A 72,089-nucleotide genomic window follows, 5' to 3' on the forward strand; every position below is an offset into this window, starting at 1 on the left:
GTAACACAGGGAGGGCAACAAAGCCCGATAAAAAATTATCGACACCAGAAATCACATAGAATAAGCAAGTTTACCCAGCTCCCGATAAAAATCGCATTTCTTTTTCTATAAGGGATGTGGAAGGGGCGCTGACACAAAGCTCTTCAAGATCTGTGATGTTTACGTCTTTTATGATTCCTAACGGGGTTTTATCATCACACCCGCGCAGCATGCTCATGTTGCTTAACTCAGGAGTGCATTTACAATCACGGCAATGAATGCCCAGATGACTTGAGATTCGTTGTGTAACATTGCAGTTGGGCTCGGACAATTTCACATCATTAATTCAAAAGCTAAATAGATAGCTTTAGTAAAATCGCTATATGTTTAGGAGAACTTTAACAGTAAATAACGTTTTCCGCGGTTGGCATTATTTGCTGGCAATATTTTCTTCTATCAGAAGTTTTAAGTATAAAAATGTTTCGGAGTTTACTAACGAACATCCATGGCCACGATATCCAGCACGCTATTAAAGAGTAGAACAAGTCTTTATGTAATTTTATTTCGAATATGAACAGAAGGCATCTCCGTACACCACCCACGGGTGACTTGTAACGATCAATTCTGTTTCTTTTTTTTTGTTACGATTTGACATTGAAAATGTGTGCAATTTTGCAGTATTCTGGCCTGCTTCACTCAAGGATGGCAATGGCGATCGCTCCGATCTGTAGCAAAGCGCAAGAAGACGCCAACTTCATAAGAAAAAAACACTGTACTCTGTGATTACGACAGCAGCTCTCTCTCTACTCTCTGAACACGACAGCAGCTCTCTATCTACTCTCTGATTACGACAGCAGCTCTCTCTCTACTCTCTGATTACGACAGCAGCTCTCTCTCTCTACTCTCTGATTACGACAGCAGCTCTCTCTCTCTCTACTCTCTGATCACGACAGCAGCAAAGACACAGTGCCCGATTAAGCACTTCGTGCCTTAACGAGCTCTTCTGAAATAGAAATTATGTCGAGCGATCATACGATGTAATACGAGGAACCTCTGCTCTGTCTCACTCTTTCATTCCCGCTTTCACGATGATCGCCGCCAGTTGCGTTTTTGAATTTGATTTCGGCGACGTGTTTTATTTCCAGTGCTTTGTGGCTTCTGGCCTGTGGAGGCTCGTAGAGGTTCCCTGGCGTATGGAGGTCGTTTTGGGCGTTGAGATTACGGGATGGTGGTGGAGAGAGGTTCGTAGCTGACTGGTGCATTTTTAGCGGCGGGGGCTTCCGGAGCATACAGGAAGGAAACCAATTAGACAAGAGGCCTTGACGCTACATTCCGCGAAGCCTAAAGACAACTAGACGTCATGTTGTCCGGCAGGGCTCCTCATCCTTTGGCACACTCTTTTACTTTTCACCGCCGCTCCACTGACGTCTGTAGCCTGGGCGATGGCGCGTGTTTCAAATCCAATCAAGGAGCTGGAGTAAAGAGATGCCAGTGCAAGTGTGGCTTCAGATGTGGAGTCATGCATGCAAAACTATATAACACGGAAACACTCGTGCGAGGCAACTGGTGGCTTTCAGTTATTGCTATTAACTTTGTTGTCCCCGCTCTCTCTTTGGAACGAAACAGCAAGGACTTGGTCGTAACTGGCATCCGCCAAAGGCGCTTACCACGAAATGAGTCCGTATCGCAAGGGCTGAAACCTTCGTTTTCAATTAACAAGCAAGCCCCCCGCCAAGGTATTCGGCATCTGTCGTTTTTTTTGTCCGCTTCGTTTAGCAACGGTGGATGCATGCGTCCTTCGGGCTCCTTGAGCAAAAGTGAGCAAAGTTTGCTGGTATTCTTACATCCTGTTTGTCCTAGTCTCGCATTTATCGCAGGACGGAACAGTACTTTCGGCATATGTGGTAAATGGCAACTAGTGACGCAGGGTTTGCTTTAGAGCCATGTAACAGAACACTTACCGCATCCACCTATAAAGCGATTAACTTTTTCAAGGCGACAAGAACCGTTGTCCCCAGCCTTCGGAGGCCTTTTGGTATAAGGCTGCAGGGAGAGCTCGACATGCTTCTCAAAGACATAGCGTGCTGCCTGAAAACCTTTCGACCGCAGCCGTGCAGAAATGGGGTCTGCACGCACCACCTTGTCAGTAAAAAAACGTTTCACCACTGTTAAACTTGGTATGATGCGCTGCTGTAGTTAGAGGTAAAAGTAGTAGTTAGAGGTAAAAGTAAAGTATATGTTGCACAAAGTTCTATATGACATGTGATAGATACGAACGAGTGCTTCAGCAGAAGAATTCGGCCGATTTGCATAGTTAATCAAATGCGAAGTAGGTGCGTATAGTACTGATTACCTCTACTATACATTCATAAGCATTTTTACATTTTGATATGCTTCGGTATCACCGAGCGGCCCGGCCCGGTGAGTGGCTCGGAGGAGACGTTGAGGGAGCCCCGCGCGTACACGTCGGCTGTCCGTGATGGCCGAGGAGCAACTGGCGCTAGCAGAGAGATAGAGATTCCGAATTTGAGGGTATGCGAGCGGCACGCGGCTACTCAGTCCGGCTAGCATTGCCGGTGATAGCCGCGACAGCCACAACTGTGATACACGCCATTCCTTCATTGGCTGCAGCTGCGAGACCACTCCGCCTTCTCTTTGCTTAAGACGCACGACGAGGCTCAACACCACCTAGGTTCGCGGAGTCGCTACCGTCTCCTTCGCACCTCAAGCTCACAAAGAGAAAGCGGAATGGCAGGCGTCTAACTGCCACCAGCGAAATCCGTGATTTTGGCCAGAACGGCTACGCACTAATAACTCAGACGTGTATATATAACGACATGCTATCATATTATAGGAATATATCTAGTCATCATCACCATCATCAGCCGGATTAAACCAACTGCAAGGCGAAAGCCTCTCCCATATTACTCCACCTAACCTGATTTTGGGATAGATCTATCCACTTGACCCGTGCGAACTTCTTAACCTCATCCACCGACCTAACTTTTTGCCGCCCGCTGCTGCGCTTTCCTTCCTTTGGAATCCAATTTGTTACTCCTGCGACTATCAGTTATCGTCTCTTTGCACTACGTGGCCTGCCCATGCCCATTTTTTCTCGATTTCCTCTAGAATGTCAATTACTCGAGTTATTTCTTTGGCCACTCTACACTTTTCCTATCTTTTAAAGTTTCACCTACCATTTTTCGTTCCATGGCTCTCTTCGCTGTCCTCAGCTTTAAATTTAGAATCCTTTTCGTTAGCCTCAACGAGAACAGTTTCCTACCTGTTACTTTCCTATTGAGCGATACCGGTAAGCTGCTAGTCATAACCTGCGAGTGCTTGCCAAATGCGCTTCATCCTAATCTATTTCTCCTGGTTATTTTCTTTTCTTGGGCCGGATCTGCGGTTGCTTCTTGTCCAAAGAATACATATTCACCTACCACTTCCACGGTTTCGCTGCCATATTGCAAGCTGTTGTTCCTTCCTTAGGCTGATGAACGTTATTTTAGTCTTCTGAATTTTTAGGCCTACCTTTCTGCTTTTCCTGTCTAGGTCATCAATCATTCTTTGTAGTTCATCTCCTGAGTAACTTAGCAAGGCAATATTATAGGCGAATCGCAGGTTGCTAAGGTATTCTCTACAAACCCTTATCCCTAACGCCTCCCTTCTAGGTCCCTGAATGCTTTCTCTAAGCAAGCTGTGAATGGTACTGGCGAAATCGTGTCTCCTTGCCTAACGCCTTCCCTTATGGAAATTTTATTACTTTCTTTATGCAGAGCTGTAATTGCGGTGCAGCCACTATAGATATCTTCCACTACTTTCACATACGGCTCATCTACACCCTGATTTCGAAATGCCTTCATGACTGCGGCGGTTTAGACTGAGTCAAATGCTTTTTCGCAATCAATGAATGCTATCTATTGGGGCTGGTTATATTCCGAGCATTCTTCTATCACCTATTTTATAGGATGGATATGATCGGTAGTAGAGTATCCTTCGCGAAAACCTGCTTGATCCTTTGGTTGATTGAAGTCTAAGGTTGCACTGATTCTGTTAGGGATTACCGTAGTAAATACTTTGTACGTGAAGGATAGCTAGCTGATTGGTCTATAATGTTTTATGTACTTTTCTTCTCGTTTCTTTTGAAATAAAATAATGACCGCACAGTTTGACTGCACACTCCTACTCTCAACTGCCAGTAGCCATAACTTGCCTCGAGGTACCAACGATCATGCACTCCGGGAGCTTGTACGCCAAATGGTTCGGGAGGAATTGCAACACCTCCACACTGAGCGCCTCCAAGCGCATCCGGCCACCATTTCCAACAATATACGCGATGAGGTACAACAAAAATGAGCCACTCGTACAACCGCCTGCCAATCCTCCAATACTTTCTTATGCTGAGATTCTACGCTCACCTCCGCCTACCCCGACCTGATTTTCTCCAGCGCCCGAACTACCCCAGCAGCGCTTCTGGTCTTCTGTATCCCATGAACAGTCCCGGCAGCCTACACTGAAGGCGGCCATTTGGCGGACCTCTCACAGACGCCGCCCCCTTTGTTATCATTGAGGAGAGCCGGGCCATCTATATCGCAACTGCTCTTACTGTCAGATGGGCCTGCAGGGCTTCACACCTGACGCACCTCGCCCTCGTTATGACGAAATACTGCACGAAATTGAAGAGCACATCACCGGCCATAACTCTTTCCCCCTAGTGTACATAGCCGCCAGTTCCGGTCACCTCAGTCTCGCAATTTTTCACCGAGCCGTCCTGTGTCCTCCGAGCCTGCCAGGCGCAGATCTCCCAGTCCGCTTCGAGGAAACTGGAAACAGCGACCTCTGGTGATGCGGCGTGGTTTATCGAAAGCTGCCACCCTGTTGACGTGCATCGACGATACCGAAAATGTTTCCGCCTAGCAGCCAGTGTGTGTTGAACGCCATATATGGCGGCACGGGCCACAGATTCGTATACGGCAGGCGGTCATTCAGTCGCCCCGGTTGGAGAAGCACTGCTCGAGTTGCAATCCGCGAGGCTACTTTTCCGGCATGCTTAGTTTTGGGAGAGTGCTCCAGGCAACTTATGCTATAAGGGTTTGATTTTTTTTTTGCTAAATATAAAACACTTATTAACCTCAGCGAGCTTCTAGTTTCCTTTTCTACTGCTCGAGCGCTCCCGGCCCAACATGATGAAGGATCCGTTATGGCACCACGCATCTGCGATGACGATGTTCGCCTACCCCGTCGAGCCAGCAAGTTTGTCACAGTTGGCTGTGACGACAAACATACCGCTCAGGAAATCACGGAAGTAAACGTGTCCTTGATCCTTGGAGACAAATATGTGTAGGTCGTGGTATTGTAAGGCTCCGGGCTGGGCGTACTGACCTTGTTGCAAAATTCAGTTCGCAGCACCATACACTGCCTAGACACAGTGCAATTGCATGCTTCGGAGGCATCAAAGCAGCCGATGGTGCATTATCAGTCGCACATATATCTTGGCAAAACCCGTTCACTTCTCGAGGATACTGATTTAGGCTTTCGAAAAACCAAGTGATGCGTTTGCAGACAAGTCGCTCCGTAAGCTTACCGACGCAACTGAGTAGAGCGATGGGCAAAAGGATGCGTATCTTGTTGGCAGCTTGCAAGGTTTCAAAACAGGCACAATTTTCTCCAGCTTTCATTCCATGGGGACCTCACCAGACATCGAGGAAGAATTGTAATATTCCTGGAGTTAGGTAATTTTGCGATGGCGTCATAGGACACTTCACCCGGAGAAGTGCATCTGCTTGATTCCTCCATAGCTGCGGACAGTTCTTCCAATGTGAAAGGTTGGTTCATGGCTGGTACTGTCGCCTGAGGGACGCCTGACTGACTATGTGCGGATAGTGTTGAAGGCCTTGACACAGCTGACAGTATCCTGCAGTATTCTCCTACGGTCCTGCAGTATTTTTCTGAGAGGCGGATTCAGAGCATGGAATATTTCGGGGATGTTCTGACACCGAGCACTCCCGGCTACGCCCCTGGACGGCGCTCAAGTGGCTCGAGACGAACAAGGAATCCACCTGTACAAAGAATTAAGGGACATTTAAACTCCGCATTGAAAAGTACTGCGAAGCGACTGCGTTAATGGCTCCCCTGGCTGCTCACACGTTCTAATTCGCCTTCACTGGTAAGCTACCGCACAATGTAAATGACCACCCAGTGTAGATGTAAAGCTCATGCCGCACGAACGTACCTGAATGGCCTAGCAGTATAGGTATAGCTTTAAAAAACGCGTTGTTGGGCTAGTTGGTGACAGTTCATCTTCAGCACACACGAACACAAGAAAGAAAATGGGACAGTATAACTTTATCCCTGGGTACAAGGTTGCGGATGGTTCGATTCTCATATCTCAAAGGGGCTGCTCGATTTAGCACCGCTTTCCAGCTCTCGTGGTCTCGTGACGTCCCACAGGCCGCCGACCAATCATTGCCAACCTTGGGCAGGAAGTAGAAGGTGGTGTTTTGGACAGTGTAGAGCATCCTTAAAAAGGGAATATCCGGTGAACCCATGCTTGGCAGTGCTGTAGGCGTAGTTCACAAATGGCGACACGGCGTTCCAGTTTCGGCGGTCTGATTCAAATATGCGTTCGGTGAAACTACTGGTCTTTGTGTGGCAACACGTGGAATTCACCCGTTGACAACTAAAATTAACTGATTTGTGTTCGTTGATGGGGTTTAACTTTCCAAAGCGACTTAGGCTGTAAGAGACGCCGAGACGCACATATCAATATTCTTCGTGACGTCGGCAGCCCGATTCACCCCAAGAAGCAGCGATGTCAGGTCCGGGGACGAGAGCTGGACCTCTCACTCTTCCCAGCTTGAGATGGCGGTTTGTCCTTGCGGTCAGGGTTAGCAAGGCAGCCGGAAAGAATGTGGGAGAGTGTGGCGTGAGGGTCTCAGCATAGGCAACACGCAGGAGAGGTCCCACGATAGGTGGTTAGCAGCTGAGGAGACGAGGGAGAGTGGGTCTGGGGGCGTCTTCAGATGATCTGCTGCGAGTGGTTAAGGAAGAGGTGTTGGGTAGGGTATATCCGACTCCGATGGTTCAAACTGGGCATTTTCGTGAGCTCTGCAAAGGTGTGCGCCCGCTCGCTCGTGAAACCCAGATCGAGGCTGACCTAGGCCCGGCAAATTAAACCGCAGGCGAATATATTGGCAGTCTCGTTTCCGCGGTTCCTAGAATGGAGGGCTTCGGCAGTTTCGACAAACTGCCGTTCCTTGTTGTAGGCTTCTACGAGGTTTCCCAGCCTTTGGTATAGGGGCCACCACCTAGTGTTTCTACCGGACGGAGTGGAATTTCCCCTTCTTGCCATACATCATTTATCACATCCAACAGGCTGTAAGTTGGGTCTTCTTGATAAGATAAGTCTTCTTGGGCATGATAAGAACCATCGTCTTGCCCAGGTGCAGTTTTACCTTTCCCTTCTTCGATAGCAGCCAATAACTCCAATTCGGTAAATGATGATGCTATCCCTGTTTTGTCAACCACACCCTTGTTCTGCGGACGACCCAGAGACTGTGCATGGTTCGGGAAGAAAATGACTGCAACTTGATCTTCAAACTCCTCTCGCGTGAGCAGTAGTGAAATCTCATAAGTTCGGCATGATCTTTGATCTGCCACCCCTTTTCCATGAAACCGAAAGTCCTCCAAAGGGCCCTGTTAGTCGTTCCTGAGCCTGACCGACTGCACCAGTCGTCCCCCCTCGTATGTTTCAGCTGCCTTTCATAACAGCGTGTACGTGCAGTCACTCGGCTTACCTTAATTTTTCTTCTCATATCTTCATGATTGCGATCAACCTGCACCTTGGCCTATTTTGGGTGTGCCCCAAGTTGTTTAAGGTGAATGCCGGGGGATGGCTGATTTTCGCTCACTGTCGTAAGTGTGTGATCCTCGAGTACCGTTTGAATAGTGGGCACAAGAGAATTCGGGCTAACTGAATGAGTTCGAGTATTCTGCCTTACACCACCCCACTGTGTTAAAGAACTTTCATTCGAATTTTCTTCGTTTGTCCTAAATTAAAACCTATGCTAATGGGGGCATGGCCACTGCCCCACCAATGTAATTTCATCTGCCATTGTGGTGCACCAGGGCCCTTATACCCCGTCAGGTCTGGTTAGTGTGTTAGTGTGGCAGGCATGTGTAACGGCCTGTCGCTGATTTAGCAGTGTAAACTTAATTTTCATGAAGGCAGTGTGAACTTGGCCACCCCTGCCGCGTGTCGCACCATTTTCTCAGGTCAAGTTGCGTTTGTGGAATGTTGGCCCTAAAATAGACGGTAGCTTTTCCTCGCATTTCCGTCTCTTCTATCGTTACTTTATCAGGAATGTAACGACACTGCTACCCTATGTACCCTGTGATTAGACACATCCGGTTATGTTCCTTTATCATGAACGCCCATGAAATAAGCTTGTCATATAATAATTTTGCCTTAATGTTCTGGAAACGTATTGGAGAGCACTCTGTAGTTCCATTGTGCAATCTCTTTCGATTTTTCCGGCGATTTCTACTCATTATGTATAGTGCTCTGTGTCAGTTGCACAAGGGGGTCTAGTATCGCTTCCCATATATGTTAACGGCAGGTTTACATTTCGGAGCATCAACTAATCTTACTGCCGTACTACCTGGATCCGTCTTTTTTTTTTTTTTCTGAACTTTCTTTTCGCCCTTCTGCTGCAACTATGCAATCTGTGCAGCAAGCATTGCAATTTTCTTGTCTATATATCATCCTGCTGCCGTGTAAAATCCTCAAGTTTCGGAAATGTCGGCGTCCTGCATTTAGTGCGTCGGCCAGACTTTATCACTGAAGCAAAATATGCAAAAAATATGCAAAATGAAGCAAAAAAAGTCCGCCGTGACAGGATCGCCTTCTTCAGGCGCATCATGAGACAGATCTTGTGACAGATCAACAATCCTCTTTTTAACTACTACCGGTGTTTCCGTCGCCCTGCCCCTAACTCTAGCTTTCGCTTTTTCGTCGGACGCTAAGAGGAAAAGTGATATAGTCATGGACCGCATTTGAATTTAGCCTCGCCCCATTCAGTTGTGCAGTATCAGTTAAATCAGCATTGACCGAATTTCTGCAAATGGCGTTCTTTGTATACCTGCAACAGTTAACCGGTCCAGGTTTGTGAATTTTCGTTCGCACTTTGCAGCCGTTGTAGTGAAACGTATCTGGTAGAGTCTCTGGTCCCTGTGATGTGACCAGAAAAGTGACCAATTCCCCACACGACGTGGGGCCAACACAGTATGTGTTCTCGATATGAGGTCTATTGCCACCATCTCCGGGAAATAATGGAGGTCTAGACATTGATGGCGCATGTCCGATTACAAAGGACTCTTTTATTTTTCTCACGAGCTAAAGATGATTTTTCAGAAGAAGAGAAATAAGAGCAAAGAGCCACAAGCGAGCGGCGCAGAGCTCATGGCTCATGGCTCTTGGCTTTTCTTTCTCTTCTATTGAGAAATTGTCTTTGACTCGTGAGAAAAATAAAGAATCCTTTGTTTTTCCTTTTTTTTTTTTGTCAGGCTTTGGGAGGCATCAAAACACATGGTAAAAAAAGTAAAAGCTAACATCATATGTGCATACTATGACGCAGAGCTCGTGGCCCTTCTTTCTCGTTTTAAAAATTCTCTTTCGCTTGTCACTCTCTTTCGCTCGGTTACACAGACAAATGGCGACGCGGCCAAACCGCCGAATCGGCGCGGTGCATAAGCGCTGCTCTCTAAAATACGTGCGCACTATTTCTAAGCTAATAACTCAAGTATGGTATAAGAAGCACCACTTGGCCTCTTTTTTAAACTGGTAGACTTTTACCAACTTCGAGACAGCATGTGATTGTTATATTTGATTCGTTGTTTTAAACATATTTATGAGAAACTGCATAATTTTGATAACTGACATAAATATTGTTTCTCATGTTTGACGTGCTAACTGCGTTTTGAAGTTGTTTTTAATTACATGTAATTTGCTGAGGATGCCTTCATCATAAATTCATGTTTGTGAAATTTCTACCGCCAATAGTGCTCTTTCATTTACTCCTTGCAGTTTTAATTGTTGTGATTATGTTTTTTCGTTTGTGCAGCTCAAAAGGCCTGCCGTTCATACCTACTTATTTTGTCGGAGCTTCCAAGGCATGAACTTAAAGAAGTCGCGCGGAAGGCTACAAGAAAACCTCCGCATGTATGCGTGTATAAAAAAAAAAATTTAGCATTGGGGGCGACAGGAAAACCGACGAGTCTGCGACGCGCAGAATCCTCTCAAGTGGATTTGATATCCAAATCCTCCCCGTGCTGAAATTACTGAAATTTTTTCATCGCTTGAAATAAGACGGTAGATATTGCTTGCTAGTCCATTTGCTTATTTGAAATTACTGCGCATGTCGTGTTTTCCAGGTAATAAGATTTGCTTCTCAGCCACATAGTGGGTCCCTACTGGCATTTGTAATGACTAGATCATCATAAAGTCTGATGAGAAGGGCGCTCTTTACCTTACGCAGGTTTAGAGCCTGACGGTTGCACTGTGCTCTATTACACGACTGAAAAACCTTACTGCTTGTTTACGTTTTGCAAATAGCATTAGCTGTCGGTGCAAACAAACATCATGCAAAACTCTCATCGGAGATTTATCCGCTCTTTTACTCGAATCCTGAAGAGTAATCCTTTCACTATCCGAGCCACGGCTGCCTCATCTCCAAAACAAAATTGTTTGTGATTTTCGCAAAAAAAATGGCCAGAGATAAAAACATGGATTTGAGATGCGCAAGATAGGAATCACTTCGCATTAGCTTCCAATTACTGAGTGTTCAGGTTATGAAACTATCAATTTCTAATCTAATATGTGCTGAGCGGTGAGCGAATTTGCCTGAACGCCGCATAAAAGAGATGGCTTTGTCTTTTGCGTTTATGATTCTTTTGCATTTTGTCAATCTGTGCAAGGATGGGGCGGCATTCCGTGCATTCCGTGCATTTGAAGATTTGTTTGCAGATATTTACAATGCACAAATCATGTCGCAGTCCTCCAGAAATTAAACTGTTCAGCATTCCTAGTCGAAACTGGGAGGAGGAAAATTAGTACTATGCAATTGAATGTTCACTGAGGTAGTTCACAAGCTGTGAAACTGTCAATCTCGCATATCAGGGGTCATTATAGTGCTATCGGCATTGTTAAATACTACATAATTTTATGCGTGAAATTGCCTTGTCACGTAAGATTTACATTTGTAGGGCATACAATGAAACTACACCGGAAGGAATGCTAAATTTTGAGTGAGAAATTTTCTAGAATATAATATGCCCCAAACGTCATTTCTCCGCCTTTTAACTCCACAATGACTTATGCGGACAAGCAAGCTTCCTGGCACATTATAAAAGCTGTTCGCTTTATTGCCGACCTGTTTCGTGTTTTATATGTCATTTAGATAGTTAGCTCAATTGGTTCAAAAAAGTTGCTGCTGGTTTTATGTAATCCGGCAGAGATTTACTCAATAGAAGTCACTCTGTATTTCATTCACTCTAGGTTTTTCTGCGCTTGAATGTTCACCAGTGTTGCGTTGGTACTGCTGTTGGAGATTGGCAGGTATTTTTAGCACGGCTTTGATGGGTGCAATATTGGTTTGCAAGTGAACATGTTTGTGGTTGTTTTGCAGTGGGGGTTTCAACGGTAGACAGAGATGATAGCACCATGAGATGGGAATATCTTTTGTGAGCAATAAATTCCACTTTGCTCTGCGGTGTGAGTACTCAGCCATTTGTTTATGTATTCTGGTGTTTGATGAGCCGCTAGTATGTGCGGGCTCTCGTCGTTATTTTACTAATCCGATTAACAATTGTGGAATGGCTGAACTGCAATTCACAGACCGGGCATAGCATGTAAACCAACCTCTTGCAGTGGTTTATCTCGACCTGCCCCACCACTTTATTTCTCTTTTCTTGGCGCCGGCTTCTACACTTTCTCAAATGAGGTCATGTCTCGTTACTTCAGCTTCTTCACTTTGATGCCTTATTTTGCAGATCGGGAAACACGAGTTTTTACTATAAATACCCAGGAATGTGACACCATTTAAAGAAGAAAGAATAAAATAATATGCTGGCGTTTTCAGCGCAGCTTGGATTATGATGAAGTAAAATTTTGCGAGCGTTACGGTTTCATCGCGACCGCATTAACAACGACCCAATTATCATCCTTGTCATTCTGTTACAAATAAACAAAGCTCCAATGTCAGCGCCTCCTTACCTTGCAGAGAGAGGCCGTCTCTCTGAAAAATGAATTGAAAACGTGACAATCGACGCTGTGCCTTGATTGACACTCGATACGCAGTTTCTGCACTAAAATGTGCCTTCTCTTCAGGTTTCCAGCAGTGGGAAATCAGTGGAACGATGCATTGTGGCTGCTCAATTTTGGTTACGCACAAAATGAAGCAGAACAGTGTTGCCGAGGTTTCTATTTGCTATTATGTTCTCGGGACGACATCTGCAACGGCTTGCGACGCGGTATGCTGCGTGAAGTTTTGTCGAGCGAGTTCACTGCCAGCGAGATCGCAGCACGCATACACTCTGGCGTCGATAGTTTTCAAATCGCCAGCATACTTTGCAGAAAAACTATGACATTGACGTCCCAATGCACTGGCGAAGCACTCGCAAAAGGCCAAACAAACGATTCCGCGCGCATGAGTTTGTGGCGTCGCGGTGACGTAGATACTGGAAAATTGCCACTATGACTCAGGCTCATGCTCCTCGCCATATTTAAATTCTTTTTTTATAATCGCTACACATTTCCGTTCCTTAATTTACTCAAATCTTGCTTCATATGCGCGGCAATGAGTCAGAGCAAATTTATAACATGCCAGTGGAGTACATATCTGCAGTTGTATGTTTTGACTTCGAAAACTGCCAACTCAAATATCTTAAGCCTTAAGCAAATAGCTCTCGTTCTGTAAAACTTCCAACAGCTTCCTAAAATTCCCCTCCCTTTTTTAATGAGAAAACTGTAGCATTTTGTGCCTTTCGGTGCGCGATAACAGTTCTCCATAACGCCTAGCGAAAAGTGTATATAGGACAGCTACTGACCAAGTGAAACTGGCAGTGCTTGACTGTGTTACTCGTGGTCTAAAATAAAACATGCTTCGGATCTAACGGTTATAGAATTAAAATAACATTTCTTCTCGCACCACGGCTAGGAGTGGGCCAGGGCGGTTTCGACTAAGTGACTTACTGTTCGAAAAAGACGCGCCTTGAAAGCGGATGCAGCACGAACCTGAGCATGAAGCGCCATCTCTGAGTACTCCCGTCACACACTGCGGTGAAGCGCCAGGATTATAATCATTCTACCGAGCCTACAATAAACTTTGTGTATGCCCTCCCTAAACATTGTAATGCGCTTGTCGTTTCCGTCTTCCTTGCTGCTCTACTTAAGGACTATGCTCAGCGTAGTTATATTAACGGCCTGCAGGGGGCGACTGGTAAGAAGGCACAAACGGTGCAATGGTGCAATTTCTTTCCTTGCATTCGTGGCGGATTGCATGTAGTTGAGTGCCGTTGGCAAAACATTTGGTTTCGGATATTGAAGACACGCTGTTTCCAGTTCGTCTGTTCAGGCTTCTCACTGTAGCTCAGACTAGATCAGCGGAAATACGAGTATAGACGCGAACACCCCCATGCACCATGCACAATTGCATATGTCCCGGCGAGTTTGCTTAACGGTTATGAGCAGCCGACCTAGGAATACATTTGAATATTCCGTAGCTTAGCAGGATATTTCTTTTGAAAATGAGTAAAGCTAGGCACGAGGCAACAAAAAGCAATAAAAAATTATCAGTGTTATTTTTTAATCGCTTGAAATAAGACGGTAGATATTGCTTGTTAGTCCATTTGCTTATTAGAGCACGTTGGGAATGTTTCCATGTGTTTACATTTAAATTATTTGTGAAATACGGATTAGCACACAAGTGGCCTGAAACTCCTCGTTTTGTACCGTGTTAAATAATCTCATCAAGGCGCAGCAGGAGTTCTACGCGTAGGACCCATTTTCCCCCTTATCGTCGAAAATGTGTTCGACCCGACGCAGAACGTGCAGTATTTATTTTTTTTTCTATTAACCTCGTGCTTAAACAGACGGACATGTTTCCGCACAGCCGTGACCTCTGAAAATAATTTTAGGGCACGCCACTAAACTTGGATCGGACTTTTCTTTTTTTCTTTTTTTTTTTTTTTTCACGCAGGCTCACAAAGCAACATACACGCAGGTTTATTTGGCGAAAAGCCGTGAGCGGTCGCAAGCGTTCTGGGTTCTGATGCAAAGCAGTTCAGTAAGCGACGTTCGCGCTTCCTAGACACTTGCTAAGCGTGCTCGTGAACTTCCCAGCCATGGGGTCATGCACAGCAGCTTCTCCGGAGGCGAACGACAAGCTCCCACGTTTGCCGAAAATCGTCGCGATCACGCGACTATCCGAAGTCACCGTGGATGAACTGCATCGCTCCTCGCCGCTGCTGTTCCGCCGCCACTGAGCCTGAAGGGAGGAGAATAACGAAGGCTTGCAAAATGCATATTAGGAGAGGAAGCAGAGAAAATATCGTCTCAGTTGAAACTTGAACTTAATGAGTGAAGTCACACTTTCACATGGAGTTAGAAAATGGTCAACAACACCCGGCTGACCAAACCTGTCCTGGAAAAACTCCGTGCACTCATTCCATTTTCTGTGACGTTGTTTAGAACTCTGTATTCTATGGAAATTTGGACGTTTTCCAAAGCCTACCTTAAGTTTTCTGCTTTTGTCCGATCGCCTTAGCATTCTCATGAACTGCGTGGATTAGAATGTGAGTTATTTCCAAGACCAGTCGTCAGGTGTGGATGCTTTTCCCAATGCTCATTAGTATGAAGCGATTTTAGAATGCTATAGCACTAAATACCTAACTCATTGATTTCGCCTTTGTTTATCTGAAGCTTGCTTAAAATTTGAAATCCAAGCTCTAATAATTACTTAGCGATCGCTTTTCTGTCTCTCTTTCATATTTGTTTCCTCCCAAACGGCCGCTTCTAATTTAAACCTCTACGGGGTCAATCACCTCTGTCATTGTGGTCGTATAAACACAGACAAAAAAAGCCCAGACAGAAAAAATAAACAGGATTGAAGCGTATTGCTAGCGCAAATCTTTTACATTTTAGCCAACTAAGATAAAGCATCTGCCATTTTTTTATCAAACATGAAAAGGCACGATTTCTCTAGTGCAAAAAAAAAAAAAAAAAATCTCGCCAGTTGATTAAATTTTCTCCTTCATTCACTAAGGACTGGGGCACTCGATGCAATTTGGCGTGACGTAGAGCAGGGATGCAACACAGGAGAGATAAGAAACAGTGAGAAACACCGAGTCCTATGTCTCCCGCGCTCTCTATCTTTGCTAGGTCTTCTTGACACTTGTGGATCTCGAACGCACAGAGTGCGCACTCAGTTCTCCTGTGTAGTTCGCCATTTATTTTTGGCTTATGATAAGTCCTGCAGCGTGCGATTTGTCCAGCGTTAAAGTTATTCGCAGTGTGCACGGACAGTCAGATGGAATGCTAGAAGACGGAGGAGGAAAAGACGTACTGGAATGCAGCGGTCGAATAGCTGGCTTGACTTGAACTTCCTTACGGCCACTCGCCTGACGCTGCGGTTGAGGGCGCAGTGGAACAGAAACAGTGCGCACCCCTGGAATAGTGCAATTTGCTACAAATGCTTAAAAGAGAAATTCGGCAAAAAAAGAAAAAAATTGAAATGCAAGCAAAGACCATTAGGAACTATCTCTGGAGTGGCGATGGTGAAGGGGGAGGCGGGAGTGACGTAGAGTTTTTTTTTTAAATCTTTGTTAGATTTTATTATTTGTTTCTGCTTTATTATTTCTTAGTGATCAAAAGTGTTTTTTTTTTTTAATGCATATAAAACCCAAGTGAAATGGTCAGCTTTAGAAAGCTGTTCGTATGAGTTGTGATCAGTTGGATTTAAAAATTTGCGCATAGTCATTTCTTTAGTTCTGTTAAGTATACTCATAAAGCGAAGTCAGTCAACCAGTGACATTTGTTGGGACAAGAATGGCTAAGATTAGCAAACGAAATGCTCTACGTCTGGCTACGAACCTAGTTCAGTGCCGCTATGTTTTACATTAATAACGTTCAATGATTAGAACACTTGTAAGATGGCGGATCTGAGTGCAATCATCTGTAGACTGTGAGGGCGCTGCCCCGTGCGCAAGAATGTTAAGGGAAAGCGCTTCCCCCTCTCCCCTTCTCCTCTCCTCTTCCTTGCTAACTTGCTGCGGACGAAATTATTAGAAATGGCATGCATAGAGTCGTTGGAAAATCACCGCGTCCACCGACGACGGCAGATGGTGTGACTATTCTACTCGACATGCCAGTCAGGCAGACGCACGACAAGACATTTTATTTCTGTCTGGTTTTCTCGCCTTGAGTTCTGTCTTTGCAGTCACTTTATGCAAATGCAGTTCTTTCTTCATGCGCCACACTCTACCACGAGGGCGGTACAAATGACTGCATTCTCGGAAGTATCGAGCTCTCTGCGCTTGACGTAGAATGGTAAGTTGCACAGTAGCAGCGTACAGCGGAAAGTGGCTTGCGATGTGCTGGAGCTGGCGCAATAAAGTGGTAGTACATGCAGCCGGTAAGGCATATGAATACGACACGAGTGCATCTCTTCTTCCACTGCCCGTATCTAGACTTGCCTGTGACGCGTTCAGGATGCAGAAGGCGTACGCGGCTACCACGGATGCCGGCCTGCTGTCCAGAATGAGAAATCCGGGCAGCCACGTGAGTCCCAGCAGGGGCAACATTATCACCGTCGTCCTAATCCAACGCCTGCGAGAAAGGCAAGCGACAGAAGCCAGAGTGATAACGTTTATACCATGTAACACATCGCTACGCAGCCTGCTTGTATGGTCCGGCTTAATCAGATTTTATTGGCCCGCGTCACGAGGTAGTGCAGATGTGTTTTGCAAGAAAAAGGTGAAATTGAACTCAGATTGCTCCTTTCTAAATCTTTATGTCCGACCGACTGAGAAAAACATCATAATTCGGTTCAACATAATTTTCATCGAATTTACTGAGCGGTAGTTTCAATATACGCAACTATTCGGAAGCAAGGGTATCGACATGATTGGTACCTCTGCCTATCCTCCGAATAAAAAGCTACCTATGCCACTGCGAGGTATGGCTCACGCATGTTGTCTTCCTTTCGAACGCGTTTGGCAGTAACATAGTTAACACTGAATTTGCATTGTAGGCTCTGGTGGATGACGTAGAGGAGTTGGTCGCAGTTATGTCACATTCCTCAGCTCCAGGAAGCCTTTAAATTTAACGCCGTTAACGCCCTTCGTCTTCATTCAAATTCGCCCGCCTTACACAAACGCTGTGCTTCTTGTCAAGTGCGCGCCATTTTGTGAAGGCTTTATTACCTTTACCGTTAGGGGAATAGTTTTTGTATTAGACGATAATAAAACTGTTTGAATCAGGTGGAACGATCCCGAATAAAGGAAAATTCACGCTTATATAGAACAGGAACAGCATACATGTTCAACCAATGTGAGCAGTGCGATATTCTATTGCTGTTAAAATGAAAAAGAGTATACCTGCCTCAACACTACTCGCAGAGCCTTACAGCCTCAAGCACTGCTGATTCAACGCTAAGATGGTTATCGCATTATCGCAGAAGCAACGACCACACGGTGATTAACGAGCTTAGCAAACGTGCACAACAGCGGGTCGCGCAGACTGCTCCGTTTTGCAGTCGGGGAGCTGACTACAACACTTCGTGCTCCTTAAGCCGACGGTCACAGGTCGGTTATTCATACGAGGAACACTGAACGACGCCAAAGAAAGAGAGTCTTTAAACTATACAGCTCTATGTATATGCTTGTCCGCCAGCGTTGTAGAGTCACTGGGTAGCGATTTCGAGTGCAAGCACCAAAAACGGACAATAGGGAAGATATGGAAGCGCTTAAAGGGGCCGTCGCCACCTGTCCTTTCTATTTGTACGGCTGGATAGCTGGCTAGAGAAAACAGAGCATAAAGGCCGTCCGATCCAGCCGTAAAAAAAACCCATGTCGACCTCAAGACGATAAGAGCAGCGGGCGGCGTATGTTGACGCGGGCTTGTGTGGGTGCTGTGTTAATCTCTTTGTTACTGCTGGAAAGTGCTGGACCTTTTTTTTTTTCGCTCTTTCTGTGTGGTTTCCTCTTGTCGACCTTCAGTACCTATACGTGAACACATACAAAAAATGGCGTCGCACTGGATGTGTTCCTCAGAACTCAGCGCTGCGGCAGGCGTTTTTTCACGCGCTGAGAGCCCCGTTTTATGGTAAGCGTAAAAAGAATGATGTGCATTCCCTGGACGATAAAGGAGGACCGTGAAGTTTCCCGCAGTCTGCAACAGGCGTGAACTTGGGCGTCGAGAGGACAGCAGGTGCGATGATTGCCCGAAAGTTTCGGCTATGAGAGTCACGTGCGAACCTTTATGGGCTACAGAGTAAACGAGATGACTTAATCGCCTAAAGCTCGCCGACGAGCTGCACTTGCAGGGGTCTCCGGCAGCATATTGGAATGTCGGTAGTTTCCGCGAGACGGGGCAATTCAAGCAACGTTTCGCTCTAGAGGCTTGGTTTGGAGACACGTGATTCAGCTCCGTGCAAGCTAAAATGTCGCACCGGTAACTACTCTTTTTCTCTTGCGACGTTTTCTTTCCCAGTCTTTGTGCCTGAAGAGTGTGTCTTTCTTAAGCTTGATTCAAAATACATTCAATTAACATACTTAAAATAAAGCGACTGGATAATTGGTTTTGCATATTGGAGATTGAAGTGGAAAGAGAGAAAGAGGAGCCGTAGTGGCGGGCTACGGAGTAATTTCAACCACCTGGGGATCTTTAACGTGTGCGATGTCAGCGCACGTTAAAGATTCCCAGGTGGTCGAAATTACTCCGTTGCCCTCCACTACGGCTTCTCTTTCTCTCTTTCCACTTTAACTCCCACCTTCCTCCCTTCCCTTACGGCGCGGTTCAGGTGTCCACAGACACAGGTGTGACAGATACTGCGCCTTTACCTTCCTGTGAACCAATTATTATTATTATTATTATTATTGAAGCGCAGTAGCAACAAGGACGAGGCGAGAAGAGCGCGAACACAAGCGCTTTTGTCGCGTTCTTCTCATCTCGTCCTTGCTACCGCTACGCTGCAATCTCTGGTAAACATATTTAATCTTTGAGCTGCTTGTTTCGTGTGCGGCAATGACTCTTGTTCGCTAATATTGAAACAAATATCAGCACCCAGTCGTTTTTTCATTTTGTCATGTCGAAATGGCATCGTCGCACTGGCATCTGCTGAATAGTGAACGCCGAAACCACACAGATACATTAGGAAGGCATGGTAATAGGAGCCGAGCAATAAAGGATCGCTCTCAAAGTCGGTAACGCTTGCGCCTAGGTCTAAGCATTACGAGAAGCGCCAGTTTGGTTTCCCGATAGCAGTATTTTGGCACCCGCTGGCTCAAATGTACATTCGCCTACGATCGCAATCAATCATAAATGTCAAGAGATTTCCGAGAATCCGTATTGCGCTGGGAAACATCGCCAGGGAATTCGAAACGTTATAGTTTGTCTTGTCTTTTTATGACCTTATCTTCCGCTGCTGGTGTAAGCATACGCATTTTCTCCAAAACTCTGAGGCCTGCCAAACCCTCTATACCTGATGGTCATCGTATGGGATATTTCAACGCCTGGTATATTCCATTCCGTTAGAATGTTCAATGCCACTGAAATGCTTAATCGTATTTCTCATTCATCGAGATGTGACTAAACGGCTCAACACAAAACCTACTCGGGGCTCATGGTTGACGTCGCCAAATTTGTATATATATATTTTTTTTAGATTACACCTTAACGAATAAGAAGCCCAGGGCACACGCAACAAACGACAAGTTTCTATTCCAAGGGTCGAAAAAAACGTTCCAAGCCAATATAATTCCGTTGTGTCCCGTTTCTCGTTTTTTTTTCGCTCAGGCTACAGACATTAAAGCTACGGCACGCGTGCTTGACTGGGCGTATAAACAGGGCTGAAAGAAGAGACGGCTTGCTTTCAAGCTTTTGCACAAAGACGCGTTTTATCGAGACAAGCAGAGTGCGCATATCTGCCGCCGCCGCCGTCTGGTACCTGTGCATGCATCGTGAACTTTGCATCAACGTGCTTAGGAAATGTTTGTCTTTTGCTTGGCTGAGGTAAGGTTCGCTTGCCTTGCAGTCTCCAGTCGGACGCCCGACGTTGTCTGCTTGGACAGGCGGCACGTGGTACGAATGGTGAACACCAGCACGGCGAAGTTTACCTGCGTGCGTTGAACGGCAACAACACTGAGTGGAACGGTGGTGTGCTTCTTTGCCCGGCACACCTACTGTCGCAACAAGAACATTAATCGAAATTGCTCCCGACATTTCCGGGAGGGTTAAGGACACGCATATCCCAGGAGAAAAAAAATGAAGAAGCATGCACAAGTTTTGTTCGGTACGCACTCAGCACTTACTTAATTTGCTTTGGGTATGCTGTTGGCATTTGCGGGAATCAGTTTTGTAACATCAACCTTAAGTCCGGCTCGGAGAACGTGGCCATATTTCAGATTAAGCGAGCGAAGAGGATACGCAAGTCTGAGAATAAGCGAAGCATCTGTATTAGGTTGCAAATGTTTGCCTCTCGATCATAGTTGTGCAGTTGAGAGGAGACTTTGTAGCTAGCCATTGGTATATGCCGTGTTCCTGCTCTTAAAAAAAAAAAGAAAAAAAAAAAGAAAACACTTATAGTTTTTTTATTAATGCAAATAGCCATAGTTTGGTGACATCGTTAAATACAGCAAGTTCCCTGAGATTTTAGTCAGCCTGCAGTCAGATTGCATTATATTAAAGGGAAACTGAAGATATTTGAGAATTCAACTAAATTAAAGGATTCAAATGTGTGGGGGCTAAGATTAAATTATGTCAAGCCGTTTCGCGCTAGCATCTAAATTGACGACGCAATCGCTGAATAAAACTACTTCTGCATTTAGGTTTCTCCGCGGTGCACGGTGACAAGTGGGACACCAGTGATGACGTCATCTCTAGAGGTGATGCATTTACAACGCCTAAACGTTTGCTCGGGGAAAGAAAACCGATGCCAACGAGTATAAAATTCGCGAGACGTCGTTCGGGGGCATTGGGTGACCCGCAGAAGGAATTGGGCTAAAGAAGTTAAAATTCGAAACGTCACCCATTATGACGTCATTCTGTAGTTTCGCCACGCTGCTGCAATGCTGTGAGGAGAAGCCTGAAAATTGTCGCAAATTTAATGGTAGATTACGTTATAACTTTATATGGTAGCGCAAAATCATTTTGTTAGCTTAATCTACAATTTCCATATATTGTAATGCGCGCACCTCGGAAAATTGTAAAAAAAAAAAAAAAAGAAACCATTTCAGCTTCCCTTTAAAAGTATTGAGACACTTACTCTCATGGTTTATAAATCAATGCAGAATGAAAAATGAGGATGTGAACGTATATAATAAGGCAGGCTCCACGTAAGAGGACAAACAAACAAACAAAAACAAAAACTACACAGAAATGTGAAAAGAGAACGGGTATGCATTTACAATGCTTCCAATCCCCATATTCAGCAAGTATATTTCAAGCCGGTTCTTTGTTCGGCTAGCTGAGAGTTAGCACTTAGATCCTAATAGGGTGAAGAACATGGCTTGTATTCGTTTATTCCAATGAATAATTATCAGACCGCAGTTATGCACCACATCGAAGTCCAACAGGAACGTCTAGTCGTAAGTAACTTTACTGCACTGTTTGAAAACGTCATGCCCAGAACACTCAAGCCGCAGCACATTGTTGCATAGGAAGGTTCCTAATACAATATTTTCAATAAGCTCTTAGAACATTTCTTCAGGATCTTGGGGCCTAGACTCGAATACCTTAAAGCCAGCAGAGCTCAGTTTACCTCGATAATGTACTCAAGATTTTCAATTCAGCTGTCTGAATGCCTGCGATACGAAATACTCTTGGTACATCATCATCGGTGCACCTTTGCATAGTTTTTGCAGTGGAGCACACTGACATGTGATGAATGGTCAATCTTTGAGTTGCGTTTAAACACGAATTTGTAAGTGTGGCAGTCTGCAGGGAGCTGAATAGTTAGCGTAGAACGCGTACCGCTGCGTTTTCTACTCTGATTTAACGTGAAAATGGAAAACAAGGCAATGAATTGTGTTCTTAGGACGTACATATTGCTCCTGGGGGTACACCAGTGCAAAGAAGAGCAGAACGTTGAGCTTACGCGCCATACATGCCAGCAAGAGCAGTATTCTCTATCATACTGAGCGCGGGACAGTTGGATCACCAAAGTAAAGAAGTACCAAAAAAATGTGAACACGCGTCATTGCTCACCGTGAGAACAGCAGCCAACGGCCCAGCGTAGCTCCATATCACTCCGGACTTCCTCGAGAGCCAACAGCTGGGCAAACAAGCGTTAGCAAACACCATCGGCGGTTTTTCCAGGTATGGCCTGCTCACTGGAACTCCGGAGCTAATTTAGGTATGATCAGTACTGTAAGCATTTACCCCTTTATTGAAATGTAGTTAGGTCCCTAACACGATAAACACATCCCTAACGATAAACACATCTAGATGGTGAGATTTTTAGAAAGTAGAATAATTTAATGGAGATTACTGTTTCCAAGAGTCAGCCGTTTTCTCTTCTCAAAAGTGATATTTTATTTGTTATAAACAAACCTTCTTACAATATGACCTCAAGGTGAAACAGAAATGTTGCCGCCGTAAGTAATACTCTTTTTTTTTTTTTTTTTTTTTTTTTTTTTACAATTGTGCGAAATCTACTTTTTCCCAAATCGATTGTGAAGAGATTGGCTACCGATTCGAATATGAATAGTGTTGTTAAAGTTTCGTCGATTACAAAGTGATATTTTAATGAATATTCGCTATGAGGATCACTATCAGGTCAGGAGGCGGTAGAATGATTACTGCTGTTTTATTACCGACTAATGTCACAGTCATCCGGAAGCCATCGCTATCCTCGCACATCATGCAACCGAAAAAGGACCATCGTTAAAGCCAGCAGTGGACTATTTTCAATAGACATTAAATTTAAGGTTATTCTTTTAGCTTGCACTAGAAAGCTGCATTGCATTTCACATCACCGAATTCGTGGGGAAATTCATTATAACCCTTAAACATATGCATGCGTGACGGCTCTGTACATGAGGTACAAAGGGGCCGAATTTCAGTGAATTCTTGCATTGATTATCCCGCTTATGATGAGCGAATTATCAGTACTTCAGCGCTCATATAGCTTTGAGGGCAGATTGGTACATACAGTCTTACACTACGGACGAAACGCTTGCAACCGCCATTATCTCTATCTCTATCTGTTCCTAGCTTTCTGCAGTATTCCGTACAATTACTGCATATTCTCGCAAAGTTTTGGGTTACAGGAAAATTATGCAAAGGAAAAGTGGGCTTAACAGATAAGGCTGGAAGCCGAGAATTCATTTTACCGTTTCGAAATAGTAACGACTGCCAGATAGAGATGAGCGGCTATTTACACCGCTTTTTTTATTGTGCTTTCACGGTTCTTATTACACTTAGATATACGAATCGGAGGGTAAACAGGATACGTGTACACGAGCTGTATACAGGCTAGTACAGGCTTCGTCAAAACTTCGCAAGCCACCTCTACGACGGTCACTGCGACAACTCTGCCGAGTGGCGGCGCAGCTGTAAGCGGCGCCTTGGCTGCTGGCTTATATAACAGATATATCTTAGTGTAGTGCGCTTCAAAATTTTCTAAGCACTGTTCGCTTTCATCTGCTCTGAGGAATTTAACGAGTAGCTGAACTCTCTCAGGTTACGGGATTGAGGGGACAGGAAGAGGCAGGGAATAAACATTTATTAAGGAATGACGTCAGTTTCGCTGTGAGAGGCGATGAATTTACTAAAATCAGTTTTGTCGCGGGGAGTAACAACAAAACGGCAAGTATACAGCGCGTACCAATTGGCGTTTCTTTTCGCGCTGTACATGCGAACTTGTATATTGTTGACGTTTATTGATGCTTAAGGTTATCAGGGATATTATAATATAAAAGCCACGCTTCAGTGCCAGTCTAGCAGTCAGCGATGATTATACCGCTGTGTGTGACGCGGGGCGAGTTACGATTTGGAGCACTGAGAGCAGTGCTACCTAACGCTGTGCATTCAGAGGTCTCTAACACTGGGAGGTGTTAAGAAAACGGCCGCGTTTCACGACATTTCAGCGACGAGGCTAGAATTTATTATACTCTCTATCTCTTACGGTTAGACCTTTAGCTTTCCTTGCAATACCTCGCTCCATCGTGAGAAATTCAATCGCTATCCGCTTTGTTGAGTATGAATGTTGCATCATAGGTGAGTATCAGTGCGATACACCTACTTTAAGGTTTTCTTGAGCGTATTGTCCGTGCGCCAGGTACCAGCCATGAAGTGATACACATTTTCATTTTTTATTTGTGAAGTAAGTATTCTCCTCATTTATTATGTTCGCTGGAAAAGAGAAGAGAAAATATTTGTCATTACGGTAAGATTCAGAGAAAAAAGCTTATGCCACTTCCATCTTGTCTTTTGATTGTTTTTGCTTTTTATTTGAAACTAGTTAATTAGCTTGACGCGAAATGTGCCTCATCTTCCATGGCGCCCTTGGCCTGGGACTAATTATAGATGAATAAAAATTAAAAAAAAACACACACACCGCAGAATCTGCATTGGAGTAATGCGAAAGCACGGATGCTGCTGTTGGTTGCTTCTGGTTGCTTCCAGTTGCTTATTTCACGTCTTGTTTGCCCATTTTATTGTTTGGTACTTTCAAATTGCGCGCCAATCCCTTCCTATGTCTTTTTTCTCGGCTCTACTTCCGGTTGCCTGACGTCACATTCTTGACGTCATATCCACTACGGCACCCTTTTCTTTCGTTCTGCTTTCACTCTTACCTTCTTCCCTTCCCTTACCCGCGGTTCAGGTGTCCACAGAACAAATGTGGCAGATACTGCGCCTTGCCTTTCCTGTGAACCAGTTATTCTAATAAATTACCTAATTAACTTATTAGCCTAATTATTTTTCCAGACACAACATTACGTCACCCTCTATCGATTGACAGCACTAATCAACCTCTGCCACTTCGCAATTACAACTGCTGCGGACACAATTTTGCGGACGAGGTCTGCGGACATGGTCTGCGGACACGGTCTGCGGACACGTTCTGCGGACATGGTCTGTGGACATGGTCTGTGGACACGATCTGTGGACACGGCCTGCGGAAACGACCTGCGGACATGCTCTGCGGACACGGTCTACGGACAGAAATCTGTGAACATAGCAATGTAATGCTTTCGCATTAATAATGAGCCAGCAATGGCGGACAGCTGGTATTCATCCCGCTGCGGCCTTTAACGATATAGTCTGCGCCAAAGGTATTAAAAGTTATGCACCGCTTGTTACTTTTTTTCTACGCTACATTTCGTCCCGCTCACTGCTTAGATTTTGTTGGGTTATTTACGAGTATTTATGCTCATAAGCGTACCGTGCAATCAAGTGATCACGGTTCTAAAGAAAGGTGCGTGTGGGTAGCTAATGGATTGAAGTCATATTTTTTGCTCTTGTTTTCGAAAGTCATCGTTTGTTAAAAATATCAAGATATTTCCTACTGAACCATTTATTTTTGGGTATCTTTCCAACTTTAGGCGCCGCCTGCATTCCATCGTTTACTGAGTTATAAAGAAAAACACACCAGTGGAGACACTAGCCTTACAACGTCGCGCACACCATGCCTAACTCATTTCGCATTTGAAATATTATTTTAAGTTAAGCAGCCTTCCTGTGACGACGGCGATCGTCGTAAATCTTCTTCGAACACGTCGTGTAGTTCAACTGCCTGTGGCAGACATCAGGCAAAAAAATTAAGATTGTAAGCTGTTGACTGGCGTAAATTGATCGCGTCGATGCGACCTCTACGCGATCATCCTTCGTTGCGGATGGCCCTGTTGTGCCTGGATGTCGTCAGTTATCAAATCTTTCATCGCTTCTTGGATTTGAAGCACCCTTGCGCCGTACATCGCCCGTGCTTTCGGAAACATGGCGTGGTCATCAAAACCTCGATATTTCTTAGTTTACGACGAGAGTTTAGTGCTTTCGGTTTTCCAGACATTCCGCTCAATCAAGAAGCGGATGCCGAGGAAAGGGCCGTAGCCGTACCGAGCGAGCCTTTTTAGTCATTTTCAAGGTCTCTGAATGGACTCAAGTGTCTTTCTCCTCCACGTTCCAGGCATTTTCTTAAAGCTTGGCATCTATTTATCACCGTCGCAGCAGCCCAGGAACGCTTCTGAATGCAGTAAAGATGCATTCCCCTCTGCTGACGACAAAAATAGGTTCCAATTTTCAGTATGATTTGTAATGTCTTGTAATTTGCGCATAGCAGGCGCGCAAGGGAATGTAAGTAAATGTTTATTTCATGTTTTATTGTTTTTTCAAGTGATTACGGGCCGTTATTTGCTGAACGAAAATTGTACCTTGAAAACTATTTTTTGATTTCTAGCCAAAATATATTGGTCAATTAACGATTTGTAAGTGTATTTAATTTAGAATTATTGAAGCTTCCGCTAAATGTAATGTTTCTGGTGTATTGGACACTGCGTTCAATGTGAAAAAAAAAAGAGGGGGGGGGGGATTGTTTTTATTTAGATGTGCAAGACGTTTGCATTCCTAACGTGACAGCGCAATTTCTCCTGTGCTTACAGAATCAGAGCTGTTCAAGTGAAAAAAAAAAAAAAGAAGATGAATGCAGAAAGGAGAATGAAAGGTGACCCTGGCGGGAACCGGATACGGCTTTCTGAAACCACGTAAAACTAAACACGAATGGAAGCACGCGAGGGATGGTAAAATCTTCATTCGGCACAGGAAGAAGAAACGAAAGGCGCTTAGGGCGCAGAACGCAAAACGCATAGGAAGCACTTACGCAGTCAGCCCTAGGCACGCGTTCACAAAGCAAATACACCCCAGAGATGTGGAAATGTCAATGCGGAGAGTGACCGCACAGCGAATATTTGAGTGAGTTAAACTAGCCTTCACGGCTATACAAATGCAATGAAGACATGCACGTACTGTACTCCTGTTTAGGCCAGACGTCTACAATAGGATAAAGTTCTTGTTATAAAACACAAGTCTCCTGCTCAAGATGTGCCTTATGCAAGTGAGGCTTTACGATGGTGTGACATGCATACGGCAATGCAAGGGCCAGGCGTTTGGCGAACGTATTTGTTCCGAATTCCCTAGGAGTATGTCTCACGATCAGCTCTTCCAAGTCTACATGAAGCGGTTCAGCAAAAACACTGTGCGTAAAATCAGTCTGGGTTGGCCGCCCGTATCAAACAAAAGACCGTTTATAATACTTATTTTATCTACTTTAGTGTCTGGTAGTACAGACACTAAATTAATTCAGCCGCTCTTCTTGCAACCGCCTTGTAATGGGAAACGTTCTTTCGCAACGAGAACTTACGTTTGTGCAGTCACTATGTATGCTACAAAGCATTTTTCATGCGAACCACTCTAGGAGGATGCCATCACGGACCCTGTTTCCCTCTTGATCCAGTTTCGAAAATCACTATGCACCGTGTTGTGTACGCCTATAGCAGTGTTGGAATAAAGCATAAATGACGTTGCGTGCTGGCTGATTAGGGTGTTGTATAGTCCCCATTGGCCTTCGGAGACTGGCAGGAGCAAAGTCCCAAGGAATCAAGCGGAAAAGTAGCAAAGTTTGTTGCTGTGTATATATGTGAAGAAACCGGTAAAAAGTATTTTTCTCCGAAGTAGGCTACCCTGGTGGAGAGCAAATGCTATCACTCTTCCTAAATTTATATTTTATCTCGTGATCTCTCAAACGTGCTTTGCAGTGAAGCATAATCATTTTTACCGGTGCCGAACCTTTACGTAAGGTTTGTGGCATTGACTGCGAGTTGAGTACACCATTTACTAGTTCCTGCGTTATTTTGCTTGTAAAGAATTGGCGTCAGGATGAGCCCTAGATAACGAAGTCGTAGAGCTTGCATACCGTTACTTGAGCTAAGCTTTCTTGCGTATCCTGTATTGCAGAAATGAACACGAAAACATTTTTTTTTTTACATTTTTCTTCCTGCAGTAAAACGACCTCTTTGCACAGGTACGAACAGATGTAAAGAGCATCCCATTAAATTCTATATACAATCAATACTTTCCCATTACATATATAAACAAAACATTATTTTTGCATGGGAAGCTGACTAGCGCCTACTACATGCCTGCGCATACCACACTTGCCAGTTTCAAGTTGGCAATACGTGAAAAATGCTAGCCGGCAATAACATGATCCGCGTACTTTTATCTGCACCTGTATGCAAATTTTAGCTGGTTTTTACGTTACTTCCGTCTCCATTTCTTGCATAATGGCGCCTTTGTGAAGGCGTCGGCCTCTTTCGTTAGGTGCTTGCGATATTCCGCGAGTTTAGCAGGCAAATATCTCACTGGCGGCAGCAAACTGCACTTTTTTTACTCCTCTATTTTTTTTAATATTACTCGAGTCCTCAAGTGTAACTGTCAAACTGCTTATATACTATGATGAGCAAAAGTAAGCGGCCCCGGCCGGCGCGTGTCGAACTGTTGCCGAGCCGCATAAGGCGCAGTCTGACAAAGCCCTTACTGCACCTGTCTCGACCTTAGGGTTGCTTCGTCAGTCGGCGCCCGGCAGGTACCTCTTACTTTCGCTTTTGATAATACACAAATTCCTCCCTGATGTTATCAGCGTGGTAAATTGGTACTCATTCGAATATTAATAAGCTGTGTAGTATGTGTGACCGCTCAAGAACGTTGCGAATAACCACAAAACGAAAGTGTTTCTGCTCTTGAATGCCTAGGCCAGTACAATATACAATTTACCTGTTATTCCCGCATAAAAAGTGTACTGACTACAATGAAGTCTGTTTTTACATCGTGAAAATAAATTTGGATCGTTTTCTGTTTGTCATAGTACTTGTGGGCTGCAGAAGATGCATTTATTGCTGAGCATGTTATATTTTAATTGAATACTTTTTTTTTAAAACAGCGTTAGCTCCTGCTTCTCATGTTTGGCGATTTTGCGTCAGTTTGTCCGGGTCCTTCACGTGACCACCAATGTCTTGATTTAGGATTTCTCTAAGTTTGAAGCAGTCTTCACCATGGTGGGTTGCCACCCTAGCCACCCAAGATGGCGGCAACCCTAAGGACAACTCTAGGTTACGTGGTGTCACCCAAGCCCACTCTAGTGTGGGCTTAGGGTGGCCACCATGCTGTAATCTCAAATGTTGCAATCACTGAAAACCCATGAACTAACGCTATTGCACTTGAACGTCTTTCAGATGGTGGCAGCAATTTTCTTCCTCGTCGCTAGATTCAAACTATGATGTCAAGACATGAAAGGGACCGCTGATCACCGCTATGAGCATATGACGGCGCAGCCTAGTCATGGGTATCCGCGCTTTTAGAACTTCCTTTTCTTGACGCATCATATTTTGTTGAAACATCTCCCGTGTTGACGACGCCTGCATTACCTGATCAACTTTCTAGCTCATGAAAACTCCGTTTCTGCATATGCATGTAGTCTTTATGATTATAATCCGGTGGTGGCTTGATATAGGCGAACACTAATTCGTCTAGGGTCTCCTTTTAAGTCACTACTTTTATTGCCAAGTAACTCGACGCTATTATTGGGTCAAGGTCAGCAGATATGGCTGCATACAATTTGTATGCAGCCTGCATTGCTACACAGGTCGATAAAATGTTTGGCACTCTGCGGTAGCTTAGTTACGTGTTCTTGAGAAACGCGTCTACTTATGTGAAAATCCCGAAGGCTTTGCTAAATCTAGTTTCACTGCTTTTAGGCTGCCATCTGAAAGACTTCGTTTATTTTTTAAACGACGGAACGTTTCGGACGCTTATCTGTGACGTGGTACTTAGGCAGTTGATCCGTCGAAGTCTGAAAATTCCGGTTTATGCAGAATAGGAACGGGCCGTTGCCGACAACCGGAGAATTCGTTATTTTGCGATTGTAACAGCGTTTTAAAGTGCTGTCTCCTGGCTTCTCGCGTAATTTGAATACATGGCTGTAGAGTAAACACTGCTCCAGTGATGGTCCAGAGAAGTCACATCGCGCGCATGAAGGTTATGAATACCACGCCAGCTGTGTTACCTACTTCTGGCTTGTTCCGTAGCCTTGCGGTCTTACTCCCGCCGTAACGAGGACCACCAACAAAGGTAATCCTGTCCAGAAAGATAGAATATGAAAGCAGCTCGTGAGGGATTTGTGTAATGCACAAAAAACTAAAGAGATACATTTTTCAGAGACGAAAGCACAAAAAGGGCGAACCATTCTTTTTCCTGTTTTGATGGCCTGGAAGCGTATTTTTTGTATGTGCATCACACGAGTATTAGAAAGAAATGAAGAAACACGACAACGCTCTTCCATAATTTCTATTTACGTAGCTGCATGGTTGCAAAGGATATTTACTGACAAAAATGTACGAATATTAACTGAAATATATTATATATATTACTATTTAATTTTTTTTCTAGACACCCGGACTGGCATTTCTAACATAGAGTTAATCTAAGATGTTAAAGAAGTTATAGAATTTTCATTCTGCAGATTTTTCCCTGCAAGCGCATGTTTCCGCGCACGCAACGCTATTACCTTTTTTAAAGAATACTCATCACTGTTCTGGTCAAAAACAAGTAGTTCTTCGCATGGTATCTTTGCATGGAGCGCGGTAATCCGAGGGCTTTACTGTCATGTTATGCACACTAGAGCCTGGTCGCCTGACTGCTGTAAAACTCTGGTGAGTCGCAATGGGGTAAATGTTGAGAAGTACAAATATCGCATCACCCATTTTTATCATTATTGAGATTTGTGAAATCACGGCCGCAGAAAGAGGCACGCGCTCTGCAATGAGATTGTATATGGTGCGGCACATTTCCATGTTTTATGCAGACTGTCGCATAAAAGGCATGCACAGATAAGGAGTGTGGTCAGCACTGCGATACATATGATTTATGTCATAGTTTTTAAAAATTTGTTGCCATGAAACGCTTTTACATCTGACTAAGATCGCCTAGTTTCTCAGTGTTTGACACCATAGCTGGTTCGAGAATCGGTCAGTGGGCGGGCAAGGATGTCGATAACCTGGGATAGGCACGCAATGCAAAATACAGCTTAGTACTAGAGCTCTATGTATCGCGTACGGACTCTTATAATGGCTCACGGAAAGAAACATACAATTGTAACTCATTTCTAAGCAAAAAACAAAGCCAGGGATCCGTGCTTGGCGCAGACGCTATAGGCGCTATAGGTGTACGATTAGAATAAGAGCGAACAAGTCCGTGTCACGCCACTGGTTTTCTTTTCAGCATTGCTGAAGGGCCGACATCAATTGAAATGTCTGAACAAAGAAAATAACATAGAGAGGGCCAGCAAGCGAGCTGCGGTCAAGTGGCTGTTTCTTAACCTTTTTTTTTTGCGTTCAATACTTGGCTCTTGTTTTATATTTTGCTAAGAAGTACAAGCCCTGTAAATACTTCACTCTATATCATCGATAAGGCTCAAGAAACGGGCTACACGCTTCTGCGTTTCTCGGAGGCATTGCACAAAACGAACAGATATTTCACCATTCACATGTAACTGATCGGCTCAAAAGGGCTGCGTATCAGCAGATTATCTTTCCGTCTAGGTTTGATATGCGTATCTCTTAGTCCGAGTACTGCTGCGTCTGATAGCACGTGTTGAAGTGGATGCTTGATGTGCTTTAGGCGCATGCTCTCCGAAAAAAAAAAAGAAAAAGAACCAGGAATCCTACGACGCTCTCGACCTCACATGAAATGGTCTTCAGCTGGTGAGAACCTCTAATCTCAGTACTCTGTAGTAGCAACGCTCCTAGACCGGATTGATCCTGTTTCATAGACCCGCGGCAGCAGAGCCGACAACTGATACAGAACATGTCTTTCCTGGCTCTTGTGTAGTGTGCCATGCTACTTTAAATCATCCAAACTAGACATGAGTTACACGGTAAATTGTTTCACTGACTATCACGGGAACGAATGAAAAGCATGCCCTCGTTAAATACGCGGAAGCCGACTGTTGATAAATCGATGGCTGCTTTGTCTCTAGGTAATTCCATATTATGCGGGGCATCACATAAATTTGTTTGCTGGTAAAGACAGACCAAGTCCAGGATTTTTAGACATATGCTAAATGTGAGGGCTGTAGGATATTATAAGATATTGTCATGCACACGTTGATGGGAATATAAGCTTCCGAGCCATAGTACGCTTTTACTTCTGAAGTTTGTCCTCCGACTGTATAGCCAATGGGGTGCGCAGTTTTTAATACGTGTGAGGCAACTATGCAATATTGTACTATACGTTTATAACTATATTTATAGAAATGGTTTAACTTCTGATGCGTAGCATAACAAAGTTTTTCTTCTGAAGGTTGTCTCGCGCTCACAGTAAATAAGAGAGACTGACGCTCAAAGTAGAAAAATATCTAAAAGCCAGCCGAGGGACAGCCTGCGTATACATTGATTTTGTCATGAAAATATATAATGTACGAAAAGAGTACGTTCAAGAACGTGTTCACAGAAAACGTCCCAAATTTCTAAGTACGTACGTGCAGGCAGTTTTTGCAGAAAGGGAGGTGGTTACTGCTGCCATCTGCTGTTAGAATTTGTTAGAATTTCGCGATTTTCAGCGTTGTATCTTAAGCGATGTGCAGTTGGCAGCAAAGCCTGACGGGGCTAGTATGAACGGGGGGAAATGATCGTAATACTGCTTCGCTGCCCAGCAGCCTTGTATTGATGACGGCGTATCGAGTGTGCATGTTTGGACATATTTTCCACCATATATGCAGTTGGCTTGCCCAAGGGCGCCGAAGTAAATTGGCCGCGCTGCCGCATACTGTGAACTTAATTACGCTACCGACTGTGCTATGTTGTCACGGTTCTTTACTTCCTCTGTTACAAACATGCCTTGCAGAGGTGGTATTGTTACTTATACTCAAGGAATAACTATGTATGAACATAGTTACATCATGTTCATACATAAACTTACATCATGAGATGTAAGTTTAAACTCCTGCATTTCGAGAACTGTTACTTACCCGGTGTCTCTTTAGTTGCTGCAGGTATGCACACCACGTGCAGCCACATTTTGTGCGGTTCAGAACATATACACCTCTTCAAAGGCGCGTTGTACAGGTGCAAATTAATGTGCCCGCTCAGCGTAATGTCGTTTAGTAATATTTAGCTTGTTTGTCTTTGCAAACTGACAGAACGCAAGTAAGCAGTCTCATCAGAAGTTTCGCGGCCCGACTCGATATTATCTAAGGCACTGCAGCTAGTTCACCTGTGGCAAAATAAAGGTACCCCAGCACATTTGGTTTCATCCTTGCACTTTGGAACGCCATTAGCCGTTTAGCTGACAAAACTGTTAATTTTGCCACTTTTAATTGCTTATATAGGTATTTAATCATGTCCTATGCGAAAAGAACTACAACGGCATAGACCGTTTCAAATGAGGTTTGGAGTCCTGAAGTAATGCAATACTGTTCAGCCACTCGAATCTCAGTCATTGTTTAAATATGTAAAATCAACCCAAACATCAATGCTGTTCAGAAAAACTTTGAGTCTTTCTTGACATGATTTTTAGTGAAAATAATATTCGTTTCAGCTCTTTTCTCTTCCATATTACTAGGGTGTCGTCACTGCTACCGTTGCTGAGGGTGCATATAACACTCGTCGCCTCCTGTATTCTCCGACAGCAGTAGCCTCCTTGGGAAATTTTCCCCAGAATTTTCCCCGAAATTTCCCCAGAACACGGAACACGGAGGAAGCCCTCAACCCACAGCACGGAAGAGCCTGTTTGTAGAGTCTTTCAAACAGACCCACAAAGCTGCAGACCGAGCAGGCCACTCAACAGTGCGGTGGGTTACCTTGGTAGGCAGACAAAACAAAGTATCGCGGTACATTGGAGCCATCCCTTTCAGAATTGACGTTAAGAGGCCATCGACTTCGCCGATAGCGCTTGTGAGCAGGGTCACTCTGGTCTCAATGCACTTGCCGTATCCAAAGATAAAGTAGCGCAGGTATCGCTTCCTCCATGTGTCGAACACGGTAATCAGGACGAAGGTGATGTGGAAGCCTTCCAGGAGCATCCACGTAAAGGCGGCCAGAAAGAAATAGTGGAGGAGCCCGGCCACCACTGCGCATACTGTCTGCGCACGAAGATGGCGATGTAGCATAGTTGATGGAGCAGGAGGAGAAAGAGGAAAAGAAGAGAAGGAAATCAGACACCGATTTGAAGTAAAAAATAGTTTATTCAAGAACACACCGCATTACAGTTTCTCGAAGTAGCACAGACTTACACTCAAAGCACAGTTTCAGCTCACGAAGAAAAGTAACGTATTATTCGCCGGAACATAAACAGATGTTGAGGTTAACATAGTACTACATTGTATGCATTTCTTTGGCACGCAAGGATTAAACAAAAACTTATTACCGACAAAGGGCACATTCACCGCACTGTAACAAATAATTATAAGCCTTTTTTCGCTAGGCTGTTCGAGATAATTTTCCAGAGGCCTGAAGTACAATACTCAGGAAAGACGTATTATACTCGGTGATATAAATGCAGGATAAGGTGTGTTATTTTCGTCGCTTGTTTTATAATGTACTGGCTTCATTATTTTTCACATAAGGAAAGTAAAATTCGCGTTCACATGTTACCCTTGATGCCTTTGGGAGTGCAATACGCAAAATCTATGCATATATCTGCGTACAAAAACACCAATGACACTTCTACTAACAGGTCACAATGCACGCATTTTTGCCCTTTATTGGTGCCATCCTAATCACCTTTATAACCATTGATCTTCTCCTTGGAAATCAAGGATGTCTTTTTATCGTCACCTTGAAAATAAAACACGGTGGCAAGCTTTCTAGCCGATGACAACGGTGATTTCACGAAGCCCGCCTCTACCAGCAATACAAGAGTTGAGAAAGCGTAGATCAGTTCATTGCAGACGGTTGCGATCTGTACCTTGTGCTTTGTTTGGTCCAGGCCGAACATGAGGACGATTTCTGCGATGAGCAGACAGAGGCACAGGTTCAGGTGGATCGATGTGCGAGTGTTGCGGAGGGACCTGCGCCGGAAGTGGTAAAAAGGAATGGAACCTGCCGTCAAGGAACCACTTGGCTTGATTTCAGCTTTTTTGTTGCACGAAATTAAAAAGGGAGCGAGATGAAAGTTGTGCAGTTGAATAATCAAATGCGCCTGACAGTAAAGCTTCAAGCTGCAAAGTGGTTTGGCTTGCATCGCATTAGCAAACCATTACTGCAGTGACAAGAATATACCGTATATTAGTACCTCTAGTGCATGTGCATCTATTAGTACGGCGTAATAATAGCCATGCTTTCCATATTGCAATGTGACGGAGGCGACTGTTGAGCCAAACCTGCGCTTAGAGTTTGGTGCATGCTTGAAAGTTGGAGGTGGGTAAACTAACCCAGAGCACTTAAATGAGATATGTCTCATAGCTCACAACTTTGATATGGCAAGTAAAACTGCGTGAACCATTCCCAAAAAATTTAAACTTACTGACGTTGTGCAATCCAGATATGTATACGTGTTATCTAGAACATTGTGGAATGTGGAGGTGAATCCTGCTGACTGCTTTATGCAAGTTCGAAAGAAAAAATGTTTATGGCTAAGAACAGTTCATGATCACTCGCTGTTTTGAAACATACGGTTGTCTCTTGTGATACTGCTCGTCGCACAAAACGCTCCCTGTTAACCGAACCGTTGGCTGTCTCTAGCTGTTATTTCCCACATTTGGGAACCTTGTAATGAACCTTACAAGGTCTGGAGCCATTCCCTCTGATTGGAAGCAGGGTCAGATTGCAGCGCGGGCTAATAATCGTAGCGGCGCCGTCGACGTCTGCCACCTCGACATCGGAAAGCGGGACATATCGACACGCTGCATATAAAGATCTTTGCCTGGCAACGAAAACGTGTTCTGTCACATTACAAGCCCGACAATTATGGGCCCCAGAGGCACACCTGCCTATGTTTATTGGACAACTTCTCGCGAGATTTTTTTACAGGTGGCAAATAGGAAGCGACAACTAGGTACTTCTCCGGCGGTAGCAGGACGCTGCTTTTTTATCTCATTCTAACAGCACGACAGATGAGTAGTCAAGAAAAACTAAGGTGGAGGCATAGGGGAGCGGACAAAGGTGGTAGTTGTGGAGGATAGTGATATCTTCTCTACTCATTCTTGAGTATTCTTCCTGCTATTTTCTTTAGATGTTGGCGCCTACCGTTTGCCCCCTCCTCTCGCGTCACCACTGGATAGAGGGATAGAATGGAAGCAACATAGAACGCTTTCCTGATCTGTAAACAAGCTGAAAGCCCTCCTCTTAGAAAAGGGTCTCCCGGGTCAGCAGTGAATTGCTATTTTCGCAACTAATCCGAGCCTCCCCTGTGTATTGATCGGGGTAAATACATTCACTACAGATATTACAGACATTTTCCTTGTCAGTTTAGTCAAAAAATTTACATTAAACAATGACCCTGTTCCTTGCTTTGTTTTTTTCGCTTCATTCATGTCGCTCGAAGTTCCACTCTCTGCTGTTCCACATACTAAGGGTACCAGCTCCAGAACGAAACATTTTTTTCTAATATTACAGCCTGCAGATGGATGAAAATTTCACATTTAGTGAATTTTTAAGAGCTGTTCTCAATCCTATGTTAATTCCTGCCTATCTATTTTAGTTGAATTTTGAGCGCGTGTGTAGTGTTCTCTTTTCTGTTGTTTTCATCTTTAAACGCTTGCTTACCATAAATTTTTGCAAGCAATGCATTTGATATATAAGGGTGTTTTTATACACCTATTTGGCGTCAGTATAGATATAAGTAAGAACTGAGCAATATTCCAATTCTTTCATTGTGATGCGCTCTGCACAATGAGAAAAAATGATCTGGCTATAAATATTTTGGAGGATATTTAAAAAAATTTTACTTCTAAGTTGGTTTCTTCTGGTGGAACTAAATGTTTTTGCAAATTATATCTGATTCAGAACGATAAATTGCAATTAAAAAAGCACAACTGTATTTTTCAAATAGTAAAGATTATCCATACAAAATTTCATAGTGACACAACATTGACAGGTGAAGTAATATGCTGCACAAGCATTAAGGTTGCTTGAAAATAACAAGCAAAGAAAAGAGCGTTTTAAAATTTCAACAAATATCTTATAAGTGAATATGATGCTCCTTTTGTTTAAAAAAAAGAAACGAGGAAATGCAGTTAAAGAGCTGTTAGTTTCCTTATAATTCTACTGCAGTGTATGAAGGTCCCTCGCGTTGCCCCCGAAAAGTGTCCTCTCTGCAAGTTTTCTTCGCCACATGGCGACCATGGAACTTGGCTTTAGCAGTTTGTTTAGCAGACATCCTTAAACCTCGCAGACTTTTACGAGCACTACTTAGTAAAATCATTATCCCAGAAGGTAGGACACCTAGTTTCTCCAAAACTTGCTCAAAGCCTCTGTGTCCTTGATTGGACCATAGCGCGGCAACCCGAGAACACTGGCGGTGCAACAGCTTTAAGCCAATGGCAGCGGCATTTTCGAGAGTGGGGGGGCAGCTTTTGGAGACGGAAAATATTTTTTTGTAATTTCTTATTGAAAACTGCTGGAGGACTGCCAAAATGCAAAAAAAAGCTCCTTCTACCTGTCTGCAACGTCAAAAAAATGTGTTCTCATCGTAGATGTCCATCACTTCTAGTCTAAATTCGGGGTTGGGGGACATTAAAGAAGAAGGGTTAAGCAAACAAAAAAAACGCATTTTTCATCGCCTTCTTCAACGCACTTCTTCCCTTAAGCTCTAAGAGATGGGGCCCTAAGCAGCAGCTTCTTTGGTACCCCAATCCACAGCGCATTTGGCCAGTGACCCCAAATATTTGCAACTGTCTGGAATTACAGCCACATTTCCATCGTGTAACGCTCACCTAAAGCAGCCGAATACAGCAACGCAGAGGCAGAGACAGAGGACTGATGCGCAGCATCCCGTCAAGGTGATGATCTGGAGGGGAAGCGTGGCACGCACTTGCTGTGTCAGCGCACCTTGCAGGTCCATGAGCACGGCAAAGTTGGACAGGTGCTGACAGAGGCAGACCACGTGCGTGTCGTTGCGCCTTCCAACCTCGCAGCCTACGTTGCTCCACTCGCTGCGCGAAGCCAAGAGAAAATTGTGAGCTCCAGGGAAAGAAGGAACGCGGCACAACAGCGGCAATTTGGAAAACACGATGCTTACAAACGATACCCTACCTAGCGCAAACAGTACAAACGAAGAGGAACTAGTAACACTTGAGCAAGAAGCATGAGGACAATCATTTGTATTGCGGATGGAGAGACAGGAGATGAGCAATAACTGATCTCTTGCGTTGAAAAGCAGCTCCAATGCGTTATGCGGCTTACCGCAATGGGGCTTTCCTAAGTTATTACTAACATACTGGAATCTTTACCAGCATCGGTGTTTATACCGCCTGCCTCTGTAAGGCTGCAGACGTCAGTGCGGTGATAAAAAACTGTAGACGCGCGCAGTGCATGCGAAAGTCATGACTACCGTTCGCCCGGAGTAGTAAGAGAGGAATGACAGGGTAATCAATTAGGCATGCATTCATTTGACCACTGTACATGTGGAGATCTGGAAATAGTGGCCACGCGAAGGGAAAGGAATTGGGAAAAATAAAAAGCATGCACAAAAAATAAAAATATTGGTCGGCCAGGTAAAAAAAAAAAAAAAAAAAAGGAACGAAATGAAATATTGAATATTTCTCGGCTGCTGCGTTTCGATGGAGGTGAAATGAAGACGCATCCGTACGCTGTGCGATGTCAGCGCACGTTAAAGATCCCCAGGTGGTCGAAATTACTCCTTAGATCTTCACTACGGCTTCTCTTTCTCTGTATTAACTTTTGCTCCCACCTTCTTCCCTTCTCTTACGGCGCGGTTCAGGTGTCCACAGACACAAGTGTGACAGATACTGTGCCTTTCCCTTCCTGTGAACCAATTATTATTCCTCATGCTCTTTTCATGCTTTCGTTTTCTCTATTTTCCATTCTTCCATTCACGGTGATGTGTGTATGCGCGCTCCATTTTTATTATTTTATTTTTCACTCTGCACAGTGGAATAAACTTCAGTTTCTGCTCTGCACTTTTGAGTGGCATATTTATTCCTCTGTGCTCTTTTTTAGTTTAATGCAATGTTTCATCATGGCCTAACCATACTTTTTAGCAGTTCCTACAGCACTGGCTGCACATGTGCCGTTCAGCGAAGCACATGTGAAAGATTTTCTGCAGGTGAGCGAAAGAGGCTGAGGGTGAAATCTGAACAGAACTCGCAGCGATGCTCGCTCGGCTATTTTAGCGAGGGTGAGCGAGAACATGGCGGAAGCTGGGAGGGAAGAGGAGGTCAGGTTTGTGTTTGGATAGCGTTTATTATTGGCGCTCGCAACTATCACGCTAAGCCGCAAAAAGAAAAATGAAAAGCTGTTCAGGCGCACATGCACCACAGCCATCACTGCGTTTAGCGCAATAAAGGACACATCAAATATGCATTCTTAGACGCACACAACTAAATATGCTCTTTACTTCTGCCTTATCGTTTCTATACCTAATCAGGCATTCCCCCGCATGCCCAAATTGTTCTGAACACTATGCAAACTTAGAACACTGCAAGTTTTCCTGCCCAGTTGCAATTCAGACACCTCACTTTCAACGCCTTCCTCCCCCAACGTGGCGAGCTTGGTTAGCCTCTGACCAGCTGAAAGACCAGTTGGTCTTGGTGACGCTTAATAGTGCATTAAATAAAGTTGTCTCCTCCTCCTCCTCCTCCTCCTCTAGTCTGGGATTTTTTATTTTTTTCAAGCCCAGCAAATGACTAGGTCGAGCAAGGGATAATAATGAACAGAAACACTGCTATGGTTGCAACTGCGTACTGTTGCAAATGCAGTCGCATACTGCTTTCTGGGTTCGCACTTAGGTAAGCTTGTGTGTAAGAATGTTGTTTCAAGCGTAGGAGGGAAGCCTCAAGAGCATGGCAATAGTTACACCTCAATGCAACAAACAGAACGCCCATTTCGCTCGTCGCAATTGTTTGTACAGCTGTAAATAATAATAAAGAAACCTGCTGCAACCTAGTGAGCCTTATATCCGGTAAGTATTCCGTAAACGCCGGGACAACGAACATCCCCAAGAACAGGAGGCCCATTCATTACCTCCGGAAGATGTTTTTTCCAGGGAAGAAAGAACAGTAAAAGAGCACTGCAAACTTGAAATGTTCATTGAACTCCATAGAAGCGATGGCGCTTTAAAATTAATTGATGAATAGCTTTAAGCACCTGGTACTCACCGCGCGTGGGCGGAGTACATAAGCTGTCGATTAGCGGCTGGGAACGTGGCAAACTTCGCTTTATTTCAACACGAGACCATCCTCGAGCTTACTTTATCTCTGAACTAGTTCATACGCGACAAATGGAATTTTACAAACGGAACCCGCAGTTTGCGGTGGCCCTCAGCCTCCTGCACAAACATTTCCTCAAGAATGTTTTCGGCTGGGAAGGGTAATGTTGATGTCAGAACGGGAAATTTTGCTTGTAAAAACAAACAATAAAACTCTGAGACTTTTCTCTCCCATTTGGATAACGAAGAGATAGCGAGAGCCGCATGGTTTACGTGGCTATCTCCTCTTGTCTTCGCCCTCTTTTCTTCCGCATTAAATGCGCAATCTCTCCGACTCTAACCTTAAGACCTGAAGTGTAGCATTCCTGAAAGGCCACGCTGTTTGGCCTGCAGTAACCCACGGAGCTAAATTTTGTAAGGCTTTGCTTTTTTACCGTTTAAAGCAAAATGAAACGTTGCAAAGCATTCTTTCCCTTCGGCGAGAGAGAGAAAGAAAGAGAGAGAAGGTTAGTTTCCTGTTACGGAATATTACTATGCCAGCACCATACACCGGAGAAGAATCTCATACAAATTTACATGAAACGTACTCATGTTGCAATAGAATCATGAGCACGAAAATACTATCATCATCATCGGCAGGAATATACCCACTGCAGGGTGAAGGCCGCTCACATACTCCTATAATTACCTTGATTCAGTGCTAGTTGCAATCCACTAGACCCATGTGAACTCCTTAACCTCATCCGCCCAGCTAACTTTCTGCCACGCCCTGCTACGCTTTCTTTCCCTTGGTATCAAATTTGTTACCCTTACCGACCACTGATTATTCTCTCATCGCTCTAGTTACCCTGACCATGCCCATTCCTTCTTCTTGATTTCCGATATAATGTTGTTAACGCGAGTTATTTCTCCGGTACACTCTGCACGCTTCCTATCTCTTAATGTTACACCTATCATTTTCCATTCTATAGCTGTGTTGTCCTCAACTTAAGTAGAACGCTTTTCATTAGCCTTCACGTTTCAGGGAAGTACAGGAAAGGTGCAACTGTTATATATACTTTCCTCTTCAGCGATACCAGTAAGCTGCTGGTCATAATATGCGAGTACTTGCCAAATGCGCTCCATCCTATTCTTATTGTCCTAGTTACTTCCCTTTCATGGCCCGGATGGTTACTACCTGTCCTAATTAGGTATATTCACTTACGACTTCCAGTGCTTCGCTACCTGTTGCAAACTAATGTTCTATCCCGAGGCTGTTGAACATTACCTTAGTTTTCTGCATATTGATTTTCAAGCCTACCTTTCTACTTTTCCTGTCTAGGTCGCCAATCATTCTATGCAGTTCATCTCCAGAGTTACTTAGCAAGGCAATGTCATCGACAATCGCAGATTACTGAGGTATTCTCCATCTACCCTTATCCCTAACTGCTCCCATTCCAAGTCTCTGAATACTTCCTCTAAGCAAGCTTTGAATAGTACTGGGGAGATCGTGTCTCCTTGCCTAACACCCTTCTTTATGGAAACTTTATTACTTCCATTATGCAGAACTATATGTTTGCTGTGAAGGCACTACAGATATCTTCCAATACTTTTACATACGGCTCGTCTACACCCTGATTGTACAATGCCTGTATGATTGCGGAGGTTTCGACTGAGTGAAATGCTTTTTCGCAATCAATGAATGCTATGTATAAGGGCTGGTTATATTCCGAGCCTTTTCTATAATCGGGCTGATAGTATGGATACGATCGATAGTAGAGTACGCTTTCCGAAAACCTGCTTGATCCTTTGGTTGAATGAATTTTAAGGTGGTCTTGATTCGGTTAGCGATTACATCAGCAAATATCTTGTATGTAACGGATAGTAAGCTCTCGTCAATTTACTGCTTACGAACATATCCCCGCATAGTAACCTATAGTCAGCTTACAGCTTACGAACATACTGCCTCTAGCTAAACATATACAGTACTCTAGATGAGACTGATAAGAGTGCTTTATTCGTATCAAGTGCTCTGTTAATATTAATCAGCGTAAGAGCATGCGGATGTGCCTCGAGTGGGCCGCCGGCCGATAAGAGCCACTAGCCAGGAAATGAGTACTTGGAAATATGTAGCCCCAGTGGCGGTCCTCTATAGGCAAAGAGAAAATGATTAGGCAACAGATACCGAGTATAGTGGACGGGATGGAGTTACTTAAGAACGTGTGCTTTCTCATAAGCTCCCGAAGCGACGCTGAATTCATTCCGTGCACTGAAGCTGAAATACAGACTGACCTTGGCTGGTTACGCTAACTCTCTCGCGTGCTAAGCGTTTCGAATAGTGTCTCCGCATGTCCATGCGATTTCACGCCTGTCAACCGTTGCCCGTTATAAGACTCTTCTCCGGCGAAGAAGGTGGTCATTGAAGTATGAAGGCGTTAAGAAATACGTCCGTTACATTGTTGGCTAAGGTATTTTGTCTATTGCTTGTTCCATGAATATGTTCGTAGTACAGCGTGGAGGCTCCTTCGTATATATCGTCCCATTATTTGCCCTACTATTCTGTTAGTTTACCCTGTGATCTTCGAAGCCTCCCTATAGGCCAGCTTGCTCTTATAGACTAGAAGCATATTGAAAGATATGAAGTATAAATATTGCTATTGGTATTTAGCTTCTATCCGTCCATGAATCGAATATAACACACGGTAACCAGGATGAAACTATGCTATAATAGAAAGAGCCTTAAAATTTCACATTCACAGCATCAGCTCGAGATTCTCACAGGTTGGAAAACACCGAACTATAGTTTTCTGCTCTAGAACGGCTGATTTTCCTTCTTCGAGAGTGCTTTTAGCCCAGCCAGTTGCTTATCGATGGTACTGCTTAGTGCTGACAGAATGGGAGTCGGCAGCGCGTTTTCGTCGGTTAATTTTGTACCGTCAGGAATAAACAAACACAAGACGAAAATTGATGCCACCCGAAACTTAATTTATTATTGCTATTTGTAAGAAAAAAAAAAAAACGAAAAAAAAAACGCTACTTCATGGGTCCACCCACAAATAACCTTATTCTCTTGTCTCCGCCACTGTTCATTCGATTTTCATTAGAATCATAGAATATGCCTATATCGATCTATAGCAGCACTTTGGCCATCATCGGCGCTCCACCGCCTTGCTCGCAGTACGCACGAGCTTTGGCTTCTTAAGTCACGTGCCAGTGAAAATAAAGAAATAATTGGTTGGTTGGTTTGAGGGGTTCAACGTCCCAAAGCAACTCAGGCTATGAGAGACGCCGTAGTGGAGGACTCCGGAAATTTCGACCACCTGGGGTTCTTTAACGTGCACTGACATCGCACAGCACACGGAAGAAATAATTGAAACCTGGTACTCGGCCTGTTCACCTCGTCGCCATTTGTGCCTCGATAGCTGGTAGGGAACACGTCTTTGCCTCCCTACAAGGTCAACGACAAACTTCAGGCTTTGTCCCTTGTTCATGAGGCGTTGTCCCTTGTTACACCGGTGGGAACGTCTTAAGACGGTCCCCACAGGTGTAATTATCCCCAAGCTTCAATAAATACAAGCGCTAAGCGTCGGACACAAAAACCGCTCGAGACGTTCGTTCTTGCCCTGCATGAAGATTTCCTCCTGCGCAAAATGCTTGGCCAAGTTTCTTCGCGCGAGTAACTGGTGCAATGCGATAGTTCTACATCGCTCGGCGTGAGTTCGAACCAACTTATTCAGTCGGATTGCAGTTTCGATCTGCCGATCTGAGCGGCATATTTAGCGTCTTGTCTCTATATCGGCTTTCCGTCCTTATCGCGGGACTTAGCGGAATATAGCTCGTGCTTTCCGGTCGCATTTTACTTGCAAAATTAAGCTCCGGTGAATCGTTCTATTTATATCATCCGGGGTAGTCCACCATAAGCTAGGGACGCGTGTCGGAACGCACAGAATGAGGGCATGAAAACAGCTTTTCCTGGTCAGTACCAGTTTCGGAGCTTTATTACCTGGTCGGGACGTGATGTTATGCTATGCATCCGGTGGCCTGCTGGGGAATCACGCAGCGTGTGAGCTTTTAACGGGACACTGAGGAAAGCTTCAAGCAGTGAATGATGCTTTAGCATGGCCTCAGAGATGAGCACGAGAAAATCTGCGTTTACGCACGTATTTTACTTCCGAAATGCACCACTTATTACGACACGTGTGCTAGTTCTATTCTTTTTGTTTTTTGTCATTGTCAGCTTATAATACTCTATTTAGAGTGAGAGCTGTCTCTGTGTGATTATAGCCATCATTCCATTGACAGAGGCTAGCTTGCATGTGTCCTCAAGGTCCCTCTAAGCCAAGAGCAGCAATGACTCGAAATGGCTTTTGAGGACACAGTCGCATAGCTGAGAAATGCAACGAGATTACACGTCGTGGGCGTGACGTGAGGTGAACTCACTTGATGAGCGTGTCCCAGAAGACGCAAGTGGGATTCTCGGCCTTGTTTTTCAGCATGGGCAAAACCAACTGGACGTGGGCACCCAAGACCAGCCCCTGGGCTTCGGTGCCGACGCGGATGCTGATCGCCGGCGAGTTAAGCTTCTGCTCCGGGTTCTCAGCGTCCGCCCTGCATGTGCTATGAGTGTTAGTGGCACGCCTGAGTGCGCGCATCTATCCCCGAGAAAGTGTGATACGTTATCTGTGAATGAAATCACCAGGTGGGAAGTTTTATATGCAATGCGTGGTTTTGGTGCTACTCAAGTTTTTAGATTGAGAGTAATGTTTTCTGAGTCAGTGTGGCCGCATTTGAAATTTTCTGCACTCCTATTCATCTGTCTTTTCTCAAAACCCACTTTGGCTGTTATAGCCTTGCTTATTTGAAGCATACGTAGTGCTAGTTAAGGTGGATCTGTTCTGGTTACGTTCTTGCTTTGTATTTGAGCGTGACTATAGGACATTGCTGCTTAAAGGAACGTTTAAGATACGCGTGCGTTACGAAAATGTAGAAAAAGGCTTTTTTTTTTTTAATTTTCTTCAAGAAAGTGCTGAGAGAACAGGAATACAGAGCTATGAGATTTCGTCACTAAACAGCTTCGTATCTCTTACTAGCTCTTTTCCCACATTCGTTTCATTGCATTTTCGTGTAATGTTCATACGATCAGCAATTTTACTCTGTGGAAATCCAGGTTTCCGGGTACGTGCAGAGACATCAACTTCAAGAATGCTCGCCTAGATCTGCTACTTCGAGCGGTGCACGTCCACAAGTAAATATGGTTCACAGAGTGCTAATGTTGACCATACTATTGTGTTCTGTAGTCACTGTAGGCAGCACCATTGTTTAAAAATGGAAGTATTTCGGCTTGTTGAATTTTCACGCTAGAACAATCACCTTGCAAGCACGGCAAGGCAGGAAAAACGTATGCAAAATCTACACACCGCTTTGATCAATAGAGAGCCAACAAAAGTTCAGAAGTGTACTTTGCTGCGCATGTTGAGTTTTTGTCTTTCTGCAGTTCAGGGCTGCCGCGCTCCTGGCAACTTTGTCCTCCAAAGAGCCCATACAGCCTTCGCCCACACGCGCATCCCCACCCAAGTAAGTAACCATGGCGGTAAGAACAAAAGGACGTAAGGCCCGCTCGTTGTTCAGCGGAAAACACACTCGCGCAGGCAGCTGGCCTTGCTCACCCGTCGTCGTGGAGGAGCTTATCGAGGTGCGGGAATTCGGTAAACACGATCACGACCGCCCCGCCGTCACCTCCGGCGCTGCTTCCCCGCACGGGCTCCTCGCCTTCGTCGCTGTTACGTGCAAGCAGAAGCTGGGCCGTACTCTGAGTACCGTTGAAGACAGTGCCGGGCCCCGGCAGGACCATGGTCTGGTTTGCGATGTGGGTCGTCGTGCTCGATATTATGTTCATCTCTGCGAGGATTGAAGGGCAGAAAGAACTTGCACTCCGATTCCTTTCCTCTGAAAGTATCCGCCGTAGAATTCATTTCTTTCAAACGAGCCGCTATCAGCAACGGACACTGCGGTGATTTTTATGGTGCTGGATGGAATGCTACGATGAGTGTACCATTGTCTAGTCGGGCAGAAAACGAACATATTCACTGTTGCCTACTATTTTGGCTCGCCAGAGTAATAAACAGCGATTGACAGCTAGTATATTTGCATATTATGACCGCCTAGGTGCATTCTTTGAATACATCAGGAAGACGCTTTTTGCAATATTTTGCCTTTGCCGAGCAACCCTTGTCTTGAATGCAGCCCATCACAAAGAGCACCCCTTGCGCTTTTAAGATAAATAAGGGTCGGGGTGAGTCAACGGCTGAGCATTGCGAAGCGCATAACAAGAAGACATGCCTCTGGTGTTTGGGAAGGAAATACGTTATGATCTGCATATCTCGTGACGGCTACTGTGTGCAGCTGGACACACGACTGGTTTAAAAGATCATGTCAACTTTTGACGTGCCACTTCGGTACAATATCTATTTGCAGCTAAGTGTAAATGGTTATTTTAACACTCCACTCCATATTAGAATCTCTGCAAAGGGCCATATGCTTCCTATCATCCATAAAATGGGAAAATGAAAATTTGTGTTTCTAGCGCGAGCGAACAATGAGCTGAGCCCAGTTCTACACACAGCTCCGAATTGCACGCTGCGCTTGGCAACTTACAACTGGCTTCAAATCATGGCCAAATGTCGCCTTTGTACAAGATTTCTCGGTTCCATGACTTGTGCTTGGTTATATATGAAGCTTTAGTAAAGCGGCACCATGTATTTGTCTGATACACGCTGTGAATAAGCAGAATGCGAAAATGCGCTTTGCTGGATTCTTTTGTTGTACGAACAGAAGCAACCCACGCTGTATGCCTTCCACATTAAAGAAAAATGTTGCGTCAGAACTTGCAACAAATGTCAACCTAGGGTCTTGTGATCAGTAATGGCGTGTTGTTCTGCGCTACTCTATAACGTTCTGACTATGAATTAAATCGCCCAAACTAAAATATGATTAAAAAAAAAGGAAGACGTCCTACATGTAGTGTTGAAATTAATGCTTTATTTGTGGGATTTAAAATTTCAAAGGCTCCGAGAGAAGAACCAATGGAAGGTTGTACACCACACATGATTCTTCAAACGAAACGCGGCCGCCGTGGCCTGAATAGAGTATCCGCGGCATTGCCACTACAAAACACCAAGTAACGTTCGAACCGAAGTACAACGGGAAAACTGGGTGCTGTCTTTCCGCTTGCATGACATGTACGATGCACTGGCACCAGAAACCAGCTGCAGAAAACATGCTTCACACTTACGGAAGTTCATAAAATTCAGGGTAGTCTGTTCCTTTTCATCGCTGGCGGTGCTGAGGATTATTCCAGCGACATCCATTATGAGTAGCAGTGTTGTGGCACAGCTATGACGCGTTTGCTGCGTAGAAAAAAAAAAAAAAAAGGAGGATTGTCATCTAACTGGGGCGGTTGGAAGCGATTCACATTTCGGCATAGCACATAGGAATACGAACAGCCTGATGCCAGCTATACCGTTCTTTTATAATTACAGCATGGCAGACGGGACGAGAGAGAACGACGCAGTACAGCGCACACTCTCAACTGAAATCCTTATGGGCAAACGGGGTATTTATACTGACCGGTTTGCCAACAAAGATTTCAGTTGCGATTTAGCGCTGTGTTGCACCCTTCTCTCACATCCCGGCTGTTGCGCTGTAACTGTTGAACATCATCACCAACTCGATAATCCAATAACTTGGTTTGTCGAGCTATACTGAGATTTCCCAGTCGACATTTCACCCCGTATACGATCCTATGCGCGGTCCACTGCTTTTAAAGAGTCATCGATTGATTATGACAGAAAATAAAGTTTCACAGATGAAAGTGCTGCATTTCCTTTCCCATTGAACTCTCGCAGAGGCTCATGGAAATGCAAAACACTTTTTCGCTATGCACCAAATGCGAAAAAATAGTCTTATTGCAACATTCTCAGGCCGATTTGGGGGGTCGACATTTCTTATACTCACAGTCCCTTTTCTAGTTCTTGTCGATCGGCTACAATTTTGCTTTGCTTAGTGCACTGTCGATACTTTGATATCAGTGCATCTATCACGACTTGGTGCTAGCGCCTGAATTCCTCCTTCTCTGTTTAATAAAGATTGCTAGCTAACAAGTAATGAAAGCTCACTATGTCCCCAGAGGTAATAAAGTGTGACACATTCACAAAGCGACATGATTTGTTGGTTCTTACCGCCTTTTACTTATTTTAAATCAACCAAAGGGGCACTTTTGAATTCGCGTTTGTCATAGACGCTGCGGATATATTATGTTCACGAAACTACAGCAAAAAGGCAGTTATGAATATATTCTGTCACTCTCCTCTGCACACTCAGTTTCCGGAAGACGCTAAGAAAATGAACGACAACATTTTCCGGGCCCGATAAAGTTATCCTCACGGGTAGCTGCACTACTACACGTTGCACGTTTATTTCTATTATGCACTAACCTTACTTCGTCAGGCGACCGTGAATGATGCTGCGAATTGGAGCTCTATGGCTAATCGCTTAACCTCTTATCGATATGGCATAATCGATTAGTGAAGAGATTACCTGTAGAGCTACCACTGAAATTATGTATATTTTTGACGGCCTGTCGCAGCCACACGCCTTAGCAGTCACTTAATAATAATAATAATAATAATAATAATAATAATAATAATAATAATAATAATAATAATAATAATAATAATAATAATAATAATAATAATAATAATAATAATAATAATAATAATGGTTCACAGGAAGGGAAAGGCGCAGTATCTGTCACACTTGTAGCTGTGGACACCTGAACCACGCCGTAAGGGAAGGGAGGAAGGTGGGAGTGAAAGTGGATAGAGAGAAAGAGGAGCCGTAGTGGAGGGCTGCGGAGTAATTTCGACCACCTGGGGATCTTTAACGTGCGCTGACATCGCACAGCACACGGACGCCTCTTCGTTTCGCCTCCATCGAAACGCAGCCGCCGAGGTCGGGATCGAACCCGAGTACTCCGGCACAGTAGTCGGGCGTCTTACCACTGCACCGCCCCGGCGGGGCGCAATCACTTTAGCGAAGTTTATTTTCCCGTTACTGCTTCGACTGACCCGTGTCTGCTACATTTGGAAGTACTATGTCGTTATGCTGGCGAAATAATATTTGCGGTGTAGTCTGTGCTAGGCCTATTAGATTACCCAGCTGCCAGAATGTATGTACACTGTTCAATGTTCTGATTTTATTCATATACACTGGGCTATACGAGAAACTTTGGCACTGAAGAAACTTGTATGCTTTACAAGTCCACTCGTCGAAACGTTAGCTCAGCTTGCGAACTGAGGCTCCCCCTCAACCCTTGTTCAGTGCTCTTTCATGCTGTGTAGCCATCTTCTTTCTCTCTTTCTACCCTACATTCTTTCCTCAATCGTAAGCACCCACATGATAGCAGCGATGATGCAGGGCGTATCACATGTTTATATACTAAAATATTCACCTGTTCTCGGCGTCTCGGGACGTGTTTATATTTTCTGTGATTGTTGTACTTCAAATCTGTGGCTCCGGCTTCCCGCATATGCGCCGAAATCCGACAGTGCAGTTCTTATATGACTGCGTTTGCAGACATTTTCTCAACTGCTTTGCTCTCAATGCATTGAAACACCGGCATCATACGGAACGTATTGCACAATAAAACGTGAGGTAGATATGAGAAGCATTCGTTCGACAATCCTGTGTAGCTGCCGCCTACCATGCGCAGCTGTTTTCCGTGTTCAGCGTAACAAAAGCAGATCTGCACTCCTTTTCGTTTAGCCATTTCATTTACGAGATCGGCCATTCTAAGGCTAACATGGTAGAAGTCTAAATATATATCAGACTGCAAATTCTCATTGGTCAATGTGTGGACACGAGAGCTTTCGCTTACGATTTACTACAGCGTCGCATGTTCACCGGAGAAAACACCACGCATTAAAAGAGACAAAAGTGCTTTGTGCGGTTATGGGCTCGTAATCCCTCATGGACTCACCATGGGCACTTCGTTCCAGGGCTTGTCGCACCTCAAGAGCTCGTCGACTGTGCTGGCCGTGAGGTTGCCCACGCGTTCTGCCTGCGCGGCGCTGGCGATGCTGCCGGCGTAGATGTCGCCAGAGTCGCTTCTCACCACGCTCGTATCCAGAAGGTCCACAATGGCCACCAGGTCGCCTCCAACTTCCAGTGAATTGCTGCTCACAAACTCGCTGACGGTCTCAATGATGTCAGCCAGGTACTTCTGCTGTGCGGAAGCGGAGTGAGACCCTACTAACGAATAATATGATAGCGTTCGGGAAGGGGGCAGGGGGTAGCTGCGATCTATTAGCCTTTACTTCGATCGTGAAGTAAGACGTTTTCAGTTGACTAACGGTAATATGGGTTTGGCGGTGTGTCTTTCTACTATATTATGCACAAGGTTATGAGTTCGATTCCTGCTGGGGCGCCTCCGTTTCTACTGGAGCGAAATGAAAGAACCCCATGCGCTGATATTTCGGTGTCTGTTTAGCACTAGCCAGGTAGAAAATAAATTCAATGCCGATAGCATTTCGACGTAAAATCGTTCTTTTCCTCGTTTAGCTGGCTTTTCATTAAGACAATGTGTTGCGTCACACTGGGCGACGAGAGGGAAGTTATTCTAGAGTTAGATATATGTAAAGAAAACAACGGTTGCAAATTAAATAAGGTAAAATCCTTGTCATCGCTCTTTGAATTTTATCCAGCGCTTGACTGAAGGCAACGTGTGTCGTTATGACGCGGTTTGTTTGTTCTTTATCTTTCCATCGCTGTTCAAAGCTCGCACTGATCTTTGCATTAGTACCACTTGCTAATTGGCTACTGTTGTTTATCTCATCTACATCTGTTCTTGATGTTTACACAACTGCTAAAGTAGACTTTGAGGACCATTTTGTGTGCGCATTGCGCTAACGGTTATGTTGAGCTTTAGTTAGGTTCTCGTATTGTTGCCAGTAATATCATTCTTTATTGCAGCTTCAGAGAGCCAATTGCAGCATTATCAGCAAGGTTGATGTCTAGCTTTGCATTTCTTTCAGAAATGGCAAGTGAATTCAGGACAGACGGTCGAGAGACGAGGACTGGCTTCGGAGGGTCGTGGTTACTTGCCTGGACTGTGGGTAAATGCTTTAGCAACGCATTTAGTCATTTAGTCAGGCTTCTTGAAAACTCATCCTTCTTGTCTACCCTGTGGACACGTTACGTTGGGAGCAAATACTAAAAAGAAAAGGAAATACGCGCCTGACTACTTTCCTCTGATAAAGACGTGACTAGGTCCACATAAAATTGAGAGCGCTCCGGGGGCTGTTAGGTAACCCTCGTTTCTTAAATCCCTTGCCAGAGGAAGATAAGCCTTTCATAGCGGGAGGTTACGAAACAGAAAGAAAAATAAAAGAAATCATTCCAACACTGGGAGAACATGAGAACGGCATAATAAAAGAAAAGAAAAATTAAATGATATTTCCACTTCCTCACTGAAAGAAGTCTCAACAATAACTTGGGCTTCTTTTCCTATTCCCTCTCTACGTATCGACTGGATAGATTTCCGTGAACAAGTACTTATTGCGTACAACGACGGACACGTGTCCCACCTATAAAACTTATTGGTGCTTCATGTAGTAACCGTCCAAGACTTCCATTTTATGCAGCATATTGGCTGTCGTGCAAATACGCCATGCAGTTTAATTATGTTTACTTTTAATCTTTCATAAACCTTTGAAGAAGACAACCCTTGGCTATCCGCTCATTCTGAAATGTTCTGAAGGTTCATCTTGCCATTCTACACCTCTCCTGCATTCATCTGTAGTCAAATATCTGGGCTTGTATCTTGGTAGCAACTTTTCTCGGAACAACTACCTTGCTTACATTTGTAAAAGACTCAGTATCACGCCTACTGCACAACATAAGCTGCCTTGCAACATGCAACGTGCCTTTATTGGCAAGGAAACAGATAACGCAAGTTAGGCTCTGCGATATGGAATAGCAATTCATGGGCACTGTGCAGTTCGCTGGCATCATAAATTGAGTTATACACTGGAATACCTTCTAAAGGAGGTATAATTATTTAGGTCAGAGCGCTGACTTAGATCGTTTCGAAATACTTTCTATGCCGAATTTATTGATCTTTTGATACAGATGGTTATTTTTAAATACTTATGGTCCAGCGAATTCCTTGCTAAGTATACGTTACCTCCCATTGATTAAGAACCATTGCTTTCTCTCCTGTTAAGTAACAAGCTTGCAATAAACCAGCCCCTTATATATCTTCTGCAACAACACGCCACAAAAGACATCATAATACTGACTCACTGACACTATTATGATCAAACTGACAAGTTTAAGTTTTCCTTTTTCCTTCGGACAATATCAGACTGGAAAATTATCTTACAGATGGCTATACAGTGCGACTAACATTGTATAAATTTGTATCGCTTTTTCTTGTTGTTGTTGTTGTTTGCTCTTGTTCGTATGCATCTATGCCCTCCTGCTTGGACTCAAGGGTCTGCAGTGTGCATCAAACAAACAAACAAACAAACAAACAAACAAACAAACAAACAAACAAACAAACAAACAAACAAACAAACAAACAAACAAACAAACAAACAAACAAACAAACAAACAAACAAACAAACAAACAAACAAACAAACAAACAAACAAACAAACAAACAAACAAACAAACAGACAAACGAATGAATGATAAATAAATAAATAAATAAAAACCAAGGACCGTTTTTGGAGGCCATGGTGTTCCATGAGATATATGGCACTCGGAAACGCAGTCATTCTGTTTTTACTTACTTCAGCAGTTTACCCTCACAACCTTCTGTACAAGGACTAAACATAAGTTAAAGAAGCTACTAAGTCGTATCAGTTTGTAAAAGCGTACTTGTGTTGTTACGTTTAGATGAGCGATTGGTTTTACCTGTATTGCATGTGTTTATGCATGAGCGATTCGCCTGTACCATGGCAGCCTGACAGACATGTGCTTGTAGGAATGTCTACTCTTTTATAAGCATTTTGGCCATACAAGTTGGTCTGGTTCTACGCTTCATAAAAATTCCCGCCATAGATACTGTGAAATCCTTGCGTTTTAGTGCACTTTGAATGATTTTGCTGCTACTCATGCCAACGATGGCTTTGGGAGATCTGATTATGTATTCGATTTTCATTCTCAATAAAACTATTATTATTATTATTATTATTATTATTATTATTATTATTATTATTATTATTATTATTATTATTATTATTATTATTATTATTATTATTATTATTATTATTATTATTATTATTACAATGCTCCTCAGTAAATGGCTGTTGCTTTTTTCTTATCACACTCATGACATATAAGCTGCCCTTTAAGGTGGGTAGCACCTTCTTGCGGTTAAAACGAGTCAGCCCACGTGGCAGCTCAACCTAATCTCATAAACACCTTTTGATTACGGATTCAAACCTATATAGCAACAGCGAATGCAGGCACACCATGTAGCCAAGGAAAGTGTATGCGCTAACGAGGGAATAAGTTCGAAGCAAGCGCAGCGCTTGCTTTTTATATTTGTAGCAGTGCGTCCCAAGTTAGTATGTAAAATTTTCATCCCGAAGCTACTAAACGGCCTTGACGGACGCCTGGGAGGAAGGTCCCGTTGATAGCATTGACATTGCATGGAGTGTGGCCGTATTTGAATCTCGCCTCCATTTAAATGTTGCCGCCGCAACCATGATTTTATCACGTGAAACTAGCCAGCTCCTAGAATGCCCGGTTGCCGCAGTGAAAAATGAGTGGCTAAATATAGCACTTTCGAAATTTTCGACCTAGGAAAAAAAAGGAACGCGCATTTCAGAATAATTCGCTCAAATGCTAAGAGTTGGAAAGGAAAGAAACTGCAAGGTAAAAAGCAAAGAAAGCAAACGTTGAGTATACCACCTTTGAGCCGGAAGTCATCTGCAAGAAGAATATAAACCATATCACAAGTTTGCTTACTCTGAAATAACCTCACTCATTACTCACCTGACTCTTCAGCAGTAGCACGGATGGCTGCACACATTGCGCTGTGTTCGGACGCGGCGACTTCCGGTATCCCCTGGAGTTGCAGCACCACGTCATAATACCTATGAACCAACAATATTGTAAACATCTTATGGTCTGTAAATGGGGACGTCACCGCTCCTGCTTCATATGTCTGTTGATCCTATAGCCATTTTGGCCGCAGCTTGTTATTTTGATTCAGGACAAATGCTCCCCTGCTTAAGCAGTATGTCCAGACCTCGAGAAAAACATTAGTTAGTTTTTCAAAGATAAATTGTAATCAAAATTTTACAGACATGTACGGTATCTACATGCGAAGTCCGAGTTTAGCTTCACCTTCCTCCTATCGTCCTTTCCGCGCGCTTTTTTTTTTCGACGTGAAGCTTATTTTACGAGATCTAAGAGTAGAGTTACTGATTTCTAGTATTCTCTCCAAGTATGACATGATATAGAAACTGTGTAACTACGTAGAAAATTGCAAGATTGAAACAAAGCATTCTGTCAAATAAACACCCGTTAAGAATGGGGAATAAATATTCATTGCAAAGAATCACATGAACTTTTACTCATTGCAAAGTACGCATGGTTGTTAATGGAGACGCACGTCTGACCTGGCTGATTGCTTAATGGAACATTATTTGCTATGTTGGTTAGATAGCACAAATAAGGACCCCACGAAATGATAAGTATAGATGCTAAATTTTTATGAAACGAATGATACATTCCTGTAGCTGTGGTAAACCCTTTGCAAAAGCTGTTAATTTCCTTTACGCAATTGCGTACGTGGAGCCTTAAGCTCTGCGTTCTCATTTTTGCCGTTGACTCAAAATGATATACTTTGTTTTGAAGGTCCCATTAATTCATCGTTACACGATCGGTGTTTGCGTGGAAGGCGACAAAACGACAAGAGAGTTCTAGCAAATAGTAATATTATCCGCCGATTTTTAGACCCTTGACTTAATGTGAACTGTTTCTCAGAGTACACGGTAGGTCTGTTTATTCATAAGCATCTACAGCCTCAGGTTATCTTAAGGTGAGATAAAAATTGATTTTAGCGTCCTATATTAACATATTTCGTAATATATAAATCCAGAAGTTCAATTCTTTCGAACTTACGAACCATATGCTACTTCTTAGAGATGTAAATTTGTGCGAAACCGAACTGGCCTTGCTATGTCTACGCAGGTGTTTCAACGGGTAAAATTTCTCAGGCACTTTTATTATTTCAGTACGTTGATCAACTTCTCCGCAAGTGGTATCGCTCATTATCATTGACTTCTCATTTTTTCCATAACTTTTCTCTCTATGTTATGATGTCCACAGCCCCACTCTGTGTAGTACTTAAACACCGCTTGAAAAGCATGTACTGGTAGAAAGACAAAACACGCAGACTGAACTGAGTAGAGAATAAATACGATCTTATAGCAATAGTTATTGTAATGCGCCGTATCAGTGCGTGCTGTTTTGTGTGTTCGACTCAGCCGGTCTTGAAAATATGTGGCTTTGCGCCTTACCAACATTTCCGGTGGGGCAGTCCAACTCCGCGCAGCCTTCCCGGGCTGTGGCCGGCCACTGGATGCCTCGGTACACGGTGGATTCGCACTCGTCCCTCTCCGGCAGTGCATGGCCGCCTACCTGCGCCTCGGGATCTGGTGTGGCTGTCGTCAAAACAGCGTTTAGCCGCTTTTTCGAAACAAGGATACATAAAGAACGTCTAGGAGCTGCAGAAGGAATATGACAGGCCACGTAATGGAGCGCTGAAATTCTGCTCCGGTCACGTGGCGTTCTTCAAAGTTGCACTGGCATCGCACAGGACACGGTCGTTTTGACGTACTCTAAGTTTGTAAGCGTTAATCTGGTTTAAAGTTAAGAATGTGAAAAATAAAGGCAATGTAAAAAATTCCGAGAGCACTGGAATTGCACACAGTGCATAACGTTTTCTCTGATTATCATTATCAACTAAATGCACCGTTATTATCATTGCTGCAGTTATTATCACTACCGTTGTCATCATTGTCATTATCACTAATTGTAGCGTCGTTGTCATTGCTACTATCATATTCACGGTGGACAAGGAGGATTATGATGTCCGTTGCATGATTCCGGGCGTGGCGCAGTTGGTTAAAGTGCTCGGTTTGAGATCCACGGGACGGAGGTTCGATTACCGGTGGATATAGGGTTTATTTATTCCTAACTATATTCCTCACGGTAGACAAGGAGGATTATGGATTTTAAACCTGTCACGCCAGTAAATGTGTTGTTGACGTGTTGTGCCATAACATGTTCTACCTGTCCCATGCTAAACTCGGTAATGAAGAAAAGGGTTCTCAGAATTATGATATGCGCTTCCCGATCCCGGGCATCATGACTGATGGCGGCACAATGTCGCGGTATCCCCACGGAATCTCGCGAAGAAGCGACACCCTTGTCGTGGCCGGACGGACAGCTAGGTTATGGCCGCGAGTATGAGCCGTTAAAGGCTTTCGCCTTTATACACATCCAGACATTTTTGGGCCGGTTTTATTGATAGAATGTGATAAGAATGATAATATGGTGAACAAAAGTAAACGTGTTCAACCATAAGTTGGGTTCCTGGCCAGCCATTTTACCATTGCATTTGTCCTTTACAACTGAAAAAAAAAAAAAAAAAAATTAGAGGGAGCTAGCCCGGACCAGCAAAAGCGTTTTCTGGCTTAATGCCAATTAAAAATAAATAAAAATAGAGCAAAACCTCAAGATAAAAAAAAAGAACTTTTTAAAGACATTTAAATAAAAATTATCATAATAACAATGAAAAAAAGAGAAAAAGAAATAAACGAGATTCGAGTCTCAAGGTGGTCCACGCTGGCCTAAAGAAGAAAAAGAAGAAGGAACCTCTCGAAATCAGCACCCATACCTGCAAATAAAATAAAAACAGGAAACAGAACTGGGGAAGCAAATAACAGCAGCAAAACAACGGATATACAAAATGACAAAGAACGTACGGTGAGAGAGATAGACGTACAAAAAAAAAAAAAAAACAGAAGAAAAGAGAGAGACGGAAAGTAAAATATTGTAACGGATGAAATGGTTTTAATACAGGTGAACGACGTATGAAGGACGGACGCACACGGCTCAGAAAACCCAGATCAGACTGCGCGCGGCTCGCTTCCCTTGCTTCTTCTTCTTTTCTTTCTGCTGCTTCTCATGCGTCGCTACGCGGCGTAACAATATTAAGCAGGACAGTACACAACAAATAGAAAAGGAATAGAAATAATATTGGGTGGAAAATAGAGGAAGGCAGTCTCCTACGGCATTGTAATTGTTGGTCGACAAATCCACAAATAAAAAAACAAAAGCTAAAATGAGGAGCAGTCGAATCAAACAAAATAAAATTAGAGAACGTGCTGATAAACCAAATACAACAGACAGAGGAAGAGAAAGAAAGGTAAAGCCTAGACAAAGCGGACGGAAAACTACTAGAGAACCTAGTCTGATGGAAAAGACGTCCGTCACTACACCATTAACCTGAAACGACTTGGTAAGAGAAACGCTCGAGGAAAATACGTAAATTATAACTACTGCACCACTATATCGGTCTCGACTGATAACAGCAGCAGAAAAGTCAATAGTATCATATCACAGAGGAGTAAAAAAACAAGAAAAAGAACTCGACTCAATGTGCATGGTGCCATTGAAGACCTGGCTCTGTAGGCAAGAGTGGCTGCTGTCTCTCTTGCCTAGATCCCATGCAATTAGGAAGTACGCTCTGTGCAGACGTTGCTGCGAAGTCAGGTAAACGGAATGTTAATGACCCCTCGGCTATAGCACTTACAAGACAATAGTGTGATCTCTGGCTGATTTTAATACTGCTTCTTCAACGCATTCTCAAGTTTATGCCGTTATTCTTCCGAAAGGAAGTACACGCGTCATGTCTGATGTCGGCAACGGCATTTCCGCGTCTGCAGTAGTTATCGACATGACCTGAAATGCTTAAAAAAGAAAAGAATAGAAGCACCTGACGAGAAACGTAAACATACCCAACCCGTGTTCGAGCATACCAAGCAGCTTTCCCCCGTACATGCATGCACACTTACGATTTTCTCGGAACAGCGCCCAGACTTCCGCAGCTTTCTGCATGGCTGCGCGGCGGTACCGACGATTGGATTCAGGAGGCAGCACAAGCTTCTGCTCCTTCAGCAGCATGTTCAGGCGCCGCTGGAAGGCTTCATCGGCCGCCGAAAGGGTGCTTGGAGCGAGCGTCGATGTGCTGTTGTTTTCTGCTAGCTCTACAGGTGGCTCCGTTGCAGCTTTGCTTACAACCGAGGCCGAAGCCGCGATGGTCTGAACAGCGGCATCTAGAGTAGGACCGCGAAATTCCAATACGTCATCGTACGCTATCTTGTACCAGCTGTTGACCACCTCATCACTGCGGCTTTTACTAATCCGCATGCACAAATTTTTCACTGCTTGCAGAATGAGGTGTTTAATCATTTTATGTTTTGTAGTGAAAACTATGCAGGTTTGTAGTGAAAAGTATGCAGGAAGCTGTTTTGCGGCTTCAGCAGCGATTAAGCGAACGCATAAAACTCACAGCCTTTTCTATTCATGCAAAGTTGCTTTCGGCCCATCCGAACGTCACTAATCTATGGGGGTAGTTAATACGGTGAGTGCGTTCCCAGCCTGTGACAAATGCTTGTTTTGACTCATGCATAATATATGCCTTCGTCTAAATTAGTTTTTTTTTTGTTTTTCTTTTTAAGAGGTTGCTATGCTTACGTAAGTATGAAAATTGTGTTAAAGCTGCATGTTTGCAAGGCCGTTTGGCTCGCATAGCGTAGACGGACTTGGGCCCTAATTAGAGTATGATCTTTTTGTTCATTTCCTGCAGCTGGAGTACATCATATATTTTCGCACGACACACTAAGACTCCAGTCAAAAATTGTTCTTGATGCATATACTAAAAAACGATGAATAAAAAGCTAGCACACCGTAAGGCAAGCACCTCTCGTCTTTCGCAATCACAGCGTCGAATTCGAGCCATGCGAATTATAGCCAACGTTAAATTTTGCCACTCTCAGCACTAAAAAAAATAAGATGAAAAACAAACATCTGCGAAAAATGCAACGGTGACACCGTCACCAAATGTACTAATGTCACATATCTGTAAAACCCTAATTCCAAAGAGAAATTAGAAGCACAGTACTCGCAAAACTATGCGGAGTCTGAGGCAACTGATGGACCCACCTTTTTCTGTCGTTTGCACCGAAGTGATGGACGCTATTATAAGGCACAGGAGGTGTTGCCAGCGGGCCTCCATGACGGCCGGTGCCGTCAGAGTCCCGTCTTTTTGAGGTTACGGGATGTTTTTGGGCCGGGTATAAATACTAGGTCCGTGTTTGCCAACTCATTAGCTTGGTCGCACGCACCTGCTGCGGTGAACCCTGGGTTCACTGATAAGAGATCCTGCACTGAACAGGCCTTATGGACCTGCGTGGCAGCTCCGAGTGCCCTCTACGCTTCAAGTCAGTCTTGTGCAATTACCCACTCGAGAGTATAGCAGCCCTTAGCTGCATCGGTTCTGTGTTTTGTTTCCTTTGTATGTACGCGCTGAAACACAGATGTCGAAAAAGGAGCAGGCGACACAAGCCAGAAAGTTTTGCCTCCCATCTTCAGAGGTGCTTGCTTCAAAAGTGCAGCAGGGACACTTCATTCAATTTTAGTTGTGAAAATCAGTTGGTTGCTTTTAGGTCTGGGTTGAAGATGCGGTGGGTGGATAAAGCCCTGATTTACTATCGAGAAATTGGCGTTCAAAAAAGAACATTTGTTTGCCTCTGCCATTAGATTCAAAATTGTGACATCTGTAATGAAATTATTCCGTAACCGCTGATTCGAAATAAACGGTGGTAGGGCCTTGCCTTACACATTCGCGAACAAAGTTAGGAGGCCGCTTAAGGTCCGCCTTAAGAGCAGACGCGATAGTGCCTTTTCATTTCACGAATTTTGGCACTGAGAATTTCACAAAGGGTTAAATCTATTTCATAAATAACAATTGACTTTACAGTATATGGAAGGCGTAGCAACTGATACACTTCTTCTGTAGACACATGAGCCGCGCCGTAAGGGAAGGGAGAAAGGTTGGAGTGAAAGCGGAGGGAAACAAATGGGCCCCGTAGGGGAGGGCTTCGGAGTAATTTCGGTTGCCTGAGGATCTTTAACGCGACATTTTGGTTTTTAGTATTGAGAAAAAGGAAGGGGTAATATCTGTCTCACTACTCGGTCAATCACTACACTTACAATAAATGGCACACAATTGGAGATATGTATGATATCGTTTCGAATCTCTCTCGCGAACTAGCCTCCAAGTTGGGTAGCGCATAGATGCAGGAACCGAAATGATATTGTCACAGAAGCCAGTGAAACTGGTTCAGCAGGTTTACTAGGACTAAGTAAAAGCACCGGCAAGATCAGGCACGGAACCGACTGGCGGGCGAGCACCGAGAGCGAAGAAGACGAGCGCGTGCCAGTCTCCCGAGCTCGCCACATGGCGGCGCCAGTACGATAACATTGCGGCATTGCCCCTCCCGGTGGAAAAGGCATCGTCCCGATGCCGAGTGGCGAGGTCGAGGATAACCGTAGTCGGCGAGGATGCGTGTTCACATCAAGTAGTTAAAGGAAGCAAAGAAAAAAAAAACACATGTAGCTTGACCTAGCGGGAGTAGAAGGGCTTCATCCTGGCGACATGTACGACTTCCGATTGTGCTTGCTGTCGGGATGAGCGAACAGTTCCTTGCGGGCTCACTTCGTAGGTGACGTCGCTGAGTTTGCGTTGTACTTCGTACGGGCCGAAGTAGCGGCGCAGAAGCTTCTCGGAGCGACCCCGCTGGCGAACAGGTGTCCACACCCAAACCTGATCGCCAGGGTTGTAAATTACCTCCCTGTGACGAAGGTTATACCGTCGAGCATCTTTAACTTGCTGTGTCCGGACTCTCAGTCTAGCCAGCTGGCGAGCGGCCTCGGCATGCTGGACGAATTGGTCTGCACCGGCAATCGATGGGTGGGCAACATCTGGCAGTAGCATTGCATCCAGCATGGTGACAGCTTCGCGACCGTACACCAAACGAAACGGTGTAAAGCGGGTCGTTTCCTGGACTGCGGTGTTATACGCAAATGTTGCATACGGTAGTATCTGGTCGCAGTTCTTATGATCTTCGTCGACGTACATAGAAAGCATATCGGCGATCGTCTTATTGAGTCGCTCAGTAAGGCCATTCGTGTGAGGGTGGTAAGCTGTTGTTCTGCGATGACAAGTGCCACTGAGCCGCATCACTTCCTGGGTTAGAGCTGAAGTAAATGCCGTGCCTCTGTCAGTCAAAACGATCGTAGGGACACTGTGACGAAGGACCAGATTAAAGATGAAAAAGTTCGCAATATCAGTAGACGTGCCGCTGGGAAGAGCTTTCGTCTCACAATAGCGGGTCAGATAATCTGTGGCAACTATAATGTACCTGTTTCCCAATGATGACGTAGGAAATGGCCCGAGCAAGTCCATACCGACTTGGTGAAAAGGTACTCGCGGAGGAACAATAGGCTGCAGCAGGCCGGCCGGCTTGACAGGTGGTATCTTCCGACGTTGGCAATCACGGCACGTCCTAACATAGCGCTGAACCATAGCGGCAAGCTTGGGCCAGTAGTACGTTTCTAGTACTCGTGCCAAGGTGCGCGAAAAACCGAGATGTCCGGCAGAAAGCTCGTCGTGGCATGCCTGCAAAACGTCGGTACGGAGCGGCGTTGGGACAATCAGGAGATACTGAATGTCTGTGGAAGCGTAGTTTTTCTTGTAGAGGACGCCGTCACGCAAGCAGAACAACGACAGGCCACGCGTGAAAAGGCGAGGCGGCGATGAGGCGGTTCCTTCTAGGTAATCGATGAGGGGCCGCAGTTCGGTGTCGTCTCGCTGCTGTTGAGCGAGATCTGGCGTCGAGAGAGCGCCGAGAAAGACGGAGTCATCTGTTTCACTTGAAGAACGCGGGATAGGGTCTCGGGATAGGCAGTCAGCGTCACTGTGTTTCTTGCCGGACTTGTACACAATAGTGACTTCGAACTCCTGTAAGCGGAGACTCCAGCGGGCTAACCTGCCTGAAGGATCTTTAAGGTTCGCTAACCAACAGAGTGAGTGGTGGTCGCTGACCACTCTAAACGGCCGACCATACAAATACGGCCGAAATTTTGTTACCGCCCACACAACTGCAAGGCACTCCTTTTCGGTCGTAGAATAATTCGCTTCGGAACGAGACAGGGTGCGGCTGGCGTAAGCAATCACCCGCTCAACGCCTTCTTGCCACTGAACGAGAACTGCACCGAGGCCAACGTTACTGGCGTCGGTATGCAATTCTGTGTCGGCCTTCTCGTCGAAGTGGCCAAGTACGGGCGTTGTTTGAAGGCGCTTGCGAAGCTCCTCGAAGGCCCTTTGCTGCTCGTCGGCCCAGATGAAAGGCTGGTCGTCCTTTGTTAGACGAGTCAATGGTACCGCTATTCGGGAGAAGTCGTGCACAAATCTCCTGTAATATGCACAGAGGCCCAAAAACCGACGCACGGAACTTTTATCAGTGGGGGTCGGGAAAGCAGCTACGGCAGCCGTCTTCTCTGGATCAGGGCTAATTCCCTCAGCACTCACGCCGTGACCCAGGAACTTGAGCTGTTGGAATGAAAAGTGGCATTTTTCTGGTTTTAGTGAGAGTCCGGCCCCGCGGATGGCATTTAGCACGGCCGTCAATCGTTTGAGGTGCTCTTCGTAAGTCGCAGAGAAAATGACAACGTCGTCAAGTTAGACGAGGCACGTCTGCCATTTTAGGCCGGCTAGGACAGTGTCCATCATTCTTTGAAAGGTTGCGGGAGCGGAACACAAACCGAAGGGAAGCAACTTAAATTTGTACAGTCCGTCAGGAGTAATGAATGCGGTCTTCTCTCGATCACGTTCGTCGACTTCGATCTGCCAGTACCCACTGCGTAGATCGAGCGATGAAAAGTATCGGGCGTGGCGAAGTCGGTCGAACGAGTCATCGATTCGAGGCAATGGATAGACGTCCTTTTTCGTAATTTTGTTAAGCCTCCTATAGTCGACGCAGAATCTGAGTGCTCCGTCCTTTTTAGCGACCAGCACAACTGGTGAGGCCCATGGACTTGTGGACAACTGGATCACATCATCGCGGAGCATTTCATCAACTTGCACCCGAATAGCCTCTCGTTCTTTCGGCGATACTCGGTAGGGGTGTTGGCGGATAGGGCGCCCGGTGGGATCAACTATAATTCGATGTTTGGTTACTGACGTCTGTTTCACTTTGGAAGTGACGGCAAAGCAGTCACGGTACGTGTCCAGAATTGCTTGAAGGCGGCGTTTCTGGGTAAGAGACAAAGCTGGGTTCACGTCAGTTTGAACAGTATGTCCAGTGCTCTCGGGAGGGTCCTCGTTGGCCAGCGAAAGGGCGCAATGGGCGGATGGCGCACTGACTTCGTCAAAATAAGCTATAGCTGTACCTTGTGGTAAATGGCGGTATTCGGCACTAAAGTTCGTTAAAAGTAGTTCAGTTCGTTTATTTCTCAAGGCAAAGATCCCCCGAGCGACGCAGACTTGTAGGCTCAACAATAAATTCACGTTCGTTTCCGCGAGGCCTTGCAAGGCGGGGGGGTTGTCGCACTGCACTGTAACAAACAAGCTGGGGCGTGGAGGTAGAGTGACATGGTCGTCGCACACTCGGAAAATTGGCCTGTCTGTGTAGTCGTCGCTGTGCTGTCTGTACTCGTCGGAAATTGCGCGGTGAGTGGAGAAAGTCACCATGAAGTCACGGAGGTCGATGACTGCGTCGTTTTCTCTAAGAAAATCAAGGCCGAGAATCAGGTCCTTGGAGCACTCTGCTAGCGCAACAAAGCAACACGAGAAAGTTACGTGGTGAATCTCGACGCGAGCGGTGCACACTCCGAGCGGCGTTACCAGATGCCCTCCGGCTGTCCTTATCGGGGCTCCGTGCCAAGGAGTCAGGACTTTTCGCAGAATGGTAGCAAGGCCATGACTCATAACGCAAAAATCAGCGCCGGTATCTACAAGGGCAGTCGTGTTGTGGTTATCAACGACGATCGGTATCTCGGCGGAATGCAGCTCACCGTCGACAAAGTGCGGCGTGTCAGGGATCGTCGGGCTGAGGGGTCGTTCGTTGCGTCGAATTACGGCGTCGAAGGTAAGCTTCTGTGATCGTCGGGAGGTCGTCGGACTCGTTGGTGGTGCGGTGCGTCGATTGGGGGCGTCGGAGGAAAGCTTCGGCGATCGTCGAAAAGTGGTCGGATTGTTCGTCGGAGCGAAGGGTCGGAGGTCGGTCTGTGTGATCGAATCGATGAGCGGAGGATGTTGGTCGTAGTGTCCATCGACGGCGGCCCTACCCCCGAGGGTCGCCGTCTTCAGTTTTCCCGGTGCGGACTTGGGGACTGCCTGAGGAAAGAACGGCGGCTGGTGGAAAACTGTCTCGGCGGTGGTGACCTGGACTGGCGTCGCTGGAGGGACGCCAGGTGGGACGTGGTCGCTGAGGTATTGGTCGATGTCCCGAGGTCGTTCGCCATAGCGCGGCCGAGGGGCATCCGGGGAAAATCCGCGCAAGCCCATCCGACGGTACGGGCAGTGGCGCAGAACGTGACCGGCTTCGCCGCAGTGAAAGCACAAAGTCAGATTGTTCGGCGTGCGCCACGCGTGTGCTTTGCGAACGGGTGGTCGAGCTTCAGGCACACCAGTCGAAACTGGATATTGGGGTGGAGGACGAGCGGGAGGAGCAGGGTTGCAGGGTGCCAATGGTTCAGGCGCAGGGGTACGCAACACGTCGCTGTACGTCATGATCTTTGGCGCAGGCGGCTGGGGCGACGGTACTGATGGTACTGCTTGGCGGAGCTCTTCGCGCACAATATCCGAGATGCCCCCAACACGTGGATGTTGTTCGAGAGAGGGCAGCTTTTGCAGCTCTTCGCGCACGATGCTTCGGATAAGTTCGCGAAGGGCTTCCCTGTCGTTTCCGACCATTGGCAAGCGGAAGTCTACGGCAGCGATGTTCGCAGAGCGATCAAAATGTACAAATCGCTGATTCAAGGCACGCTCGATGCTTGTTGCTTCTTTCGTAAAATCAGCAACAGTACGTGGAGGGTCACGTACAAGGCCAACGAACAGCTATTCCTTGACGCCTTGCATAAGGTAGCGCACCTCCTTTACCTCCGACATGGACGGATCCGCCCGGTTGAAAAGGCGAGTCATTTTTTCCACAAACATGGCGACGCTTTCATTAGGCCGCTGTGCTCGGGACTGTAGAGCGAGTTCGGCCATCTCTTTTCTTGTATCGTTGCCGAATGTTGCGAGCAGCTGCCGCCGGAAATCCTACCAGGTGGAAATGGTAGCCTCATGGTTTTCGAACCACATCTTGGCGGCGTCTTCTAGTGCGAAATAAACATTGTGCAATTTTCGCTCCTCGTCCCACGCATTAAACACAGCGACCCGGTCGTAGCTGGTCAGCCAGTCCTCAACGTCTTCGAACTTGTCGCCATGAAACGGCGTGGGCATACGTGGAGTATGGCAGATCAGCTGCTGGGCACTCACGGGAAGCTGAGTGGTGGTCTGAATTGCCGCTGTAGTCATCGTGGTTCGCGGTGGGGAAACAAGAGGACCACACTCGGGTGCTAAGCCTCTCAAGCGACGGCTCGCCTTGTGCACAGGTGTCGTGTCCACGGTGTGTAGATGGACGTAGGGGGCAGCCAGAGGCTCTTCGTACATTGGATCTACCCAGCACCTCCACCAAAAATGTCACAGAAGCCAGTGAAACTGGTTCAGCAGGTTTATTAGGACTAAGTAAAAGCACCGGCAAGATCAGGCACGGAACCGACTGGCGGGCGAGCACCGAGAGCGAAGAAGACGAGCGCGTGCCAGTCTCCCGAGCTCGCCACATGGCGGCGCCAGTACGATAACATTGCGGCAATATGAAACCACCCTGAGCGCTGCAAAAAGTATCGTTTTGTCTGTTTTGACACGAAATCACATGTGTATTTTTTCCAACACGTCCTTCTATATTGTATGTTATAGCGACGGCGATGACGCCGCCTTTTCAACCGAACGAGGTGTATACGCTATATACCACGTGAACTGCAAAAATATGACGTCACCGAAGCTATTTTGAGGGAGCTGATCGGGGTGGCGACACCTGTATTTCACTTTTGACATTTCTGTTTATAAAAGAAGTGTTTTAAGAAAAAAACAAAGCAATATGCTTGCCATTATGTACATTTGAAGTGGACCACAATGTGCTCCTGCAAGAAGGCATGGAGCCTTGAAAGAAGCGTTGCTTTCGATTAACAAGTCTGCTCGTTTTCATGGTTCCTTGAAGCCCACCGTTTTGTAGATGTAGTCCCGCCAGTGGCGATACTACTTTTGCCAGTTGTGTCCTGGGATATCACCAGTGTGGCATGCTCAGCATGCCATATTCAGAGAAAGAAGGCCGCTGTTGACAACAACAGAAAACCTCATTGGCGACCCTTTTGCTGGACACGAAACGCGTATACTTCAGGTTGCCGCTAGCTTTGCTTTCACAAACACACCATCTCAGTTGCGAAACTCTCCTGGTTAAATACAGCTCGCACACACAGTCTGAAAAACGCTTGCAACCGTGAAACCGTAAAGTGAACGCGCCTAGCGATGAGGTGAAAATGTGTTTTCCGAAAGACTATACCTTTCTGTGTGTTCTTGAGCGCTGCTTGCCGGCATTTACGGAATAGCGGCATAAACTGGCGGTTGCAAAAATTAACAAAAACTTTAGCTTCTCTCACTACATTCCTACAGGGCTCGAGAGCTTTCCGTATTCCGAACAGGCGCACTAATTGGCCTGCTAATGCTCTGGCGCCGACAAAAACACGAACATCTTGGGCAGCATCTTTAGTACCTTGCAGTCTAGACGACGTTTGCGACACTCGAAGCCCGCTGTGATAAGGAGTTTTTTGTTTTTTTGCATTTCCTAAGAAGTATGAAGATAATAAAAAAAATGTGGCGCCGGTAGCTATATATATGTGTCCTGTTTTAACGTTCACCCTCGCAGGTTTAAAAACGCATGCCTGTCGCCATCACACGATAGCTGTTATCCTGCACGTTCCTTTTTCTTATTTTGCTATGAACGGCGGTAAGAGAATGCCTGCGTGTGTGCCCGTTTCCGCATTTCAAGTATAACAGCCGTCCATTCTTTTTAAGTGTCGCGTATAGTGCCTGGTACTACCCGGCCCTGAAGCGATTCAGGACAGAAGTCGCGAGCAAAAACGCGTATGTGTGCCGATCATGATGCTGGAGCCAGAATAATCTGTTTCGCTTCGCGCGAAACAACCGCCGCGAAGCAAATTTATGGCCGAGTTCTGGGCGCACCTGTTTCATATTCTGTATGCTGGTTGTTTTCGGTTTTTATTGAGTTCAGTTCAGTCCAGTCGATCAGTCGTGTCCGACTCTATGTGACCCTATGGACCATATCACGCCACGCTTTCCGGTCTCTCACTATCTTCCTAACATCACACAACTTCATCTGCAGCGCCTCGCGGATGCCCTCTAACCATCGCGTTCGCTGCCTACCCCTTCTCCGGCGACCCTCAATCTTTCCCAACATCAAATCTTTCTCCAGCGACTCCTCTCTTCTCATCAGATGACCAAAGTAGCTGAACTTTAACTTTAGAATTTGACCCTCCAATGAGCAGTCAGGGTTTATGGTCGACAATACCGACTGATTTGATCTTCTAGCCGTCCAAGGAACTCTCAAGAGTCTCCGTCAGCACCACAATTCAAACGTGTCAATTTTTCGGCGGTCAGCCTTCTTCACAGTCCAACTCTCGCATCGCACATCACAACTGGAAAGACCATAGCACGAGTTATACGGATCTTGGTTGGCAGTGTAATGTCTCGGCTCTTTACTAGGTGGTCAAGGCTAGCCATGGCTCTCTTTCCCAGAAGCAGGCGTCTCCTAATTTCATGGCTGCACTCTTTTTCCGGGGTAATCTAGTAGCCCAAGAAGAGAAAATCTGTCACAGCTTCCACTTCTTGTCCATTGATGCTCCAGGACTTGATAGGGCAAAACGCCATGATCTTCGTCTCTTTAATGTTCAGTTTAAGCCCAAACTTCTCACTCTCTTCTTGTACGCGCATCAGAAGTCTCTTGAGTTCCACTGCACTTTCTGCCTTTAAAGTGGTATCATCCGCATATCTAAGGTTGTTGATACGTTTCCCAGCAATCTTCACTCCAGCTGAAGACTCGTCCAGACCGGCCTTCCTCATGATGCACTCAGCATATAGGTTAAATAGGCAGGGCGACAGTATGCAGCCTTGTCTCACTCCTTTCTCAATCGGAAACCAATCAGTAAGACCATGCCCAGTTCTGATTGTGGCCTCTTGCCCTTCATACAGATTCTTGAGGAGACAGATGAGGTGAATTGGAACTCCCATCTCTTGGAGAGCTTGCCACAGGGTAACGAGTAAAGTTCTAGGCATGGTGCCCCGGTGCGCCGATCACATATCGCGCGGTTGTGAGGAAACCGCATAACATCCTATAAACACATCGCAAACTGACTAGCAATGATAGCCACTGGATGTTCAAAAGACGATAATCCTGCAGGTCGTGAAGCAACCATCGCCGGTGGGGCATTGGAATAGGGGCTTTGCCTATCCTGCTCGCCTGGACACTGTAACGCTTTCCCCACTTACGGAAAATGGTGTTTCAATCAATCAATCATTCAATCAATCAATCAATCAATCATTCAATCAATCAATCAATCAATCAATCAATCAATCCTTTTTTATTTGCTTACAGCAGGCTGTCTAAGCAATAATTCTAATACTTAGGCCTGTTCTTGAATTTATATGGCTCGATTGGGGTAGTTACTTCATCGCGGTGTGGAAGGACAGAGTGACGGACGCACCCAGGAAGGTGAAATTTAGCTCTCGGAGGCGTTGCTACATTGGAAACAAGCCTGTCTGCGTGGAAGATATGTATTGTATGTAAACTGGCTCACTTTTGAAAAATCGGCCAGCCTGTAGTTTTTCAGAAATAAAGGCAATAAAGGCAAAAAAAAAAAAAAAAAGCTTAGCGCTAGTGTTTGTGACTCGGGATCCGGTGTCCCAATTCCGGCCCGGTGTTCGATTCTCATCCCATGCAAAATTTATTTTCAGCACAATTCAATTATTTACGTAGTTAAACGCCCTAATGTCTTTTGAATCATGTTGCGGCCCTGTGATCACTATTCTTGTAATATTTCACTCATTTTTCAAATTCGTGGCTCCAAGCGTGCGACGCAAAGCCTCTTAGACCAATATGAACTTTTTTTTATTCCCGTGCAGCAATGGCTGACGGGTCGCAAGGAAAAGAAAAGGAAATCTCCCGTTGCCATGTGCTCTGGCCGGTGTGAGTTGGCAGATGACATGGTCGAGCACTGATTGGACGGCAAGTTTTGTAACGTCGCGAGATCATGTGACGTGGCCGAATAGGCAGACGCTCTGTCAGTTGGGATGTTTATGGCAGAACGCGCTATGATTCGTCGACGAGGTGTGTGACGTCATGAGACCACTACATGACACAGCCACGTTTGCAGATGACGAGGGAGGTGGTGGTAGGTTGGATCAACCTATCGGTGCTACCGATACAAAAACTCTGCAATGAGAACATCAGGTTGTAATGAAAGTATAATGGATCCTAATTTGGCACAAGCAAGCTCAAGTATACATATTACAGCAGTGCAGACACCGTTTCATTTGACTTTGCTCAAACGACTCCTTGGGGCCGTGAGGAATTTATTCCATTCATTGTTTTTAGAAAAAAAAAAGTGATATGGGGTTTAATATTTTTTACATTTTTTATTTTATAAGTGTGGTCCCTTCTTGCTGATATATAGTATGGTGGCAATGAGTGAAGGTCACGATCAATACCTGTTATTGAAGTATTTCAGCCTGTGGTGATACCTATCATAACACGTTTTGCGCTGCTGACACACTGAAAGTCCTGCTGTAATTATCTAAAACGAAACGGGCAGTTAGGTATTGAATTCTATCGAATTTATCATTTATTTTTAGTTTTAGGATCTCATACAGTACACGCTTACATAATACAGGCCTTCCATTAGGTGTGTGCAAAAAGTATTTAGTTTTTAAAGAAAATATTTGACACTGCTGCGCAGAAAGCTCAAACACGACCCACTTTATGCCTATGACAACATATTTCACTAATTAAGTATATAAACATCTAGATATTTGTAGTCAGTGATGAAAAAAAAATCCAATAAATTAATGCTAGAAATAAAATTACAAGGTTACTTTTTTTTAGTAAAACTCATATCGCCACTTTTCCGGAGATTAATCGACATATTCTATATATCACCCCAGTCAGCAATTCTGTCGAGGTTAAATTGTAGAGCATCACGGTAAGCAGGATTAGCAACGACTGGTATAAAACGCAATCATTAGCGAATAGTCCCCATGCAGACGATGTAACAGCAGAAATTACAAACAAAAGTAGCCCCAAAACTGACGTTTTCAGGGCACTTTAGGTAGCGGCAACTTCTTCCGAAGATTCACCGCTAAACATCGCCTACATGAAGGTACGCTTTGATTCACTTTACTTTTTTCTTTTTATACTAATACTTTGCTGTTTAATCTTGATTGTTATTTTTTCCTCGCTTAGTCTCTCGGATGAGCTGATAACACTGTGCATTTTTCCCACTGCTGTTGGAGACCATGAACCAACTAACATTGTTCTGTATTGACGATATTATTAAATTTTAACATCCCCTTTTAACATCCCCTCATATGAGTACATCAGGCCTTGGTCGTTAGTGCGCGGCGCGAATGAAGCTAGCAAAGTGTTTCTCTATTTTTTTTCTTGCTTTTTATTTAAAGCTGCAGAATTGTACCCCGTCTTTTTTTTTTTTTTTTTTTTTTTTTTTTTTTTTTTTTTTTGCGAACATTTCCTGGGCCGGCTTGCACGATGAAGTCCGAGCTAAGTCCAGACTTAAATGGTGTCTTTAGAAAGACCAAGCTTATTTAAGACGGCTCGTGTTCCGAACGTCGAACGCTTCGGGTTTATGTTCACCAGAGTGGCTTCCCAGAACGGCCTCCGCAACCACTTGGGGCATTTTTCCTCGTAACACAATCTTAAGCCGCAAAAAGCAATGGCACGGATTTTACACAACGCAAAATTGACGGAATGTGTACATCTTATAGCAGGGACAGTGCCAGCGCATCCCACTATTTCTCTAATTTCTCTACTTAGATACCTGGCGTCCTTGTGTCTTAACCAAGACAGCACTAGAGTCGTGATCATACAAGCGACTTATTCAAGTCAGGACTGAAGCCCAGTCTTGACTCCAGTCTTAAGCGGCCA

General features: G+C 44.9%; 2 protein-coding genes across 2 annotated transcripts; both read right to left on the reverse strand.

Annotated features, from left to right (window-relative positions):
- Positions 1-14,226: 14,226 nt before the first annotated feature.
- LOC146199208 (adhesion G protein-coupled receptor L2-like) lies at positions 14,227-34,325 on the reverse strand. The gene is made up of 6 exons (XM_084592072.1): positions 34,212-34,325; positions 20,282-20,370; positions 16,729-16,861; positions 15,600-15,701; positions 14,350-14,522; positions 14,227-14,296 (listed from the first exon to the last, which is right to left on the reverse strand). The coding sequence occupies exons 1-6, from the start codon at positions 34,323-34,325 to the stop codon at positions 14,227-14,229; spliced, it is 681 nt and encodes a 226-aa protein (XP_084448198.1).
- Positions 34,326-35,004: 679 nt separating this feature from the next.
- Positions 35,005-59,118, reverse strand: LOC146199209 (adhesion G protein-coupled receptor L2-like). The gene is made up of 10 exons (XM_084592073.1): positions 58,764-59,118; positions 56,202-56,345; positions 54,670-54,770; positions 54,586-54,603; positions 50,646-50,888; positions 47,901-48,015; positions 46,276-46,507; positions 45,050-45,217; positions 38,178-38,396; positions 35,005-35,312 (listed from the first exon to the last, which is right to left on the reverse strand). The coding sequence occupies exons 1-10, from the start codon at positions 59,116-59,118 to the stop codon at positions 35,018-35,020; spliced, it is 1,890 nt and encodes a 629-aa protein (XP_084448199.1). The 3' UTR covers positions 35,005-35,017.
- Positions 59,119-72,089: the final 12,971 nt, after the last annotated feature.

This window comes from Amblyomma maculatum, chromosome 2 (assembly GCF_055883805.1).
Source record: "Amblyomma maculatum isolate TAMU_Amacu chromosome 2, ASM5588380v1, whole genome shotgun sequence".
Classification (NCBI taxonomy): domain Eukaryota; kingdom Metazoa; phylum Arthropoda; class Arachnida; order Ixodida; family Ixodidae; genus Amblyomma; species Amblyomma maculatum.

What these genes read in the sequence shown, in the direction of transcription:
- LOC146199208 (XM_084592072.1), bottom strand. Translation starts at nt 34,325, where the DNA reads ATGCTCCTGGAAGGCTTCCACATCACCTTCGTCCTGATTACCGTGTTC. An exon ending in GCAAGTGCATTGAGACCAGA is followed by an intron (nt 20,371 to 34,211) that starts GTGACCCTGCTC and finishes CAACGCACGCAG; the next exon opens with GTAAACTTCGCCGTGCTGGT. An exon ending in TATTCGACCGCTGCATTCCA is followed by an intron (nt 14,523 to 15,599) that starts GTACGTCTTTTC and finishes TCCTCCCTTCAG; the next exon opens with GCTCAGTGGCGGCGGAACAG.
- LOC146199209 (XM_084592073.1), bottom strand. Translation starts at nt 59,118, where the DNA reads ATGCGGATTAGTAAAAGCCGCAGTGATGAGGTGGTCAACAGCTGGTAC. An exon ending in CCTGAATTTTATGAACTTCC is followed by an intron (nt 46,508 to 47,900) that starts GTAAGTGTGAAG and finishes CAATCCTCGCAG; the next exon opens with AGATGAACATAATATCGAGC. An exon ending in AAGCTCCTCCACGACGACGG is followed by an intron (nt 45,218 to 46,275) that starts GTGAGCAAGGCC and finishes TAGCACATGCAG; the next exon opens with GGCGGACGCTGAGAACCCGG.